At 40.8% G+C, this 71,716-nt stretch overlaps 2 protein-coding genes and 2 non-coding genes across 5 annotated transcripts; all 4 read right to left on the reverse strand.

Moving 5' to 3' along the window:
- Positions 1–12,357: 12,357 nt before the first annotated feature.
- Rasl11a (RAS like family 11 member A) lies at positions 12,358–14,967 on the reverse strand. Of its 2 annotated transcripts, none has more exons than XM_020176827.2 (4): positions 14,734–14,967; positions 14,279–14,335; positions 14,100–14,179; positions 12,358–13,078 (listed from the first exon to the last, which is right to left on the reverse strand). In XM_020176827.2, exons 1-4 carry the CDS (start codon positions 14,855–14,857, stop codon positions 12,611–12,613), a joined length of 729 nt encoding a protein of 242 aa, XP_020032416.1. In that variant the 5' UTR covers positions 14,858–14,967; the 3' UTR covers positions 12,358–12,610. The 2 variants fall into 2 exon arrangements, with proteins under 2 accessions (XP_020032416.1, XP_073899748.1); XM_074043647.1 differs by having other exon boundaries at positions 14,100–14,201; positions 14,734–14,813.
- Positions 14,968–27,677: 12,710 nt separating this feature from the next.
- Rpl21 (ribosomal protein L21) lies at positions 27,678–32,318 on the reverse strand. Its single transcript, XM_020176820.2, has 6 exons — positions 32,243–32,318; positions 29,391–29,469; positions 28,996–29,057; positions 28,599–28,711; positions 27,980–28,130; positions 27,678–27,804 (listed from the first exon to the last, which is right to left on the reverse strand). The coding sequence occupies exons 2-6, from the start codon at positions 29,455–29,457 to the stop codon at positions 27,715–27,717; spliced, it is 483 nt and encodes a 160-aa protein (XP_020032409.1). The 5' UTR covers positions 29,458–29,469; positions 32,243–32,318; the 3' UTR covers positions 27,678–27,714.
- On the reverse strand, positions 28,426–28,553 carry LOC141413230 (small nucleolar RNA SNORA27). The gene has a single exon (XR_012438030.1). It is a non-coding gene; the product is annotated as a small nucleolar RNA SNORA27 (small nucleolar RNA).
- On the reverse strand, positions 28,824–28,894 carry LOC141413191 (small nucleolar RNA SNORD102). Its single transcript, XR_012438000.1, has one exon. It is a non-coding gene; the product is annotated as a small nucleolar RNA SNORD102 (small nucleolar RNA).
- Positions 32,319–71,716: the final 39,398 nt, after the last annotated feature.

The raw sequence follows: 71,716 nt of genomic DNA on the forward strand, positions 1-71,716 counted from the left end.
TAACAGCTGAATGGTGGCAGGAAGCAGGGAACTTCCTGTCCAATCCTGTCAACCAGAGCCTCCTTCTTGCTTATTTGAGGGATTCGAGTTTTAGAGCACACAGGAAATAGCAAAGGGGGACTTGTCAAAAGAAAGGAGAAGGGAGGGAAAGGGGGGAGGGGAGGGGAAGGGAAGGGAGAGGAGGGGATTTATGATGCTACACTGGTGGATATATGGCATTACATATTTGTCAAAACACAAAGAGTGAACCCCAATATCAACCATGCAGTTTGACTGGTAATGGTGTGTCCTTGTAGGTTCATCAATTGTAACAAATGTGCCATCACGAGTAATGTCGGAAGTTGATAATGGGGGAGTCTATGTACATGTGGGGCTGAAGATATATGGGAATTCCAATTTACTGTGAATCTAAAACTTCTAAAAAAAATAAAAGTCTAATAGGCAAAAAAGAAAGGAAGGAGGCTCCAAGCCAAGAAACACAGGAAGCCTCTAGAAGCTGGAGAAGGTGAGGAAACAGATTCTTCCCTAGAGCTCCCAGAAGAATCCCAGCCTGGCTGTAGTCTTTGTTTGTTTGTTTGTTGGGGATGGGAGCCAGGGCTGTAGGCAGGCGCCCTACCACTGAGCCACACCCTCAGCCCCTCTGTTCACATCTTGATTTGAGCCTAGTGAGACCCATCTTGGACTTCTGACTTCCAGACTGATGAGTGAATACATTTGTGTTGTTTGAATCCACCAAGTGTGTGGTAATTTGTCCCAGCAACCTTAGAAAACAAATACAGTGGTGTCATCTTCTCAAATGCACTGTGGTTACGTACGCCGATGACCAAAGGAGTTGGGTGAAGACCACACAGGAAGCCTGTGTACTATCTTCGTATTGCCTCTGTAAATCTAAATTATTTTTAAGTGAAAGTCTCTTTTAGGGTTGGAGGAGTGGCTCAAGTGCCTGCCTAATAAGTGTGAGGCCCTGAGTTCAAAAAGAGAGTAAGATTGCCAACAAAAATCTGGTGAGGCCACTGGTCCCAAGCAGCAAGCCCTGGAGTCTTTCCTCCCAATCTCACCCCTCCTTCTCACAGCAAGAGCTGGGAGACAGAAAGCCAAGAACAAGGAACCCAGCAATTTCCTGAAGGGGCTGCCCAGAGGGGTGCACCAGTTTTGAAGAGGCAGTCTCTTTGTAGCTGTGACCGACAACCCCTCACAAGAGGAAAATTGAGTAATTATCCGAAGATTCAGAGGTGGAGCAGTGCCCAGTCAAAAATGTGCTGAGCGTGGGAACAAGCACACCGGACACTTACTCTGGAAAACACACTGTGCCTCCTCTACATGGTGACACTCAGAAAAGCAGAGATTGCTTACAGATTGAAAAACAAAACATGACTTCTTGTCATGTGTGTGTTCCTTGGGCTGAGACAAGCAGTCTTAACAGTCTAGAGTCTCCTTCTTAAAAGTTGTACTCTGATTCTTACAAAATCAAGCAAGTTTACAGGAAAAGGGAATTATTACTAAATTCCATACCATTTGCATCACCCTGCCTGCCGCTGCAGTGCAAGGAGTAATTGCCTCCACTCAGCAGGCTTCAGAGTATGCTCTCTATATCTACTACTCCCGTTGGACTTCCCTCTGAGTTGAGGCATCTTCATATGTCTGCTGGGTGCAGTGGTTCACGCCTGCAATCCCAGCTACTTGGGAAGTGGAGACCGATTCAAGGCCACCCTGGACAAAAACTCAGCAAGACCCCATCTCAGCCAATAAGCCAGGAGTGGTGGCACACACCTGTCATTCCAGTTGCAAGGAGGCATAAATAGGAGGATGGTGGTACAGGGTTGCCTGGGCAAAACATGAACCATGTCGGAAAAATAACAAAAGCCAAAATGGGCTGGGGCACAGCTCAAGTAGCAAAGCACCTGCCTAGCAAGCACAAGACCCTGAGTTTAAGTTTGCTTCTTTTCATCCAGTTCTCCCACTAGCAGGGAGTCGAGCCCCTACAAACCCTCAAAATAGAACCCTAAGGCCCAGCCTGAACTGCACCTATGGGAGGAATATACTTGTCTGATGTATAAGCAATGTGGATTTTATAGCTGCTAGAGCCATCCTCCTAATCCAGGATTCAAGAATCCAGGAATTTATTTTTGGGGGCAGTACTGGAGTTTAAACTCAGGGCCTTGAGTTTGCTCCAGTGTTCTACTGTTGAGCCATGCCTTCAGCCCTTTTTTCTTCTTTTCCTGAGATGGGGTTTCAGGCCCAGACTGGCCTGAAACTTGCTTTGTAACTCGAACTCGTGGTCCTCCTGCCTCAGCCTCCTGTGTGCTGGAATTACAGGTGCATACCAAGAGTCCAATACACTATCCTATCTTTTTACACTCCAGGCCACTGTGCCAGTCAGCCGGGTGGGCAGTGGGTAGAAGCACAAACTGTGGATTCCATCAGATTCAGGCTTGAATGTGTGCTCTGCCATCACTAACCTAGGGCTGAAAAGACAAAGTGCCACAGACCGTGGGGACTAGCCAACAGAAATTCATCGTCTGCTGTTCTGGAGACTGGACATTGCAGATTGAGGTTCCACAGGGCCATCCACAGTTCCTCTGAAGGTGCAAGGGAAGTGCTTGACCACCTTCCTGGTAGCGCCTGGGCATATAGGCGCACCACCTCTTTTCATCTGCATCCTCGTAGAGCATTCTCCTGTGTCTCTTTACCTAACCCTACCTCTGTCTCTGTGTCTAAATTTCCCCTTTTTATAAGGACATTGGTATTGATTAGGGACTACCCTACTGACCCTATTTGAACTTGGTTGACCCCTATAGAAACTCATCTCCAGGAGAGGTGACACTCTGAGTTCTTAGAGATTAAGATTCTGACATACCTAATTTGAGGGAATGCGATTCAACCTGCCATACTAATTCTCCTTATGAATAGGTTTGGAGTATTGGCTTAATGTCTTAGACTCTCAGTGTCCCCACGGGAAGTCCATAGGACGCTCCTTACATCTGGCCATTGCCATTGTCGTGTGTACATTTGAAGGAAGGAGCTCCCTCCTATCAGCCCATCATCACTAAATGTGTGTGGTAGTCTTTGCCGTTTTGCAGCTACTCCCAGTCTCCATGCCTCTCCACCATCTGGAGAGAGCCTTGGGTCTGATGAGACCAGGGCCCATCTTCCATAGACACTGGTCTTTGTCAGGTACCCAGCCCAGCCATGTTCTCGCTCAGCAATTCTGAGAGCTGCTTATACCCTTGTGACAACACTTCCTCACTAAATCAGCCAGTCTGTTTACCATGCAAGACACAGCCTTGACAGACACTCCATGCAGTATTCAAGGCCAATGTGTGGTTAGAAAAGTGGAGTGGCTTCCAGAAGACACATGAAGGTGCGCAGGGTAGGACAACTGGCACAGAAGCAAAACAGTATACTGGATTCAAAGCAGAACGACTCAGATTGAAATCTCAGCTGTGCCACTTAGTAGAGACCACGGGAAAATTAACTTCTCTGAGCTTCAATTTCCTCCTGTCAAATGGTGACGATATAGTAATGTACATAATAGGATTACTGGGGGCTTAAATGAGATAAACTCTTGTATGTGATGATTCTTGTACATCAACATGCCAGGACCACGGGGTACCCAGATATTTGGCCAAACATTTTTCTGGGTTTGTCTGGAGCAGGGGGGCATGAGTTGACATTGACATTCTGTCAGTATCCCAAGGAAAGCAGATGTGGGAGGGCTTCTTTCCAATCAGGTGAGGGCAGGCATAGAATAAAAAGGATGACCTCCCCATTACCAGTGGGAAATCTACCAGCAGGTGGCCTTCGGAATGAAACCATCCCATCAGCTCTCCTGGGCCTCCAGCTTTCCAACCCAGATCTTAAGATCATCAGCCTCCATAATCACATCCTTAGAGTAAACCCCAGTGCCTCCCCATACCTAGATAGATCCACACTGTGGTCGGTCCAGGTGTAGGTCTAGGGACTGAGCAGCCTCCTCCTCTTGTCCCCAAGTCTGGGGAAATCCACTGGCCTCACACACACACACACACATACACACACACACGGGTGTGCAATTCCTGGGGACAGCTTTGGACCAGATGGGTAGGAGGTAAGGGTTCCTTTAATTCCAGATGTGTGCTGTGAATTTCCATCTCTGGCCTCTTCCATCCTCTGTGGTAAACCATCCACTCCCATAGCCCCTGGGACACTGGGGTTACATTCAGTCATGTTCCTCCTCCCTTCCCCCTCCCTGTCTCCCTCCAACCCTGTTCTATTCTGCTGTGTCCTGAGGAGAAGAAAGGCTGAGTCACTGGGGGCTGCTCCATAGGGCACTAGTCAGAGCAGAGTCCAAGGGGAGAAGGCAGTCAGCAGGACATGTCCCTGGGACATGAATGTGGACTTCACGTCCACCACCCCCATCTCCCGCACACTGCCCTCTTCCCAGAATGGCTCTCAAAGTCGCCTGGTCACAGAGAATGCTGTTTTGCCTGGTGGTACTGAGAAGGATACAGATCAGAGAGGGTAACACCTCCAGACCCAGCTTCACAGCAGTGTGACAGGCAATTCCCTGCCTTCTTCCCACCAAGGCTTTTGAGTCCTCTCAAGTCTGGCCACCCGCTGGATAAACAGGAAGCTGGGAATGAGCCTAGGCTGGGTTTCTGCTGGCAAGTTCCAAACCTAAGAAATCAGACTTCAGCACAAACCAGGGAGCTTATTAAAACACAGATTCCGTCCCCTTAGCTAGAATGCCTCACAACAGAACCCTGGGATTGGACCCCAGAATTTCTCTTTAATAAACTCCCCAAAAGATGTTGGCCAGCAGAAGTAGCCCTGAGATGAAGGGAATTCTTGTCCCTTCCTTGAGCCAGATCTCTTGGTTGCTTGACTTCTGTGATTTTAGGTGACTGCTTCACGTCTTTGAGGCTCATTTCCTCATCTGAATACAGGAGTGATGTCAGCTCTTCCTCCATAGATTATTGAGACAATTAAAGTGCTCAATTGCTATGGTTTGAAACTCAGGTTGAAATTTGATCCCCATTGTGAGGTATTAAGAGAGAGGAAACTTGGTTGACTGTGGTATTTGAAGGTGGGAACCTTGGTAGATATTTATAGTTACGGGAGGCCATAAGGGCAGTGCTCTAATCCAGTCGACCTGTGCAAAGGCCTCACCAGGATTGGCGGCCTGATCTTCAACTTCCCAGCCCTCAGCTCCATGAGTCAAATAAAACTCTTATCTTAATACAACTCTTAGACCGTGGCATTCAGTTATAGCAACAGAACACAGGCTAAGAGGCCAGCACATAGTGAAGGGTCAGTAATTGTTAGGAATTATTATTGAACGAATAACTGCTCCTCTCCAAGTTTTGTTTTCCCAGATGGAAAAAGAAAATCACATTTTTCTAAGCAAGTACTGTATATTTTAGAATATATGAGCAAGCGCTCTTTCCCTAAACCAACTTCATAATGAGCTGTATCTTACTGAGCACCTGATGTGTCAGGTCCTACCAACAATTCTTCTTGATGGACAGTATCTTCTCCATTTTAAGATAAACAAACTTACACTATACCCTCTCCAAAGTCATGGGTTTTTGGACCTCCTCAATCTGGAACCCATGCTATCCTGCTTTCACAATGCTGGCTTGACACTGTATTCGTGGGCAGGCACTTTTTTGAAATTCTCCTGTTGTTCCAGAGTTACAAATCCATGTCAGTATTTCTAGACAAAATCTGGCTATAGATATAAATAAGTCTTTTTTTCTTCTTTGGTGGACCTGGGGTTTGAATTCAAGGTCTTGCACTTGCTAGGCAAGCACTTCACCACTTGAGCGACACTCCCAGTCCTAGCTGTGAGTCTTACAGTTAAAAACATTCTTGGGCTAGTGACCTGGCTCAAGTAGTAGAGCTCTTGGCTAGCAAGCGTGAACCGCCCCCCACACCGAATTCGAACCCCAGTACTGCCAAAAAAACATTGCCTAAGAACGCTGAGCGCATTGGCAGTGTACACTTTAACTCATGGATCTTCGCTGAGCACAGGCCTCTAAGAAAATAGTGGTTTACAGTTTGTAAAGTAAGAAAGGCTGTGGGTGTGGCTCCAGTGGTAGAGCACCCACCTAACAAGGCCTTGAGTTCAAATCCCAGTATTGCCAAAAAGAAAAAAGAAAGATCTTTTCAGACTGGGGACATGGCTCAAGAGGCCCTGGAAACAGTCCCCAGTGTCACAAAAAACTAACTAACTAAATAAATAAAACATTCTTTGCTTGATACTTTCATACTCTTTGGGCATGGGGTGTTCCTGTCACTCCCTACTCAGCTGTATGACCTGTACCCTCACCTGATTTTGTCAACACCCCCAGATGAGGTCTGAGTGCTAGTTCCCATCTCACCCTGCCTGGGCCTCACAGCTCCACTGGGCTAGGAGGGCCATCCTAGTCACAGCCATATTCAACATAAGGCTTTCCATAAAGCCAGGGTTCTATAAGCGTGATCTGAAGTCGTGCTAATCTTCGCTGCAGTGGCCTTTCTGTAGGTGAAGGAAAACCAAAAGCCTCCACATGTTCAAAGAGCCCTTCTCTAGAAAATGTTCACTTTCCAGTTACAGAAGGGGAAAGCCAGAGCCAGCTCTGACTATGTGACGGAAAGAACCCAGAACATACATTTGTATGTCTGTACTCATCATTGGCCCCAAAATAACTTTAGGGAGTCTTTAATGTTTCTAATGATTCAATTTAACAAATATTTCTAAGGATCCTGCTGGGTATTTGACACCCCAACAGGTGACGTGGAGCCAAAGATGAATGACAATCCATCCCAACTGTAATGGAGCTGATTTTCTAGTAGGACAGAAGTACATAAGGATATCCAGATACAAGAGTTGCCCACCGTCTGTCTACAGCAAGCAAACTTCTGTTTTGAGATGCTGAAAACTGTCTGCTATTGCAAGCAAGTCATCAGTTACACAGATTAATTCTTTCTAGAACTCTAGCTCTAGCTAACTCACTGTGTTCAGTCAATTTTGTCCCCGTTATCACATCTTTCAAAGTAGCTTGAGACTAATTTTAACAAAATATTCCTCTTTTAGAGAGAGAATGGTAAGAGTAGCTTATTCATCACACAAAATATCCTTGCATTGTAAAGCTGAATTGGTAACTTTGTATCATCAGAAGTTCAGATTACAATATATACAAGGAACAAAAAAAAAAAAAAAAAAAACAATTGGAGCCTCAAATTAATGACTAACAAGTCACCTCGTCTTTCCTGCTTGCTTTACTGTTTACTGCTCCTTCCACAGATTGTTATTTAATTTGTTTCTCTAAAGAGATATTAATAAACTCCAGAACTTCCGTTGTGCCCTTCACCTCAACACAGCAAAACAAATTTTCTTCTGTTAGAATTGATTTATTTTTCTGTTATTTCAGTTTGATTTTCATGTGTTGCATGTGAAGTACAGAATGTTTGCAGGATGTACAATTCAGCTGTTTGGATTTCATCCATTTCTCCAGGACTACGCTGATTACAACATTAATTAAATCATTTTGCAGAGTTTTCCAGCACAATTAGCATCTGAGCCTTAACCAGAGGAAGATGAGTGGTAGATGGTGATTTCAAAGATGGATCTTGGGGCTAACGATGCAGCTCAGTGGTAGAGCTTAGCATGTGCGTGGCCCTGGGTTACATCTCCAGTAGCACACACACTCAGACACGCATACACACACACATATACACACACATGTGCATACACACATACACACAAACGCCCCAGACTTTATGACTAGGGATAACGACAAGACTATGTTAATCACCTTTCCATTATTATAACAAATACATGGATGACCCTCTTATAAAGTGCAAAGGTTTATTTGGGCTCTCAGTTTTAGAATTCTCAATTCATGACCTGCTGGCCCCATTGCTTTTGGCCTGTGGTGTTTTAGCACATCAGGTTGGGAGCTTCAGGGAAAGCTGCTCAGCTCATGGCTGGGACACAAAAGAAGATAGAAAGAGACTAGGATCCCACATTCCCGTGAGGGCACGCCCGCAATGACCTAATCTCCCACTAGGCCCTACCTCTTAAAGGTTCTACTATCCCCAATAATGGGGGCCAAGCCTTTAAAAAATGAGTCTAGGAGGGACACTCCAGCTCCAGACTATAACAGGAATTGAGGGAAGTTGTGGCCCACGTCCCTCATGAAGATGGAGGTGGTTGTTACCCCAGACATGACACTTCAGAGGAAAGGCAAAACTATGTGTAAGAAGGTCTGAATGTTCTCCTCACCACCACTCCCACCCAAGTTGTCAACATTCTGCCCAATGTTTCTGTCTAATGTTTCAGGAAATAATGGCACCTGGATCTTTAGCAATCCTTTTCTCCCCACTTTTGAGGTTGACTTAGCACTCTGCTTCCTCTTAAAGGACTCCTCAGTGTCTGCTTTAGCTCAGATCCTCAGATCTGCTTGCCGACACACAAATGGAGCAACTAACCCCCTCCTGATAACTCCATGCTTACATCCTTCATCTCCAAGGCAACCCTCCCAGCAGCACTCCAGATGTTCACTAAGCACTGCGAGTCCCAAGAGACCTTACTGCCAATCAGCAGGAGTCTGGGAAAGAGAGACAATAGGCAGTGAGCTCCCTACAAGACCAGCAAGTCAGCTTCCGTGCTGGGCCAGTCCAGAAAGCAAAGGAGGCCATCAGGTCTTAGAGTCATTGCTTGTGGACAGGAGAGACACAGTGTAGGTGCTGTCTACTTGGCCCATGCCTGCACCGATGGGGGCTGTGACTCCCTTTGAAGCTTCCCTGGGACTCAACCTTTGACCCCTCTGGCCCACTGCATGTCGTTTAGATTTTACATCACGATTTAAATTTTTCACATGGGATGTTTTATCTCAGACCCTGGAGAGTGGAGGAAACACTGGCACCAGCTGACAGTCTGGACACGCTGTAAGAGTGGCAATGACAGGGAGAATTGCTTACTTGTTTGTCTGCACCAACAATGCTAAGATGTATGGTAAGAAATTGGCACAGATAATGATAGAAGCATTCCTTTTATTCAAGAGCATGAAGACCACCAAGATGAATTAAGCTTCTTTCTAAAAGATGACATTTTTCTGTATTTATGTGGATACCCCTTTAGACATGAGTTATTTAATTTTCTTAATCCTCCATGCCATTTTGCACAAGTGGACTCTCCTCTACATTGTAGGTCTGGATGGAGTTGTCATTTGGTGGAAGGGTGATGGTTTGGATCCTGAGTGTCCCCCAAAGTTTCATGTGTTCAAGGCTTGGTCACCAACTTGTGGTACTATTGGGAGAAGGGTGGAAACTTTAAGAGGTGGGGCCTAGTTGGAAGGACTAGGTCATCAAAAGAGTGCCATTGAAGAGGATTTTGGGACTCTGGACACTTTGTTTCTTCCCTCTCTGTTTCTTGGCCACCATGAGGTGAGCATCTCTGCTCTATTCTATGCTCCATTCTGTTCTGCCTCACCATAGACCCAAAATCATGGGGCCAAGCAACCATAGATTGAAAGCTCTAAAACCACGAGCTGAAATGAATCTTATAAACCTCCTTTTATGTAGATCTCAGGGGGTTTTATTGTTGTTGTTATTTGTTTGTTTGTTTTTGAGGTACTGGGGTTTGAACTCAGAAGTCACTCCACCAGCCCTTTTTGTGTGTTTGGTTTTTTCAAGATAGGGTCTCAAGAACTATTTGCTTGGGTTGGCTTTGAACCATGATCTCCTGATCTCTGCCTCCTGAGTAGCTAAGATTATAGGCATGAGTCACCAGCACCTGGCTGATCTCAGGTATTTTGTCACAGTAGTAGAAAACTGACTAACACAGTCTGCAATCTTCAAAAGCTATAATATCAGTTCCTTCTATGACTGCTAGGGAAGAATAGTTACTCAAAACAACTTCTGGACCAGGAGTGATCACTCATGTCTGTAATCCCAGCTACTAGGGAGGTGGAGGTAGAAGGATCTCAGTCCAAGACCCTATCTGAAAAACAAACTAAAATGAAAATGGACTGGGGATATAGCTCAAGTGGTACAGTGCTTTCTTAGCAAGTATGAGGCTCTGAGTTCAACCCCAATACCAGAAAGGAAAAAAAAAAAAACAAGGAAAAAGCATTTCTGTTCTCATTCTGCAAAAGCAATAATTTATTTCACCATAATTTCCTATTATTGACTTTTGTCACCAAAAAATTGTGCATTCATTCGTTCATCTTATGTTCACTGACAGACTACTCTCTATGGGCAAGCATGGTACTAGAAGCTGGGAACACACACTCATAAGAAGAAGCTTTTGCCCTTCTTGAGGGGAGTTCCTTCCAAAGAGAGTGAAAAACAGCTCCATGACATGGTTTTACAGGAGTATAACACAAATGCTACAAGGATAGAGGGAGTCACAGAGAAGGTATCCCAGAGCTGGTCAAGCATGTGACTTGAGTCTTGGAAGATGAGTTAGTGACCTCTGTTTCCTTGGAATAGGAAAAAGAGAGCAAAGGGATAGTTCATGCCAAAGCAGGGAGGCATGGAATTTCCTGGAGTGCACTGAGAAAGGTGGACAGTTCTGTTGGGATGCACTGTCAGCCAGACTCTGGGGCAGGGACTTGGATTTTATCCAAGAGATAGGGGAAAGCCAGCCAAGTTTTTTCAATCATGGAAATAAAATGATGAGGGCTGGCATTAGTAAGATTGTTCTGGTGAAGAAAGAGCTCAAGTATGTCATTCAAAGTCCCAGAGACCAAAGGGCTCGCTCAGATACTTGCCTTTCAGTCTAGGTAAGAGCTATAAAGCCCTGGATATAAGGCAGAGGGAGACTTTAGAGAAAAGCAGGAGCCCTAGAGGACGTGAAGACAGTGTTTAGCTTTGAAACAATTTCAAACACGTACAGAGCTCACTATGCAGAGCTTTTGTCTTGGAGTGTATCCCTGCTCCCTTCAAGGGTGCGACATCCACCCAGACCCCAAGTGTGAGAACACGGAAAGACCTCCCTCTTGCTGGGGAATGCAACATCAAATCTTATCAGACTCTATACGTGAGTTACTGTCCTGTTTACTGACATCAACTATTGGATTTCAAAAAACATATATACTGAAGAGTTTGACCAGCACTATGACATCTCAGGGCTACACTTGGCTGGCTACTGTCTTTGAGGATCTAGAGCTCAAGCTGTGACAGGGTGATGAGGTGACAATCCATTAGCCTGGTAGCAATCTTCAAAGCCTTGCTCACCAGTACCTGTGCCTCCCTCTGGCATCCAGGAACCTCATGGGTCTCATTTTCCATTGTCATGGTCAAACCAGATGTATAGATACACCTCAGGGGCTTGGGTAACTAAGTGGTAGAACATGAGGCCCTAGGTTCAATTCCCAGTGCCCAGCACCCCTCCCCCAAGACATGACACACTTCAAACTTTTTTAGATACAACCTCCCATATTTGCCTGGATCAGCCTCAAATCATGATCCTCCTACACACAGTTGAGATTACAGATGAGCACCACCATGCCTAGCTCACTAACTTTTTGCCCAGGGTGGCCTCAAACGCTAACCCTCTTATCTCTGCTTCCAGCATAGCTGGGATTACAGGCATGAACCACCATGCCCTTAGACTTCACTTTCCACAGAAGGCCTCCTTCCATGCTACAAGAGCAACAGAACTTAAACAACTGTGGAGTTAACTCACTGTGTGCTTAAAGTACTCATTTATGGAGTATATTCCCTGTTGTGTTTGTTCACATTACTCTCCCACTCTTTAAGCATTGTGAAACTAAGAAAAATTCTCTTTGGATGACAAGTGACCGTAATTCATGAAATCATACTGTCATCAACTCCTATTTCCACCATATGCAACAGGAAGACAGGAAGGAAAAGAGAATTTTGAGGCAACTCCTGGAGGGCAAAATCCACTCGCCGACATAGGAACACTGGGAAAGGAGTGCTTCTTTTTTTTTTTCTTTTTTTTTTGGTGGTACTGGGGTTTGAACTCAGGGCCTCATGCTTGCTAGGCAGGAGCACTACCACTTGAGTCACTCCACCACAGGGCTTTTCTTTTTAAAAATATGAGCAGAGACATTCATACCAGAAAAGAATACTACTACTCATTCTTTGTAACTTTTTAGCATCAGGTCACAATGCACCCCTTCCCCTGAAAATCAGTGTCAGCTTCACGACTGTGGCAAGGTGCCCCATTGAAAGATATCCCGCAGTTATTCAAACCCCTCTCCTCTTCTGCATACTTCCCTATCCTGGCAGCAGCCTCCCTCTCCATGAGCCCTCCCCTCCTTCAAGACACCAATCAGAGTTCAGACTCAAGGAAAGCACTGAGCAGTTCTGGGCTCTGGTGCAAGAATGGTTTCTATAAAAAGACATTTAGAAAACAAGGAGCAATGTTGCCATTTTGCCTTTAATGGAAAATTGGCTAACAGTTACAGTTAAAAAAAAAAAGTTCTTTTATTTAAAGAAAAAAAAACTATACAACTTCTAGACAATCACTGTTTGAATTTTCAGAAATACACATACACTTGAAAACCAATGAAGTCTTTAGAAAAATAAACTCTGTGTGATTAAAACAGGAGAAGCCCAGTCTCTGTAGCTGTACAACGCATAATCAAAAGGACACCAGTCTGTCTGAGATGGGTCACCCCAGGGTAGAGGGGGCTTTCACTTTGGAAGACAGAGCCTGCTTGAAGCGCCTCTTCAGGTCCTGCATATTGGGGGATCTCGGCCGAGGGATGATGGAGGCCCTTCTCCGCTCCCCATTGAGGCTGTGCAGCTTGCTCACTTCCTTGCAGAGATGCTGAAAGACGTCACACACATCTTCATAGTTCTCACTAGTGGAAATTTCAAGGAACAGGCTGCCCAGCTCGTTGGCTAATTGAATACCGTCGTGGGTTTGCACCTGCCGGGCATGCAGGAGGTCCCCCTTGTTGCCCACAATAACCACAGGGACTTTAGAGTCAGGGTGGACCTTCCGGATGTGCTGGTAAAGGGGCCGGATAGACTGATAGCTGTCATAGTCTGTGATGGAGTAAACCAGCAGAAAGCCCTCGGCCCACTGCATGCACTTGGACAGGGAATCTGTCATGTGGCTGAGATGGTCTTGGGCCTAAGAAAGTTAAAGATGAGATCTCGTCAAGGCAGACCCAGTGAGACAGGAGCTCAAGTAAGACACAGAAGTGTCTTGAAGAAACACTGGAAAAAGGAATCACTAAGTAGAATTTTCAAATTCTACCGCTTCTGAAAAAGAATGTGTAAATTCTCAAACTCTCTGCCTGGGTTTTATGAGCTGTTACATTTTACATTGAATTACTTTTAAACCCTCTGCTTGACAGATGGTCTCTGGTGAACTGTGGCTGACTGAAGAATGACTGAAGACCAGAAAGGCTCAATTTTTAGGGAACTAATTCATAATAAACAAAACTTTGAAAATAAGCCAAGATAAGTATCTATTCCCAAGCCCATAAAAATATTTTTAGCAGGCAACTTCTTGAGAATGTTACAGAACCAAATTCCTTTCTTTGGGTTCTTCACTAGACCTTTCCTCCCCACCATTAGCAATTAGTAACTTGTTAGTTAAGTGACATTCCAGAGCGCTGGCCAAGGGGTTATCTGATTGCAGTTACTGACCTGAGGAACCAGCCAGTAACAAGGCAATCCTTGCTAGGGGAGAAGATCCTCTCCCACCAGGATCCCACCCATTTGTTCTGTTTTCAATGTAGTGCTGGTGATTAAACTCAGGGCTAGCCACATACTAAGCACACACTTTATCACTGAGCTAAACCCCTATCTCCAGATTTGTTTTTTAATTGGCGGTTGAGTTCTTAAAGTGGTGAGACCTGCCCAAGAAGTTCAGGAACTGATGGCCCGCCAAAGCTGCCAAGAGAAGTTAAAAGTGGCTGATAAGAAGAAGCTGCCTCTAACTCACCATTCTTTCCCCCTCCCCCTGGTTTTCCAACACTCCAATCTCCAGCCCCACCAGCGGATCGCCTACTCTTACATTTAAATGCACACCAGACAGACATGTTTAGACACCCTGCTCAGGACCGGGAGCCCGGTGCCCCGCCCTACACGCTGGCCTCTAGACGGTGTCTGGGAGGGGTGAGCTGTTGGCTCCTGGAAGTCCTTACCTGGATGCCCCCAGGAGTGTCCTGAATCTGCAGGGACAGCTGGTCCCCCTCCACAAAGACAAGCCGGGAATACAGCTTGCCTGGAAAATGAAGGAAAGTTTGCTTTTGAAATTTCCACACTCGAATCAACAAAAAGAAACATGCAGGCACAAAAACCGGGAGCGAGAAACTCTTCTAACCTGTATTCGGCTCATAGTCGCCAATGAACCTCTTGGTCAGGAAGCGCACGATCATTGCTGAAAAAAAAAAAAAATAGGAAAATGAGCTGAAGAAGCCGACCAGGCGGCGGGACCCGAGCAGTCCCGGGGACCTGGAGGGGACGGGAGAGTGATCGGCAGCTGAGCCGCGCGCTTGCTTCCCAAGGCTCTGCAAAGGTGTCGCGCGGGGTTTGTGGTGGGCACGGTACCACTGGAGGGGCGCTCCTCCCGCAACCCCACTCTCCGACAGGCCAGCGCTCAGGAGTAGATACCGGGAGAAGCAGGCGGAGGGGAAGGGGCCGGGACTAACGGGGGACACTCCTAGCGCCGGCTCCTGCCTTCTTGCCTCTTCCCAGGCGCCCGCTTTCCGAGGGTACCCGGTTGTTGCTGCGCCGCGCGGCATGGAAAGCCGACGCGCGGGTCCCCGCCGCACTCACCGCTCTTGCCCACGCGGCCGGCGCCCAGTACGGCCAGCTTGATGTCCTTGGGCAGGAGGTAGTCTGAGGAGGACTCGGGAATGGGGGCCAGTAGAAAGTGCCCGGACATGTTGGGCGGCCGCATGGAGCGCGTCCAGCCGAGCGGTGGGGACCGCGCCGCACGCGAAGCCGGCTCGCAAGCAGGGGACGCAGGCACACGCAGCGCCGGGACTGCGGCGGCGGCCCGGAGCTGTCCAGGCTTGCGGCTTTTAAAGAGCTTCGCGCGCCGGGGGCGCAGTGGCCGCCTCCGGCTCCTCCTAGTCCCCGCCCCTTCCCGGAGCAGCGCGGAGGGGAGCCGAGGGGACCGTCACCGCGGGCGTGCGCCCCGCCTCGCTGCTTGACGCGCTCTGCCAGGGGATCCGTGTGGCTCCGGACCCACGGACCCTGGAAATACGGACCCTGTCCTAGAGCCACGGGAGGCTTTTGCTCAGGCTGTTCCTGCCCAGCCTTGACGGTCGCCCCCACCCAGCAGCGGCCAGCCTAGGTCACTAGCTTTGTGGGCAAACCTGAGATTGGAGCCGGTGGAAGAAAGAGAAAGGGAAAATGGAATGGGTTGGATGTTTCTGCGACAATGGGAAGGATAGATTCCTGTTAAATTTTGCCTTGTTTGTTTTCAAAAGGCGCAAAGGGGTGACATTAATGTGGAAAAAGGGAGGAAAGGGCCAAGGGCTCTAAATTAGTATCAATCGAGGTAACTGAGGTCACTTACATGTGAAGTCCCCTTGGGGGCAGTCATTGTTTGCAGCTCAGCATCCAAATCCAGGCAGCCCCTTCCCTGCTGGCACAGAGAAAACTGACTCATTGGCGAACCCTCAGTGACTTTCCTCCTACATAGGACTCTATTTTCTGCACTAATTCTCCATCCTTAATACTGTCCTTTGCAGTATTAAGTCATGCTCTTAGTTCATTATTCAAACATTCACTGTTAGGTAAGTGGTGGAGGTTAGGGTGGGAGTGGGGGAGTGGGAGGAAGAGGACACAGAAGAGAAATTTGGCCTGGCTCTTGGATTTGGGGAGCCCACCATGGCAAGGCAGAAGCCTTCCGGCTTTATCCTTGCAGTTAAAAAACCTTCATCTGCTTGGCCTCCTATGTTCCAGCCTCATCTGTCCTGTTGCCTATTACACAGCTCTACTCTTACCACTCCTTTTCTCTATCCTGGTTTTATCAGTTAGCTTTCACTGCATGACAAACCACAAAAAACTTAATGGCTTAGCGCACCAATCACTTGAAGCTGTTCACAACTCTACAGGTCAGAAGGTCGGTTATCTTAATCTAGGCCAGGCTCTGCTAATCTTGACTGAGCTCTTTGCTGTACTGGTGAGAGCTGCCAAGCTCTGGGGGAAGGATAGGACTGGCATCTCCACCATGGCCTCATTCGATTCTGGCAGCTGTTGGACCATACAGCAGGCTGGCAGGGTTTGTTTCATGGTGGCTGAGCAGAGTTCCAGGAGAGCAGGCCTCTTGAGACCTAGGCTCCAAGGTGGAGCACATCTCTTTTGCTGCATTCTGTTGGCCAAAGCAAATGATGAGGTCCCAAATTCAAGGGGTGGGGCAAGACATTCCATTTTTTGGGGGGAAGACGTAGCAAAGTCACATTTGAGAGGCCTAGGATGCAGAAAGTAGCAGAGAGGAGGTTCTGTTTTTGTAGTTGAACATACAGATGAATGTGCCTCCATCCATAAGTAGCCTGTTAGGCCCTGTGAGTTGTCCTGGACCCCAACCACTCCCTTACATCAATGGTTAATGACCAAGTTCCATCATGTCTAATGTGTACCTTTCTAGGTGTTTCCTGTCCATCCCTACTGCTCTTCTCCTGTCTCAACTGCAGAATTCTGAGTAATTCTGAAGTCAACAAGAATGATTGTGACTCTGTTTACTTGTTCATCCCTTGCAGCTTTCTGTGATCACTGCTGGCATCCCTGTCCCCATCTTGCAGTTACTTATTTGTTCTCAGGGTACCTTTTACAGCATTGCTCTCCACTATTCCTGTTTTCTGGTGGAATTTTGTTTCATGTCTGTCTCCAGGGAGCGGGAACCCTAGTTTGTGTCTCCAGAAACACCATGTAGTGATACTTGGGCCTGGTAAGGCCCTTAATAAATATTTGTGATAAACTGGCTTTCTGAATATAAGTAAATGAATGGTGACATCACTGTATGAACAAGAAAAGACAAGACCTGTTTCTAACCGTTATCCCAATGCTCTGGTTTTAAAAGCAGCCTAGCTCTTTGGAAGAAGGGTTGTAGAAAATGCCCTTAGATGAACTTCTCTTTAAATTGTATGACTTTTGGCTGTTCACAAGACAATCTTCTTCCATTAAACTTTAACTGGAGACTTGAAGTAGGGCACCTTCTTACCTGACAGGAGAAAAGGCACCATAAAAACAAGAGCTGCTTAGGGAGCTACTGTGAACTGCTAGATTCCAGGGGTTGCTGAGCAGTGACAGGATGGAAGAATGAGCTGTTGACTCTCAGACTCCCTTGGCCTCTCCTTGTTGGATACAAGATGGCTCCCAATGCATCAAGTCCTCCCAGAAACAGGGAAGGAAGGACTACCTTGCTTTCTCTCTTTCATTATAAAATAAAACAATTCTCACAAGAATCCAACAGACTTTCCCTTGCATCTCACTGCCCAGGGCTGAGAAGCTAAGAAAGAGAGAGATGATCTAAGTGGCTAGAACGGCCATGGAATGGCCGTGACTAGGTTAAGTGATCATGGTTCTCCCTGGGGTACTGGACACATTGCTTCCCTCAGGCAAAATAAAGAAATAGAAGAAAGAATGGCTGGCTGTTGTATATCAGTCAGTGGAATCTGTCATGACTTCCCTTCATTTTCCTGGGTGGAAATGAAGAAGTTTTGGGGGGAAAGCTCTTTCTTAAGGTTGAATCTTGAGCCATCTCTTCACCTCCCTCCATTTTAGATTCCCTGTCTAAAATAAGACCATTTAGTTTAAGGTCATCCAGTAAGGAAGATTCCTAAGACTGTTCTCTGCCCAGTGACAATAATGTTCCATTTTGCATTTATATTATACCTTGCTTAGAAGAGCTGAACCTGTGATTTCATTCTCCTTGGAAAGGCACTTCGCATTTGCACATACACAAGATAATCTGTGACCTTTTAGTGAAGACAATAAGCCACTGAACTGCAGAATTATAAATAGCCATGCTTAAACTGTTGCTGCTTGTGTTCTGCTATTTCATTTTAGATTTCTTTGTGTCCAGGGTTATGTAAAATATTGGTGCAACCAATATAATACCCGCATGTTGAAATAGTTTTAAAAAAGACAATAGAAATGCGTAGGCATAGACACAGATACACAAGTCTGTGGGTGTTTAGAATAAGTATGAAGGGCAGAATTTGGTAACAGCAAATATCAGACTCGGGAAGTTATTAACTCTTTACCAGCCAAATAAAAGTTTGAATTCCAGCCCTCGGCAAAATTTGCTAAGGTCTTTCTCTAGTTCATTAACAAGCCCCCTCCCCATCCATAACCTAATATCAGCCACCTTTAATGTGTAGCCTAAGTTCTTAAATATTGAGTTCACTGGCACCTCAGAAACTCCGCCTTTAAGGATAAAAGACTGTTACTCCAGACTGTTACTCTGCTCTCCACCAGCCCACTACATTATTTCAATTCAATAATCAAAATTATTGAAAATCCACTCTCTGCAAGGCTGATAACAGCTAACTTAGTATTATCACTTACTGGAGGGCTGGGGCATGGCTCAGTGGTAGAGTGCCACCTAGCAAGTGCAAAGCTCTAAGTTCAAACTCCAGCAATGCCAAAAAAAACTTTACTAAGAGGACAACAAAGCATTAGACACTCCTGCCTGCCTTCAAAGACATCCATAGTGGCAGCATTAAATGAATTATAATTAATAAATTACTCTTTTTTTGTGTGTGGTACAGGGGCTCCAACTCAGAGCCTTCACCTTGAGTCACTCCATCAGCTCTAACTTTGTTTTTTTTTTTTTTTTTTAACTGGTCTTTAATACTTTATTAAAAGTTGACAAGTGGTAATTTTTTTTCAATACTGGGGTTTGAACTCAGGGCCTTGTACTTGCTAGGCAAGCACTCTATCACCTGAGCCATACCCCAGTGACAAATGGTAATTTCTTTTTTTTTTTTCATTTTTCTTTTATTATTCATATGTGCATACAAGGCTTGGTTCATTTCTCCCCCCTGCCCCCACCCCCTCCCTTACCACCCACTGCGCCCCCTCCCTCTCCCCTCCAATACCCAGCAGAAACTATTTTGCCCTTATTTCTAATTTTGTTGTAGAGAGAGTATAAGCAATAATAGGAAGGAACAAGGGGTTTTGCTGGTTGAGATAAGGATAGCTATACAGGGCATTGACTCACATTGATTTCCTGTGCGTGGGTGTTACCTTCTAGGTTAATTCTTTTTGATCTAACCTTTTCTCTAGTACCTGTTCCCCTTTTCCTATTGGCCTCAGTTGCTTTTAAGGTATCTGCTTTAGTTTCTCTGCGTTAAGGGCAACAAACGCTAGCTAATTTTTTAGGTGTCTTCCCTATCCTCACCCCTCCCTTGTGTGCTCTCGCTTTTATCATGTGCTCAAAGTCCAATCCCCTTGTTGTGTTTGCCCTTGATCTAATGTCCACATATGAGGGAGAACATATGATTTTTGGTCTTTTGGGCCAGGCTAACCTCACTCAGAATGATGTTCTCCAATTCCATCCATTTACCAGCGAATGATAACATTTCGTTCTTCTTCATGGCTGCATAAAACTCCATTGTGTATAGATACCACATTTTCTTAATCCATTCGTCAGTGCTGGGGCATCTTGGCTGTTTCCATAACTTGGCTATTGTGAATAGTGCCGCAATAAACATGGATGTGCAGGTGCCTCTGGAGTAACAGTCTTTTGGGTATATGGCCAAGAGTGGTATTGCTGGATCAAATGGTAGATCGATGTCCAGCTTTTTAAGTAGCCTCCAAATTTTTTTCCAGAGTGGTTGTACTAGTTTACATTCCCACCAACAGTGTAAGAGGGTTCCTTTTTCCCCCGCATCCTCGCCAACACCTGTTATTGGTGGTGTTGCTGATGATGGCTATTCTAACAGGGGTGAGGTGGAATCTTAGCGTGGTTTTAATTTGCATTTCCTTTATTGCTAGAGATGGTGAGCATTTTTTCATGTGTTTTCTGGCCATTTGAATTTCTTCTTTTGTCAGCTCTAACTTTGTGAAGGGTTTTTTGAGATAGGGTCTCTCGAACTATTTGCCCAGGCTGGCTTGGAACCTCGATCCTCCTTACCCCTGCCTCCTGAGTAGCTAGGATTACAGGCATGAAACCCTGACCCCCTGACAATAAATTACTCTTGACTTGACCAAAAAATATTCTCTCATATTATCTTAAGTAATTTTTCCTTTTTTCTTTTTTTTGCCATGCTGGAGATGGAACCTTACACATGCTATGCTAGGCAAGTGCTCTCACTGAGCTACAACCCTACCCCTTCTTTTTGCGGTATTGGGGTCTGAACTCAGGACCTCACACTTGCTATGTATCTTCTCTTTTTTTTTAGTTACTTTTTTTATATTATTATTATTATTATTATTGTTATACTTGGGGTACATTGTAACATTTACAAAAGTTCTTACATAGTTGAATTCTATCATAGTTGAAGTCACCCCCTCCATCATTCTCCTTTATCTTCCCCCTTCCTCCATTCCTGAAATAGTTTCAACATGTCTCTTTCCATTTTCATACATGAGTACATATTTCCACTACATTCATCCTCCTATACCCTTACCTTATATCCTCCCCCCTCCCAGTGGTACCAACCCCCAGGCAGGACCTGTTTTACCTTCCTATTCTTTGCTTTTGAAAAACAAAACAAAACAAAAAGGGCATTTTTGTTTGTTTGTTTAAGAGAGCTCTACAGGGAGTTTCCTTGTGATATGTCCATGTATATATGTATTGTAACTCAAATTGGTTCATGCCCTCTATTTTTCTCCTTTCTACATCAGCTCCCTTCTTATGGTGATTAATGTGTAAGTATTTATTAATCCTATAAAGCAGGTATAAAAAGACATTCTAAATTGAGGTTCAGACAAACCTAGTAATTTATCCAAAACAACAGAGCCATTTAGTAGTGGAAACCCCAGGCCCTCTGATTGCAAATCTTAATCCTTTCCACTAGGGTGGGGAGCGAGATGAAGAACACTCTGCTTAGGTAAATGGAAGGACACAGCAGTTTGGTTGAGTTACAAAGGGCTGCAACAGGGAGAATGAAGTCTGATGGGGGAAGAATTCTCTGAGAAAGCTATAGGGAGGAATGAGCTAGTCCCCAAGCCTAAGCTGTATTTGATAGATGGAAGGACGAGGATTTGGGAGAAGGTGTGAGAAGTTAAGAAACAGCGTGTGTGAAATCATGAAGACAGAAAGTACACTGCAAGTTTGAGTAGTCTCACAGGGGAGAAGGAGGTGGTGGGGACTCAACCTATCCTGGTGTGCCATGCTAAGGAATTTACCAGGAGACTGTGAAAGGCACTGAAGTGTCCTTGTGGAGAGTGGCACTATCAGTGCCAGGAGCTTACAAAGAGCGGGATATGGTCTCAGCTCTTGAGGATTTTATAACTTTTTACTCATTTCCCATGAGCAACTAATTCTCTCTTCCTTCTCAGAATGGAGCAAAATTTAAAATTCAATTGCATCTTCTCTTGAGCCATCACCTCATTTTACAGAAACTCTAGGGTACCCGTGTGATTTTTTTTTTCAACCCACATAATTTCCACAAATTCCAAGCTTGCTGGGAAAGTATGCATGAGAACAATTTCTCTGTGCCTCCTCCTCTGGTAGCTTTGTGAGACTGGCCTGTCAGGTGCTCCCTCAGTACACCCTTCGCTGTTAGAAAAGAATCACAATGCAGGCCCTGGCTGCTATTCACTCTGTACACTTTCCAGCTCAGCAGAACAGCTGCAGATGCCGCTCACCGTCATTATTCATAACACAGCAACTTGTCTTGCAGACTCTGGGTGGATTTTCTGCATGCATAATGCCAAAGATCTTTTTAAATACAGTGCTGGGCCCCAGCCCTAGGATTTCAAGTTCAGTTGATCTGGGGTAGGTCTGCATTTTCCTAGGAAGAATTTATAGAGAAGGAAGAGTGCAACAAACGCGGACATCAAGGAGCCAGATAGGTAGAAGAACCTCAGTAAAGATGACAGAAGCCTCTGGAAGAGAAGAAAATTAGTTGCTCTGCCAAATATTAGGGAGATAAAAATTAAATTGAAAAGAGGCCTCTAAATTTAACTAGCAAGTTTTTTTGGCGATCTTTGAGAATATAGTTGCATCAGCGTAGTGGAGGCGGAAGCCAGATTTGCAGTGGGCGACCAGGAAATTTATCTATGAAGGGGACAAGGAAAACACAGGAAAGATCACTCAGTTAATTTGTTTGCATTCCAAATCTGTCGGTTGAAGTCAAGGAAGCGGCAAGTGAAATGGGGCAGGATACCAGAAAGACCCAAGAACAATCAGGGTGTCAAGAAGGCGAAACAAGAGCCGTGGCAACCCAGCTCTTCCTTCTGTCCTCCCTCATGCTCCTTGAAATCTTTTGCCTTGTTTTATGTAGAAATTTGTGTCTTTCTGCTCTTCCTAAGTTGTGACCTCCTTGAAGAATAGGGCTTCCTGGTGTTGTCTCTTTTGCCCTCTTTCCTTAATAGAGTAGATACCAATAAATATTCCCTAACTTAATAAAGGTATGTTGACAAAAATGCAGAGTCCCCAACAAAAGATATATTGGGTCATGAAAAGTACTATAAAGAATAATAATGGAATAGAAAATAAGGGAGTTTGCTATTTTTGTAGGGCGTTGAGACAGTCTTGACAAAATTTGAGCAGAGGCTGAATAAAGAAAGGGGACACCCCATGGAGCGCTATGAAGGAAAAGCATTCCAGACAGAGGAAACATCAAGCACAAAAGCTCTGAAGCAAGTGTGTGCTTGGCATATCAAAGGCACAGCAAGGAGGCAAAGTGCTATCAAATCTACCTTTGGGACTGGAAGCAGTATAAGAAGAGGAAGTCAGAAACACAGCCCAGATGATGGAGGGTTTTGTAGGCCAGGGTCATTGTCAGGATATAAATGACATTCAAAGCCATGAGACCAAATAACACCTGGAGTATAAAGGCACATCAATATAGGGAGATCAGAAAGAAAGTTCCCACAAAACTACAAAGGAGATAAAAGGAAGCTAAGCAAGTGTTCAGAAGCTAACTGGAGACAAACTCAATAATAAAGAAATATAATATTTCCTCTAGCATATTAGCAAAGCCTATATCATAATAATCAATGCTGATGAAGTGCTTGAGGCAAACATTTTCATGTATAGCAGGCTGGAGTACAGACTGGTACAACTCCTCAGGAAATAAATTTACCAAAATGAATCAAGAATCTGGAAGACACACATTCTTTAACCCAGAATTGAAGGACAAGCAGGAATTCATCAACTGAACCAAGGAGAGTATAGGCATTTCATGCAAAGACAAGCACATGAGCAAATATCCCAAATAGTTAATAATATAACGTAGGAAAAACAGGAAATTAAAGGGAAAACAATTTAGTAGAAACCAGATTACAAAGGATTAGATGTGTAATAATCAAGGTTTTTGCATCTGTACAAACCCATCAAATTGTATACATTCAATATGTACAGTTCTTTATATCAGTTATACCTCCAAAAAACTGGAGCTTTTTTAAGGTTTTGGCTATTGTTTTGGCAGCACTGGGATTTGAATTCAGGGCTTTGCACTTGCTAGACGGGGCTCTATCAGTCCTTTTTGCTCTAGTTGTTTTTGACATAGGGTCTCCTTTTTGCCCAGGCTGGATTACTTTAGGCTTTCTGCACCATTATGCCCAGCTTTTTCTGTTGAGATGGGTCTAGCAACTTTTTGTCCAGACTGACCTTGAACTGGGCTACCCACTCACACTATCTGATCTACTGGGAGTCACCAAATCTTCACTTGTAGTTAAGCAGTGGTTAGAGAAACTCTTTGGCATGAAGATAATAGGTTTAAGTCACAGCTCTCCCATTTCTGGCAGTGACTATTGCTCAGTTATTTTCCCTTTTCGAGCCATTTTTCTTACACAAAAAACATGGTAGTTCCCCCCACATCTCAAAACTGTCATGAGGTTGACAGTAGGTAAAATAATCAACAAATGTTAGTAGCATAATTCTCAATTCTGTAACAAGGAGAAGCCAAATGACTGAATTGCTCAATGACTGTGGCTAAAGATGGCCTCTGATGGGATGTGGTAGGACAAAAGACATCCCAGTCCTGCCTTGCTTAGAGCTGCCAACCTACACACTACTTGTGCATAGGTAGATAGCAGCTACTCTTGCCTGGTGTCCAGCCTGCACTGAAGGTACATCTCACTCTCACCTTGCTACCTTAACAGGAAAGACACTAGCACCCAAGAGCAATTCTGTGTGGAGTGCCTGCATCATTCCAAGAGCCTCTTAGGTTCCCATTACATTTGATAACATCAAAGTTATGGGTGAACTAGGAAATATTCGTCATGTTTTTAAGACATGCTTATCTTAACATTGAAGATTTTATGCAAAAAGAAAATCTAGGGCAAAAGCTTACAGTACAGTTAGTAAGTTTTTCCTAGCCATGTTGTTTACTACAGGGATGTTTTAATGCCTCTATCAGTAAATCTGAGCAGATGTCAGCCGAGAACTAGAATTTGAAGTGTTTAGATGCTGCTAGGATATTCTGAATTCTGGGAAAATCCAAGTGCTCTGAAAATTCTGAAGACGTTAACAGGAACCAGTACTGAAGCAGCTGTTGAAAAACCTCTAAAGACAAACTTAAGATTCAGAAATGTATGATGTGGATGACAGAGTCAGCAGATTTTGCAGATGTGGCACCAAAGGAAGACACAGACCTACAGATTACTAATTATTGGATGGCCTCTGGGAGGAAGAGTCAGGAGAAAAAAACTTGGAAGATCAGGACCCAGATCTCATTTTCTAAGGCAATGACCCCAGTGGCTGCCAAAGTAACCATGCAAAGAAAAAGTGAAGAATTCCTAAATTTTCTTTTAAGAATGTTCACCTATAAAGAAAAGGAAAAATAATCTTCTTTAGTGCAAAGTGATTCAGTTTTTAAGACTGATTTATAAATATTTTCAATGATATGAAATACCCATGTGCACTAGTAGTTTACAAAACAAGGAGCAGTTGATAGTTGGAGGGTTTAGGTTCTAAAATTACAGAACTATAATTCAGGGGAATATCAGTATTCTTATTATATTAGAACAGTTTACGAGCTACAGGAGATTTCACATTCACATAGTATTTAAATCAGTAAAGAGAATATACAAAAGGAGGGGCTAAATCTGTACCCTAAATTTTAAGTTCTAGTTTAGTTGGAGTAATGACATAATTTTACATTTCCAAAATACTTCTTTAAGCAGTTGTATAGGAAAACTAAAGTTAATTAGCAGAAAAGATTATGAAACTAAAGCTGGCAGTTACTGAGTGACACCATGTCAGGTACTTTCTAAGTACTCCCATCTAATCCTCACCTATTACTCCCTTCTCAAATAAGGAAATTGAGTCATGTAGGCTAAGTAGCTTACAGTATCGTAACAAAACTATAGAGTCTGCCAGGCATGAGTGGCTCACACATATAATCCTGGCTACTTAGGAGGCAGAGAACAGGAGGATCGTGGTTCAAGGCTAACCCCAGGCAAATAGTTCTCACAAACATGAAAACAAGAAAAAAACCTGACACAAAAAAGGTAGAGTTGTTCAAGTCATAGAAGAGCACTTGCCTACCAATCATGAGACCCTGAGTTCAAACCCCAGTATTGCCAAAACAAAACAAAACAAAAAAACTAAAGAACCTAGAGGCTGCTATAATGAAAGTATGAACAGACAAGGGACAGGGATAAAGAGAAGAAATGGGCACAAATGATATTCAGGAAATAAAGGAGACAATTTTAAAACATGAAAAGTGAGGGTTATGTAGGAGTTTAAAGCACAGTGGTGCCATGAACTGTAATCACAATATATCACATGAACAAGTGATGTGTTGTTTTTGGAGGCGATGTGAGCAATGGAGGATAAATTTCAAACAATCTTCACTGTTCTTTTTTTTGGTAGTACCAGGGCTTAAACTCAGGGTTTATACCTTGAGCCACTCCAGCAGCCCTTTTTGTGTCAGTTATTTTTGAGATAGGGTCTCATGAACTATTTGCCTGGGCTGGCTTTGAACCAGAGATCCTCCTGATCTCTGCCTCCTGAGTGGCTAGGACTACAGGTATGAGCCACTGGCACCCAGCATTGCTTAGTTTTTTTTTTGATACCCCTGCCTCAAACCTTCTTAGTGTCAGCCAGCTTCTATTTGCAGTACTAGAGATCGAATCCAGGGCCTCTTACATGCTAGGCATGTTCTACCACTTAAACCATACCCCAGCCCACAAAATAATGAATTCTTAGGGCCAGTTAATACTATTTTAGGCATTCATTGAGATTCAAATCCAGACCTTCCACCCACTCAAATTTATCAGAGAAAACTCAAGAACACCAATCGGCTCTTTTCTCTATCCACTTTGGAGGGAGAACAGGAAACCCATGGTGAACCTGGGTTCAATCAGATAGGGTCATGAAACACTTGAGGCATGTGAGACGAGTAAAACTCCAAGGATGGAAGCTAGGACTGATTATGTTTTTAAATGGGGCAACTCCTGTTTCAGGTAAAATTAATAATGCTATGGCTTAAGTGTGTCACTCTCAAAACTTCACATTCAAACTCAAGGACAGAGCTTTTGGGATGTGTAGGCAAAGGGCCTAGCCTCTGCTTTCACTAGTGCTCTCATAAAATGGCTAGAGAAAATAGCCTAGCCCACCTTACACCCCTTTCCTCATCTGGCATGTGATAGCTTGTCCTGATGCACCATCTTCAAAGCGGAGGCCAGGCCCTCAGGAGGGACCAGACCTGACACTCACACCTTCGTCTTAGATTTTCTAGACACCAGACATGTGAAAATAAAAAAATTCTATAACTTGCAAACCACCAAAATTTACAGGATTTTTTTGAGGACAAAAAGACACTATTATTTTGTCCTATTCCATGAATAAAGGCAATTCATAACTAGTACATAATTCACCTGTGACCACCAAACAGAAAAAAAGCTTTAGTGGCTGGCAGGCAGGATAGCTCCAGTCCTAGAGCACTGGCCTGGAAGGGGGTTGAATGGACCAAAGTATACTCACAGCAGGGATACAGCGAGAAACTCCTTTGAATATCAATTTTAATATTAATAATGAAACACAAGACTGTAAAATAGGTACAGTGTAAGCATGGGGGTACTAGTGGGAAGGGGAGAGTGAATGAAGGTAAGGTATGTGGTTGATGGACTTCATGTACCTATATGAAACAAAGAAACCTCTTGCAATTGCTTTAAGTGGGGTGGTGAGGGGGCAAAGGGAGAGAGACTATGGGGGCAACATAACTAATGTACAATATAAGCCTAATCAGAATTGTCACTATGAATCCCCTCCTTGTATAACAAATAAATCCTAATTAAAAAATTATTTTTAGGCAGTAGACTTCAAAGGAAAATTCCTGATCCTTAAAATCCATCTATTTATAAATACAACAGATTATCTTCCACTTTTGAGGCAGGGTCTTGTTGGGTAGCCTAGGCTGGCCTTCAATTTACCATTCTCCTGCCTCAGTCTCCAGAGTGCTATGATTAGATGTGTACTACACCACACCATCTCTATAAACAATGACTTGGCCATTGTGTACAGGCAAGTGTACTTGTACGCTAAGCTACTTTACATCTTTAAGCAAGAAAAATACTTAATTAAAATTTGCTTTAAATATTTTTTTGGGAGGAAGAATACACCACATTTTTACTTGATTAAGAAATTTACACAGTCCAAAGCCTTTTATTTTTTGACATCCTTCATGCCATGAATTCATAGGGAATAGGTTCCAGCAGCTCAGGCTCCTTTCCATTGGTTCTCACAAAGTGTGCTTCTCTGGGTGGAGCAGGCTATTAAAGAAAAAAAAAATTATATGAAGCACTAAGATTCAACTTTAAAGTGTTCCTAGAACTAATGAAATAATACACACAATTCTTAAACTTCCCATAAAAAAAAATCAGCAAGCAAAGCTTTAGAAATTCTTCAAGATCAATACCCATAAACTCTGCCAAGCCAAGCTCTTACCTGGCGCTTCAGCTGAACCCAGGTTCCTTTCTCTTTGGCTTCCTTCTTTTTCTGATCATTTTCCTTCACGCGTTTCAGAAAGCTATCTCGGCTCTTTGAGTGCTTAATATGCTCAATACGCACATTAATTCTCTTGGCAAGAATCTTGCCCCTGGGGAAAGCAGAAATTCTTGTAAGTGATTTAACAAAAAACAATGGAAATGAAGAAGACTGTTCTGACAGTATCATATTAACTATTAATCTTTTATTAAGGACAAAACAAGGTGATGATGTGGTCATTAATTTTATCGGAAGAGGCCTTGAAGTGAACATCCCTGGCAGCTTGACACACTAGTAATTTAGGCAGAACAAGGATGCTAATAAATTAAACACAGAAAACATTTGTGCTACAAAAACTAGAACTACTTAATACCAAGTCTGTAAGACTATCTGATAAATCAATTTCAATTTGTTTCCTTTGACAGGTTACAGGACAAACACTCAGTTTGCCTGAGTTTTAAAAGGTTATTTCCTTTGCCCCACTTGAATGACCAATAAAGACATTAAGTCCAATTGGCAAAGTGAAAGGGGGTAAGTTTCAGAAAACTAATTAGCCATAAAGCACTATGCCATTACTTACTTAACTTGCTTGTTCACAACAATGCCAACAGCATGCTGGGTAACATTGTAGACTCTTCCAGTTTTGCCATGGTAACATTTGTGGGGCATTCCTTTTTGAACAGTGCCCATGCCCTGAGTAAGAAAGGAGACAAATGTTATTCTAGCAATCTCTCCTCCTTTCCAACCCTAACTTCTACTAGGAAACCAAGACATTTGAAGATTTTTTTTTAGATGGCAATTTAAGAGCTTTCAGAGCCGGTGAAATGTGTTTTTCACATTGCTTCAAGCAATCAAAAAGACAATCATCATGAAGCTCAGAGTGCCAGGGCACATTTAAATACAGGTCACAAAAGAGCACAGCTTTCACTGGAGGTTTACCATTAACTTCTACTACTATTTCCTGTTTTATAGTTTACCTTGATATCTACTATATCACCCTTCTTGTAGATTCGCATGTATGTGGCCAAAGGAACAACTCCTGAAAAAAAAAGTAATTTTATTAGCTTTCAACACACACAACAGTGACAGTTAATATGGATTTTAATATCTTGCTAACGGGCAATTTCTTTTGAAGCAAAATCAGTCTACAACATTGTAACTTCTGTCCAATGTTTAAACCTGCACCATCGTTAACTATCATATATCTACAGCCTAACCTTCACAACTAAATTAGAGTTATGAAATTTAATTCGTTTTATTCATTACAAAATATACAAGGCATAAGGTATTTGTATTATACAAACCAAAACCCTTATTAATAAAAATATAAAAGGAAGCTATACTTACTCTCAAGGAGGATCAATCTACTTACCATGTTTCCTAAAAGGCCTAGAAAACATGTATCGGGTTCCTCTCCTCTTTCCCTTTGTGTTCGTCATTTTGGTGGATTACTGAAATCAGAAAGTACAGTAAGTCAAATAACTCAAAGTTGGCATTTGTCCCTTTATCAAAAAATACCATTCATTTCAAATGTTTGTATTCTAGTAGTGAGGATTAGGAAACAATCTAAAACAGCTAAATCACCAAATCACTATTTTAATGGACTTCTAAAAAAACCCCAAACCACTGTAGCAAATAAGGTCTTTGCCAAAACGGTACAAGTTCTATAATACTAATCCTAAACAGAACTGGATATTAGAAGTGGCTGGGTTGGTTTTCTTTGTGGCCACCCAAGATGAACTGATTCTTCGGGAAAGTGACACCCAAAGGCTCCACCACCCAGCCTGATTGACTGCACTGGAAATGTGGATAGCAGGGCAGAATCCACTGACATGAAGGCTTCTGGACTGGATGCTGTTGAGCAAATGAAGTGTAAGAATTAAAGCAAGATGAGAGAGGATCCTGTCAAGAATATGGTCAAGCAAAAAGCCTTGAGGGTTTTAAAGCAGAAACGGATGCATGAGCAGCATCAGCACAACCTTGCCAAACAGTCCTTTAACCATCTGATCACTGAAGGACACCAAGACCACGGATGATGCAATAAAACCGGGAATAAAGGATCTGAAGGGATCCACACAAGTGAAAAATTTATCCAATTGAAAAGACAGCTAAAGAATATGATGGAAGGTGCAAACAAAACCCAAGAAGCACTGAGTTGCAGTTTTGGCACTCCAAAATTAAAAGATAGGATCTGCACCTATAACTACAGGTTTTCCCACTGACAGAATAGCAAGAGTCCTGGTGGACAAATTTGGATCGCCAGATTCCTGCGATGACTTGCATCATTCTGGTACGCCATACAAAATGAATAGGACTAGGAACTATTCCCAAATTTTCCCTAACAGATTTTGGGCTTGTTTCTTTGAAGGAAAGGTAAATTATAGTGCTCCCTTTTTCTCCCCATTTATTGCTTGGAGAAAGGTCTACAGGACTTATTTTCATTCACTGATATGAAGTAAAACCAAGTAGGTGAGAATCTTTATATTCTGTGACAATGTAACACTACATGTCAATGTGATCTGATAAAAAAGAGCAATTATTACTGTGTCCAATATTGGAGCATGATTATCACTGTTTCTTGAGCGGCTATTTTGGTTTTAGTTCCTCAGTATTACAGCTTGACTTGTATAGAATAGTGATTATTTCTTGGTATTTAACATATAGGACACTTACTTACACTCAAATTATTTTCAGAAACAAAAGCCAACTAGCATACTTTAGAATGTTAAAGTCACTGAATTACTAACCAGAGGATAATTTATCATTGGACAACATGACAAAACTGGGCCTTGCACTTTCATGCTGATTAAAATTGCTTTTCTCATTAACCTATGTTTCTGTGATAGTGTCATCTACTTCCCTGATAACCTCTCAACTCACTTCATACTGCTTTTGCTCATTTATTTACCAGAAAGTGTGTATAGAGTAGAAAGGGTAAAAGGAGGAGGAACCAATGGGGTATTTGATATTCTGCCACTTACTTGCTGGGAGACCTACATACATTTAAACTCACACCCCCACCTATAAAATGGGGTAACACTTTTATAACCAAATGAGGTAATGTCCACACAACGCACTCATCAATTTTTGCTCAACAGTAACTGGGAGCTAACTGTATCATCACCCAAGAATTCACCTGTATTTATAACCTTTCCTTTTTTTCCCCCCAAAGACATGGTTTTGACCAGTCTGGTTATTCAAGGGAGAAAGTATCCTTAATTAATTACTCTTCCAAGGCAAAATAGCGCAGTCAGGCTTAACTTGTTGATAGTGTTCTAATATAACATCAGTTTCTTCGTTTACTAACATTCCTCACAGAATGAGTCTACCCAAAGTATTTTTCACAAAAAATGTGTGCCAAGAAGACATGCTTTGCCTAACCCAGCTCTGCTGAATCAAGTCATTTTGTGGAGCCATAAAGCAGCAAAATCAGTGATGAATCTCTCTTAATACATGCCTACTACCTAAATAAAACACTGATGTGGGCTAGAGGCATGGCTCAAGCCATAGAGCGCCTGCTTTGCAAGTGTAAAGCCCTGAGTTCAAACCCTAATACCGCCAAACATAAAAAAAAACAAAACATTTTAGTGACTACCTTAGGATAACTTTTCCTTCCTCCGTTTGCCATCCGGAGCCAATTATTTTTTAAATCTGAAGTTGGCTCATGGATTAATGATGACTCAGCGACACCCACCATGCTCTCCGACCACGAGCCCAGGATTCCAGATAGGCTTCGCTGAAGTCAAAACCCATACCTGTTTTTTTTAAACTCGTTCCTACGACCCCAACCTCTTTACTCCACAGCATTCCACGCTTTAGTTTTAGGTCTGGGATAAAAACGCCACTCTGAAAGGAGGTGAAAAAGCAGTCGGCCACGCGGCCCTGCAGAGCTCATGCGAGGGCCCGGGATACCCAGGCTGAAGCCACAGGAACAAAAAACCGACTCTTTCAGATCCACTCGAATAGCTTCAGCCCCAGAAACCTGCTTCGTTTTCATCTGAAACTGAAGCGGGGCGCGGCACTTGCAGTCCGGTCCCCGGTCCCCGGCCCAGGCCCCATACTGCACCCATCTGGAAAGACAAAGCCTAACCGCCTAAACTACTTAGCAGGATCCGGACGGGACAAACAGTCTCGCTACAGGATTAATGGACGGCTTCAGCAGCCGCAGGGATACAATTCGACCGTGCCCAACGCCGGGCGCCGGGAGCCACGCGTAGGCCCTACCTGGAAGATGGCGGTTCCGGCCGAAAAGAAGGAGGAGGGGCCACGACGCGCGCCTTACAAGGGCCTTTGGGCTGCCCGCGGCACTGCCTTCAGGGAGCGCCAGCCGAAAGCAGCTTTCCAAGGGAAGGGAGTCGTCTCTGAGAACCAGAAGACTCTATGAGAATATTTTCCTTTGTTGGAAACAAGAGACAATCGGCCAACAGATGCTGATAATTGTATCAAGTCAGACAGCCCGGAAAGGGGCCTTCAAAGTCGTCAAGCAAGACGCCGGCGTCCCAAGCGCGCTGACGTCAGCCGCTGCGTCACGCCCACGACGGAAGCGAGCCTGGGTCTGTATCTACCCGGGGAAGGTTGTGCCGGGTATTGTGGCGTCAGGCGTTTTAAGGTGCTCATAGCTGATGTTTATTTGTTTGCAGATTCGAGTACGTGGGCACAAAAGTCAGCTTACAACGAAGCAAGAATCTAATCCAATCTGAATGCCTAGAGAAAATTCACTCCTAAGTATATGTTCTGTAGGCTTTGGTACATGGACCAGGTTATTCACAATAGCATTGTGGGTAGAGGCAGAAAAAAGGAACGTCCATCGATAAGAAGTTAAAATCATTAAAATAAATCTAAAACATGGGTTATTAACAGGATATTGTATACTGGTAAAACAAGACAACTCAGAAATAGGCAAAAGAGGAAGACGTCGAATAGTGCGACAACTCTCAATTTAAAGACAGAACAAAGCTGTATATTGCTTACATACAAAAATAGAAAATGCAAAGGAACGAAAAGTGGTCATTTCCATAGGAGGGGAACTAACGGGACTGGAGTCATGGCTCAAGTGCTGGAGTGCTTGCCTAGTGAGTGCAAAAGCCTAGAGTTCAAATCCCAGTACCACCAAAAAAAGGAGAGGGCTGTACCCGTACTGATCATTAAGCTAGGTATTGAGTGTATGGGTGGCCATTGCCATATTCATTATATCTTTAAAAAATGTATAGTATTTTCTTAATAGAGTTTATTTCTTAAAGTTTTAGTTTTATAACAAAAAATTGAGCTGGTGCCACTGGCTTATGCCTGTAATCCTACTCAGGAGGCAGAGATCAGGAGGATCGCGGTTCAAAGCCAGCCCGGACAATTAGTTCCCCAAACCCTATCTCAAATAAACCCATCACAAAAAAGGGCTGGTGGAATGGCTGAAGGTGTAGATGCTGAGTTCGTACCGCAGTACTGCAAAAAAAAAAAAAAATTTTTTTGAAAAACTGTTTCAGAGAATTCCCATGTACTCAGCCAACATCGTTTCTCCATTATTTACATCTCACATTAATTTGGTACATTTTTTACAACTAATGAACTAATATTGTACATTGTCATTAACTAAAATCTATGATTTATTTGTATTTTCTTTGTCTCTATCTAATTTACCTTTTCTGTTCCAGGATCTCAACCAGAATATCACATGTGTAGTCATCATGCTTCCTTATGTTTCTTTAGCTTTGGAGGTTTCTCACACTTCTCTTTTGATGATCTTGACAGTTTTCAGACTACTGGTCTGGTATTCACTAATATTAGAATTTGCCTGATGTTTTTCTTATGCTTTATGTGTTATTTTTAGGATGCATTTTTATTGAATCAACTAATCTAAAAACATCTGATTGAACATAAATAGTGTTACCCCATTGTTTTTGAATTTTTTTCTTTGACTAACTCCCCTATTGTATTTGAAATTTGTAATTTCAAAAAACTGCATCAGTTTAAATCATATTCACCACCCCCTTGCCCCCTTGCTCTGCTTTTCACCCTCCTCCCTCCTACTATCTTCTTTGGTCTGTACTCCTCATATGAGAGAACACATGATATTTGTTTTTCTCAATCTGGCTTATTTCACTAACATGATTATTGCCATTTCCATTCATTTACCTGCAAATGACAAAATTTCATTCTTGTGGCTAATTGAAGAAAATCTTGTAATCAGGCCTAAATGGTATTGATTATAAGTCACAAAGTAGTCATCCCTGGGCTATATTTTTGCAATAAGGCTTGTTTTCTTCAGCCCTTGTAATACTTTAGATTAAAATATATTTAAAAATGAAGATTTCTGTCTTTGCTTGAAAACTCAGGAGATCTGGCTATATATGGCTGACAGTCTTTGTGGCAATAATTCAGTGGCTGTCCCCTTTAGATGGGGCATGTATTCTTCAATTCCTTGGTTACCCAGCCTGCTTCAGTTGCAGGCCCCTCTAGGCATTTGCTATGAATTTGTGATCAACCATTCTTAAACGGGTTTAGCATCCCTGCTGCAGTGCCAGAATTTGTTTGCTTATCCACTTTCTATGAAGACCATTTCATGTCATTTCTTTCATTATCCAGTCTCTCATCCTGTCTCCCTATTTCTCACCTGATGACTGCCTCATTTTCATCAGTGTACTGCCTTTTCCTTCCTGGCCCTGCTTTACCTCATATTCCCTATTAACAACTGCCCTACATTTTCATCCAGCTTGTGTTTTAAAAAATTAATCTTGAAATTTTTCATCTTGTACATCAAAAACTGTCAAGGCACTGGAGCTTAGTCATAGGGTGGTAGGGTGCACAAGGTCCTGGGTCAGTCCCTGTTTCTCTTCCTCCCCCTGTAAAAATGCTGAATCTTTTTCTGCTAGACAGTTAAGAATCTAAGAATCCATGACAAGTTTGTTTTTTTTTTGTTTTCTGGTACTGGGGTTTGAACTCAGGGCCCCATGTTTGTTCATTTTCACCACCATTACCCTTACTTACCTCTTCTTGATTCCCTGCCTTTTTCCAAATAGCCCCTTCTACTTTCGTGATTTCCCTGCCCCTAGATTGCACACATGAGAGAAAGCATTCAATATTTATCCTTCCTTGCCTGGCTTATTTAATAAGGTTTTGAGAGGGAACAAAATTAGATGAGGCTTTGTGTGTGTGTGTGTGTTTCTGAGGATGGAGCCCAAGGCCACATGCAACCTCTGAGCTACACTTCCAGCCACACCCCAGTGATGGTATTTAACCAATGATATTAATCTGGAAATCCATAGGGATGAATTAGGACTCTGAAGAATTAGGTTAACCTATTTATTATTTTAGCTGAATAAGATGTTAAAAAAGAGTTCCAATACTGAGTGGGGAGTTGTTTTTTAGCTATTCAAGTTATTACTCATTCCCCATAGGCCCCTGTTTACTTTGGGGGCATTAACTCCTATCCTGTATGTATATTCTTAGGAAGGCAATCTCTACCTATGTCATAATCAAACCCACTGGGTGCCAGTGGCTCATGCCTGTAATCCTAGCTACTCAGGAGGCAAAGATGAGGAGGATCTTGGTTTGAGTCCTGCCCAAGCAAATAGTTTGTGAGACCCTATCTTGAAAATACCCAACACAAAAAGCTGGTAGAATGACTCAAGTGGTAGAGTGCCTGCCTAGCAAGCCTGAGGCCCTGAATTCAAAACGCAGTAGCACATACACACACTTTTAAAAAGACAAAAGAACAAAACTCTCCCTTCTTCCTCTTCCTGTTGCAATACAACCTGACCTAAAGTCAACCAGCTGAATGCTGGTAAATTTCATATTTAAATTCTGGAGTGAATAGTGCAAGGACAGGACCAGGCATTACACTCATGTCTGTAATCCTCTGCTCGGGGAAACTAAGAGCCAGAGGATTGTGGTTTAAGGCCAAACTGGGCAAAAGAGTTAGCAAGATCTCATGTCAATAAACCACGAGCATGGTGGCATGTGCCTATGGTTCCAGTTACATGGGAGATGCTATTTCTGATGCCAGCCCCCCAAAACAAGACTCCATCTGAAAAATAAAGCAAAAAAAGGGCTGGGGAGATGGTATAGCTCAAGTGGTAAAGCACCTATGTAGCAAGCACAAGGTGGACCTAAACCCTAGCTGGAGTTCAAACCCCAGTATTGCCAAAATAATAGTAATGATTGTAGTTTGGTGATTGCTTAACAGACTGTCCCTGTTACCAAAAGTATCACTTCACTTCAATTGACTTACTGCTTCTGCCCATTTCCAAGCCCAGTTCCTAATTATTTATGAATTCTGAAAGCCACTGTATCCTTGCATAAATCTCAATAATAAACCCAGTAAAATCCAATAAATGACTTCTGTGTAAGTCAGCCAAGGTAAGTTTCCGGTATTTAAAACAATTTCCATTAACTCATGTTAGAAGGTGACTTTACAACTCAGACTCTGTAATGACTGCAGGTTTATCTTAGGATAAAAAACTTAACCTGATTTAAATACCAACAGTTTTTAATAAGAGGTTTCAATTGTTGAACAGATCTTTTTTTTTTTTTTCTGTAAGCAATATCCAGACATTCTGACATATCCCAGAATAGGGACTGGCAAACTATAGTTGTGGGTCAAGTCTGGCCTCATGCATGGTTTTGTGTAGCCCACAGCTGTGAATGATTTTTATGGGATTTTGCTTAGTTTTGTTTTTGCAGTACTGGGGATTGAACCCACGCTAGGCAAGCACTCTGCCACTTGAGCTGCACCCTCAGCCCCCAATATTCTGATTTCTTTTAACCATGTTACTTTGAGTTTCATATAAATAATACCATACAGTATGACCTCTTTCTTCTCCTGGCTCCTTTTGTTCAGTGTAATATTTTGTGAGATTCAATCATGTTTTGTATGCTAGTGGCTCAGTTTGGGGGTGGGGAGTGTACTAAGGGATTGAACCCAGGACTTCACTCTACCACTTGAGCTATGCTATTTTATTTGTATTTTATTTTTGAGATAGGGTCTTACAAAATTTTCCCAGTCTGGCATTGAACTCATGACCCTTCTGTCTCCATCTCCTGAGTAGCCAGGACATGAGGCGTGTCCACCATGCCCAGTTAGTTCAGTTCTTTTTATTGCTAAGTAGTATTTCACTGTTTGAATATACCACAATTAATTTTTTTCTTGACAAAAATTTGAGTTGTTTACAATGTTTTGCTCTTTTGAATAAAACCATATACATTTTTGTGAACTTGTTTTCTTTCTTTTAGTAAATATCTAGGAGTCACTTTCATTGGTCATAAAGTAGGTATATACCTAATTTAATACAATATTGCAAAGCAGTTTTCAAAGTGAACCCCAATTGTATTTATTTAGCATTTTCCTCTGAAGAAGGTAGGCATTTTTAAATTAATTTTTTTTTTTTTGTGAGGTAGACTTTCACACATAAATTCAAGGCTGGGTAAGTAACTCCTGGGCTCAAGAGATCCTCCTACTTCAGCCTTCAAAGTACTGGGACTACAAGCACATTTCATTTTATCTGGTTAGGCATTTGTTTTTACTACTGGCTTCTATTTTTGATTTTGTTTTATTTTGTTGGCAATCAAACCCAGGTCTTCATGCAAGCTAGGCAGGTGCTCTACCACTGAGCCACACTCCCAGCTCTAATGGCTTTTATTAAAGCTGTGTTACTAGGTCCACTGTACAGATTTTAAAACCAAAGTTATTTCCTGAGTTTCTAATGCTCAATTTTTCTCTAGTTTGAAATGATTAATGTATAGAAATAAGAAAAGTATTAAAACTTTAAAAGAAATGTGAAGTAAATTAAATGTAGAAATAGGAAAACTCAAAATCCATCCACTATTTATGAGCATGTAGATTGAATCAGGTACTATACTAAGTGGTGAGATTATAAACATGAATAAAACATGATTCTTGCCCTCAAGGAACTCCTAAGAGTTGGTGGAAAGATACGTGAGTTCATGACAGAATCCTAAGTGGTGTAATAGAAGACACTGAGCATGAGGATGATGGCAGTTCTGTGGAAGAAGCTTTGTCCCTGGATTGGAGGAAGGGGCTGGGAAGAGAGAACCCTGGATAAAAGAGGAAGCTTCACAGAGGAGTTCTAACATGGTTAAAAAGCAGCACTTTGACCAAAAGTAATAATAATAATGAGGATGCTTTAGGCAGAAGGAACAGTGTATGTTAAGGCAGAAAGATGAATAATAACTAAGAACTCCAAGAAATGAAAGTGGTCCAATAGTTATAGAAAATAAGGTCAAAATTGAGCAGAAGGGCTGGAGGTGTGGCTGCAGCTGTAGAGTGTCTGAAAAAAGAACAGGAATGTGGCTTATTAAAATGAGGGGAAATTATCATTAGACTTGGGTAAAATATTAAACAACACAACTTGTGGTCATGATCACATCTCTGTACAGTATTTCTAGTTTTGCGTTTTCTCCGGTGAAGGGGTTTTGTTACATTTTGGTTTTTAGAAAACATTGGCAGGTTGTTTTGTGGTGCTGGGGTTTGAACTCAGGGCCTCCCACTTGCTAGGCAGGCGCTGTACCATTTGAGCCTCTCACCCAGCTTCATTGGCAGTTTTAAGAGGACATGTTCTCCAAGCTAGGAGGACAAATGGTCCTGTGGTCTGTATGAGAGACTAGTTGGGCATCCTGTTTGAGTATCTTACCTTACTTGTTGATTGCCCTTTGTGCTGGTAGACTGGCAGGAGAACAATTTCAAATAAGAACTGATGAGTTTCTAGTACAGAAAGTCTATGAGAGGTAGAAGCACTATTGAGTAATTGAAAAGCATATCATGAAGAATAGTTAAATAAGATAATCTTTTTCCCATTAAACTTTTCATTTGAGATCCTGAGAGGAAGTAAAATGAGCTAGATAAAATATAGTTTAGCAAAGATTATACTCTTCCAAAATCTGATTCTGTACCTGAAAGCATGGATAAACAGACTTGTGACCACAAATTGGGTAATCAAGTTGAACCCCTCCCAACCTAGGACCTCATTGTCTACATGTAGATTTTTCTGTTCCTGAATTCTGCCTTTTGTTTCAGTTTCAAAAATACTTTCAACTGTCCTAGATTAAGGTGACCACTACCTGAGATAAATACCTCATCAAATTATCAGGTGTGTTGAGTCAGGAACCATGTAGAGGTGATAAGAACACTCAGGGAAACCATTGTTTTGGTTTATGGTTCCTGGTAATGTTCAGAGTCAAACACAATTTTAAAATGTGGAGACTGATAGGGTGTAGAGTTTTGTATTAAGTGGGAAGCACCTGTAGTCTTATAATAACTTCAACACCAGTTGGTCATTGATGCTCACTTCTCGTGATTATGTTTATTTTCCTAGGTAACACCACCACCTGGAACTATTCACATGTCGTCTTGGCAGAATTACCATTTGTGTCAGTGAAGAAGAGGCTCACCCTCTGAACCCACATATTTGCTTCATAATGATTTAGATGGGGACTGACAAATTTTACTTCTGATCTGAGCTCTGGTTGATTGATGGATTGATTATGGATATCTGGACCTGAGTTGAGAAGTTACTGAAGCTACTTCCAGGCTTAATGAAAATTATAGATTATGAACACCTGCTGTGAGCTCACTGGGAAGTAAAGCATGTCTGCAGGCCATATTTTTGTTGCCTCTGACTTAAACAACTTGGAGTAGAAATAATTTCACTCAAAGAGGAAAGGGCCTGGAGGCACTGTAGAAGAGAAGGGTCCCTATTTCCAAGCTAGTTAGAAAGAAGATACCTTTTTCCAGTGTGGGAAAGTATGAGTTTTGGAGTCTGACAGATAAGGTCCCAACTCTGTTCCGTTACGTGCTACAAGCCTCTTAGTCTTTACAATGGAGGCACAAATGTTCATTAATACCTCAAGAAATAATGAATGTAGAGTATCGTCTCCATTTTGTACAGTTCCTTGAACCTGGTGTGTACAAAGCATGTCATTTCCCTTGCTTTCCTTTTCAGTTTTTCTTAGTCCAGGTGTTCTCAGAGTCTGGTCTGTGGAGCCCTGAATGTCTCTGAGACCCCTATAAGGGATCTCTGAGGTCCAAACTATTTCTTTGAGGCTTGAGAATGTAGCTTATGCTTACATGAGTGAGGCCCTGGGTTCAATCCCCAATACCACAAAACCAAACCAAACCAAAACTTTTCATTATTTGCTTTCATTCTCCATCCTCAAGTACATTTCTCTTTTATATAGAGTGTTGAAAAAATGAGAAGCGCACCTAAGACATTTGTGCCACCTCATCAGAACAATGGTTGTCTGGAGAAAAAAAGCATTTGCTGTTGTTTGCGTTGCAGGTATTTCTGAAAAAATGAACTAAGCCAGACTGGCACTTCAATGGAAACAGCTGATAGTGTCTGCTGCCAATTAAAATCTGAGCTTTTAGTTGAAAAATAGAACTTTGGAAAACTTATATTCACCAGTTGACAGCTCCCCAAGATTTAGATACTTTTCTCATGAGATCAGTGATGATATTAACAGTTGTGATTTGTTTTCTATTGAATTATGAAATATATCATTTGGATGATTTGTATAATGAAACAAACCATGTTTCTAAGTGACCAGTGCATAGTGTTAAAAAATAATGAATAGGAAAACATCCATTTGAAGCATAAGACTAACATATTTTCATGTAGCCATATGAAAACATTGCTAGAGTATCACATTTCACATTGCAACCAATCTTTTAAAATCTATCCCTTGTTGGGAGATACCACATTTGAATAACCACAATTATCTGTAAATGTTATTAAAATTTTACATCTGAATGAAGTTGGATTTTCTTCATAGACTTCAACTAAACAGCATATGGCCATAGATTTAGCGCTAAAGCAAATGAGTATCCAGGTGTCTTCAGTTGAGCTAAATATTAGGATTTTGTGAAATGAATGTAAAATAATCCCTCACTTCTTAAAATTTTGTTTGGAAAACAATTATTTGTCAAAATATGTTAGCATGTAGTGGGGTTTTTATCTTATATAAATTAATGAGTATTTCTAAAAATTCTTCATTTTAATTTCTAATATGGTAAATATTACTAGATAAACTGACTCACTTTTATTTTTTGGTGGTACTGGACTTGAACTCGGGACCTTGTACTTGATAAGCAGGTACTCTACCACTTGAGCCAGGCCTTCAGCCTAGTAAAGTGACTATTTCCTGTTTGGGTGAGTCCCTGACCAAAATGTGCATGCTCTCATAGTGATCTTGCTTCTGCAGTTTTCCAGGAACATGGGCAGGATTATTTTCCTTTTGCTTTGTGAATTTTTGACATGTCAAAGTAAAATTTTGCTGGATTGCTTCAAACTGAAGGTATGGGATTTTTATTTTGATTTGTCTTTCAGTTATGCTGATGTTGCTTTACTGTTTTGTCACGTCCTTAGAGTTCTAGTAATACTGCTTATAAATAACCAGGTCAAATTTATGGGGAAGTAGGGAGCTAGCACTTGGTTATGCTTGTTAAACTCTCTCAGGAACATTTAATAAAGAGGTCCACAAAATTTTTCTTATAATAGTCTTTGCAGTTGTCAAATGAAATAGATGAGCAATTAGGCTTCTGTCTGATGAGCACATTAAAAACTTTGTGCTGACTGGTCCAGTACTTCATCTCTACCTCTGAGCTGTCAATCATTACTTGGCTGTACTCTGACAGAAGAAGAAGAATCTGTGGTTGAAATATTTCTACTACAGTATTTGCTGACAAAAGACTAAAGCCTTTTTAGCCATTAGAAAAATTACTCTGGCTAAAGTTTCATGTATGCCAGGAATTTTTGAAATAGACTTTTTTGGGAAAATGGACAATAACCATTATAATGAATCACAATGACATCAAAATATTTCTGCAAAATAATTGATACAATGCTTTTAAAAGTTTTAGTATGGGAACTTGTAGCTGAAGTATAAAATGTAATGTGAAAAACATTCGTCAGACATTAGTGCTCCTAATTTGTACTTTGCTTTTAAATTCTCTAGATGTAATTCCATTGCCAACTATTTTCTTCAAACTAGTCTTTAAATATTATCCTTAAAATTTGATTTCTGTAGTATCCTGGAAGTTGATTTTATGTACATGAGAGTGTCAAGATTCAATTAAGTTATTTGCTAAAATACTATTAATATTTTAGTCAATCTAGAAGATTCTTAAAACTAGGGATTAAACTTGATCAAGAGGTGTCAAATTACTTTGGCAAAGTGGATTTCAAAACATTACAAGCTTCAGACATCATGTAGGGATTCTGTCTTTTTAGGCTTACAAAATATTTGGAAAGAGGGAGGGAAATAAGGAAGTGGAAGGGCGTAACAAGCTGGCCCAACTGGGTGAGTGTTCATATGGATAATTTTAATAGCAATAATGGAACTTTAAGAAAATGATCATTCACTAGTTGCAGAGTCTTACAGAGACAGAAGGAATTAGCATGTAGGGTCCACATGAATCAGGTTGCAGCTGACTGGCTCTACCTGCAGTGCTCCAGGCATTTATTCATAAACCTTACATTGATTGGTCATTTAGTATGTGACAGGCAGTGATCCAGTGCTTCTGGAGATGTATGGGAATTTAAAAATCCCTATGCTTTTGAAGTTTACATTCACATTTGATTTCTGTAGTGTCCTGATGTTGTTTATGTTACTACAGAGACAAGTGCTATGGAGAAAAACACATCAAGAAAGCAGAAACAAAGAGACACTGTAATTTAAAATAGGACATCACTGAGAAGGATGTTTGTACAAAGATCTGAAGAAAGTGAGGAAGGGAGATATGCATGGTATCTAAGAGAAGAACACTGCTAGCAAAGAGAAGAAGTGAACAATTCCTGTGGAGACACAGTGTCTGACATGTTTAAGCAAGGAGGAACCAATGGACTGGATCAGAGAAGAGAAAATGGAAGCAAGTATAGAATTCAGCAAGAGGCAGTGTGGGGAGGGCTTATTTTGTTGGACCATTAGGCATTGCCAGTACTTTGATTTTTACTTTGAGTGAGCTAGGAAACAGAGGGTTTTGAAAAGGAGTGACTATCTTGTTTTTGTGAAAGCACACTCAAGTTAATGGGGATTAATCTTAAGAATAAACAGAAGGTGAGCTGGAGGTATGAATCAAGTGGTAGAGTGATTGACTACAAGTACAAGACCCTGAGTTCAAACTCCAGTACCACTACCCCAAAAAAAGTAAACAAGGTACTTGAAGAGGGAAGTAGAAAGTTTAACAATAATAGTTGGAAACTTAGATTCCCTATTCTCAATAATGACTAAAATCCAGACAGGGAATTAGCAAGAATATAGAAGATTTTTAAACAGTATTACCAACTAATATGATCTAACCAACACTTACAGAACACTCTAGTAACAATAGCAGGAAACATCCTCTCAACTGCATATGGAAAATTCTCCTGGATAGACCATATATTGGGCTATAAGGCAATTCTCAAAAAATTCAAAAGGCCCAGAGGCTGAGGCAGAGGGATCACAAATTTGAGGCCAGCTTGGGCTATACAGTAAGACTTAAGGGAAAAAAAAAACAAACTAAATTACAAAAGATCTCAAGTCAGGAACTTCACATTTTTAGGAAGCAGGAAAAAAAAAAAAAAAGGCAAGCAAAACCCAAAACAGCCAGAAGACGGGAAGGAAAAATAGAGAAGAAATAAATAAAATGGCAAATTATAAAAGCAATAGAAGAAATCAATAATACCAAAAGCTGGGTCTTTGAAAAGGTCAACAAAATTAACTACCCTAAAAAAAGAATAAAGATTCAAGTTATTGAAGTCAGAATTGAGAGTGGACATCACTACCAAATTTACAGAAATTATAAAGATTATGAAGGAATACCATGAATAATTGCAGGTCAACAAATTAATTAACTTACATGAAATGAACAAATTCCTAGAATGACATAGGCACTGAAACTGACTGAAGAAGTAGAAATCTGAATAAAGCCACAGCAAGTGAAGAGATTGAATCAATAATTTAAAATATTCCTCCAAAGAGGGCTCAGGAGAGGGAAGGGGAGAAATCTTTCACAAACTTTTCCAGGATGTAGAGGAGAAAGGAAGGCTTTTCAGTTGATTCTATGGTTTTCATATTACCTGGTAGCAACACCAAAGACATTACAAAACTCAGGCATTTAAATAAAAACAACAACAAAGTACTAGAAAAATAAATCCAGGAACATATGGAAAGGATCATCCATCTTGACTAAATGAGATTTATATCCAGAATACAAGGTTGACCAGGAGCTGGTGGCTCACATCTGTAATCCTAGCTACTCAGGAGGCAGAGATCAGGATTGCAGTTCTGTGCCAATAGTTCGAGAGACCCTATCTCAAAAAACCAAACCAATGGTAGAGTGGCTCAAGTGGTAGTGTGCCTGATTAGAAAAAACCAAACCAAACCAAAACAAAGATCACAACAAAGGGCTGGTGGAGTAGCTCAATCAGTAAGAGCCCCTGCCTACCAAGCATGAGGCCTCAGTGCCACCAAAAAAAAAAAAAGGAATGCAATGTTCGTTAAACATCTGAAAATCAGTCAATTACTGTAATACATTAATAAAATAAGGTTCAAAGCCACATGGTCCTTAGACTAGATGCAGAAACACATTTGAAAAAAATCCAATATACCTATTCAAGATTAGGGGAAAAAAGAATACTCAACAAACTGGGAATAGAAAGGTATTTCTTCACTGTGAAAAAGAATGTCTGAAAATCTGACAGCTAATGTCATAATGGTGAAAGACTAAATTCAACATTGTACTGGAGGTTCTATACAGGGTGTTTAGGCAAGAAGTGTAAAGGCATCCAGTGTGGAAACCAGGAAGTAAAACAATTTCTGGATAACATGATCTTGTGTAGTAATTACCAGAGGCTAGGAAAGGGGAAGATGAGGAAGATTACATAATGGGTATCAAAACAGAAGGAGTAAGTTCAAGTGCTCTACAGAACAGTGGAGTGACTATAGTTTATAATCAGCTAATATAATTTTATAAATACTAGAAGAGTAGAACTTGAAGGCTCCAAAAACAAAGTATTCTTAGGAGAATATTATTTTAGCTAAGTATTCTTAGCTAAAATAATAGCTAATTTAAAAACAATACAAAGCTACAGTAATCAAGACTGTAATTTTGGCAGAAATATAGACTATAAATCAATGGAATAAAATTGAGAGCTCACAAACTTATATTACAGTCAATTGATTTTTGACAAAGATGCCAAATAATTCAATGGGAAAAAAGTCTGCAAAAATTGTACCTCATAAATATATATGTATAAACGTGTCAATCAAAAAATAATGTATATTTTAAAAACATATTGCAACTGAACATATTGCAAAAATGAATTTGGATAACTTCATACTGTACATAAAAATCAACTCAAAGTGGATCACAAAGCTAAATGTAAACTAAAACATGGTAATCTGTGATCTTGAGTTAGGCAATGATTTCTTAAAAATTATATTACAAGGACAATAGTAAAGGAAAAAATAGTAAGTTGTACCTCATCAAATAAAACTTTTGCTGAGTTCAATTACATGCACCTGTAGTCCCAGCTAATTGGGAGGCTGAGACAAGGAGGGTCACTTGAGCCCAAAAGTTTGAGACCAACCTGGGCAACAAAGCAAAACCTTGTCTCAAAAAATACGTAAGCATTTTGCATTTCAAAGTGCATGACCAAGAAAATGAAAAGACCCACAGAAATAGTTGGAACTCATATGTCCAATAAGAGAGTACATCCAGAATATATAAAGAACTTTTAACAACTCAGTAATTAAAAAGGCCCCATGTTTTTTTAAATGGGCAAAAGTTTTGAATAGATATTTGTGAAAGGAAGATTTACAAGTGGCCAGTGAATGCATGAAAAGATGCCTAATGTTATGAGTAACTTTACACCCAGCAGTGGCTGTAATCAAAAAGACATAAGTACTGGGAAGGATGTGGAGCAAGTGGAACCCTCACATGTGTCGGCACTTTGGAAAATAGGTCAGCAGGTCCTGAAAGGGTTAAACAAAGAGTTCGCACCTGATTTCACCACTAGGTACCTATCAAGGAGATTTTTATTGTGAATGTTCAAAGCAGTCAAATATTCACAACAAGCCAAATGTCTATTAATTGGTGTATAAATAAACAAAATATACCTGTATTATAGAATATTATTTGACTGTAAAAATGATTGAAATATTGAGACATACAATAACATGAATGAACTCAAAATATTGTGCTCAGTGAAAGAAGGCAGACAAAAGAACCCATTACTATATGATCTTATTTACGTGAAATGTCTAGAACAGGTAAACCTACAGAGACAGGAAGTAGATTAGTGGTTGTCTAAACTGGGATTGGGGGAAGAGATTAGTATTCTCCATAGAAACAAGATCTTTTTTTTAAGTTACAGAATTGTTTCTTGATTAAAAAAACTCTATATATCGAACACATTTATTCATTAACCTTTTATTAAGCAATTCATTGTGTGCCTCCTTGATACTGGGGCCTGTTCCTGAGATGGGAACAAAGTCTGTGTCTTTAGGGAGATTACATAATGTCTGGGGAGACAGATGTTACACCAATAATATTGTTGTGAGGGACCGCAGAGGCTGTAAGAGCATCAACAATCTCATGTAATCTGGGAGATCAGGAAAGACTTCTCAGAGTAGCCACATAAAGGAGTGAGAGAGAACAGCACAGGGCATATGGGTTCACCACTCTTGAATCATTCCTTACCTGATTTTTATGATCTATACCCATGAGCAGTATTCATTTAGCAGAGGGTACAAAATTGTGAAGAAGTTATTTTTATTGACCAATGATATATGGTCTAGGAACAAGATATACAGATTTCTATAGGACAGGCAGATTTCTAAAAAGAATTTTCTTTATAAATAATAAAAGATTATTTTTTTCAGTTTTAGTAATGGAAGATATTCTAGTCTGTCAATCATTTATCCTTGTTTGTTGGTATATTTAACACATTTTAATGTATGCATATTCCTATTTTATGTATATGTGTGTGTTTGATTTTGTTTTGGATGAAATACAGAACATCAAGCTAAAGAAACTGTATCTTCCTGTGTAACATCAAGCACACTGTGCTTCCTTAGGCACTTGTGGCATTAAGTAGGTACTACATAGAGTTTTGTTTGATGATTGAATAAATGTGTAGCCTATATAAGTACTGCTATTCTTTGACTGTAAGTCCCTTGGGATTCATGTGTTTGAAACGTAATAGTCAAAAATCATATGCTAATGGCATTTGAAGTGGGGCCTCTGTGAGTGCTCTGTCCTTGTGAATGGATTAAGCCATTCATGGACTAATGGATTAATGAGTTATCAAGCAGTGGTTCTGTTTATGAAAGCATTTTCTCTCTGGCAAGCTTGCTCTCTCTCCATCTTATACCCAGCACTACTTGGAGATTGCAGAATGTTTTAAGAAGCAAGAAAGCCCTCCTTAGGGGAGGCCCTGCATCCTTGGGTTTCCCAGCCTGTAGAATTATAAGAAATTTCCTTCCTTTGAGACAGGGTCTCACTGTGGAGCCCAGGCTCAGCCTCCTGAGTGCTGAGATTAAGGTCATATGCCCCTGTGCCTGACTTATTCTGTATTTTTTCTATCAATGGGATCTTACAATATGGCCTTTTGGGTCAGCCTTCTTTCACTTGATAGAAAGTTCTTCAAGTTTGTACATGTTGTAGCTCTGATCAGTATTTTGGGCTTTTTTTGTAGGAGGATGTTTACCTTTTTGTTAACCTTACTTCTAGAGACATTATTTGGATTGCTTTTTAAATAAGCCTACAAAAGTCAAATATTTAAATAGGCATTTTACTCTAAAAAGTGGTCTTCTAAAGTTGTGTACTTCTTCTAACAGTATTGCCATTTCTTGAAATAGTTTTGAAGTTTTAAAAAGATTATAAGGTACTATCTCTTTTATTGTGGTGAAATATACATAACATAAAATTTACCATTGTAACCATTTTTAGGTGTACAGTTCAATAGCATTGAGTACATACACATTGCTGTGCAGCCATCACCACCATCCAGCTCCAGAACTGCCACCCTGTATCTTTTACCAAACTGTCACCCTGTATCTTTTCTTTTTTTTCAGTATTCGGGCTTCATACTTGCTAGGCACATGCTCTACCACTTTAGCTTGTACCCTCTGCCCAGAAGAAGTCCACATCCTTTAAACAATAACTCCTCCTTTCTCCTTTCATCTGGCAGCCATTCTTCTACTTTCTGTCTCTATAAATTTGACTACTCTAAGTGGAATTATATAACATTTGTCCTGTATTTGTCTTATTTTGCTTAGCCAAATGTTTTCAATGTTCATCTATGGTGTATCATAGATGCACCATAAGAGTTGAAAAGAATTTCAATTTTTTTTATGGCTGAACAATATTACAGTGACTGGATGTACTACCTTTTTAAATCCAGGCATCAGTTGGTAGATGTGTTGGATTGTTTCCACCCTTTCCCTATCATGAATACTGCTGCTGTGAACATGGGCCCACAGGTGTCTGTCCAAGTTCCTATTTTCAGTTCTTTTGGGTACGCGCCTAGAAGTGGAATTGCTGGGTCATACTTTTTGAGGAACAACTATTTTATGTTCTCATGAGCAATATATGAGTTCCAATTTTCTATCCTTGCCAAAACTGGTTTTCTGGTTCTTTTTTAAATCTCATTGTGGTTTTGATTTACAACTCCCCAATGACTAATGACATTGAGCATATTTTACCATGTTCATTAGCTGTTAGAATGTCTTACTTGCAGAAATAGCCAATTAAAGCCTTTGCTCGTTTTTTAATTTGGTTTTTTGTTTGTTTGTTTCGTAAGTTGTAAGTGCTCTTTGTGTGTTCTGGATACTAAATTCCCATCCTGTGTATGATTTGCAAATAATTTCTCTCATTCCGGAGGCTGTCTTTTCTCTTTCTTGAGAGCATCCTTATATCCACAAAGGTTTTAATTTTGATGAAATTCATCTTTCTTTCATTACTTACGCTTTTTCTGTCATAAGTAAGAAACCATTTTAAGCACAAGGTCATCATAATTTATCTCTTAAGAGTTTTATAGTTTTAGTTCTTGCATTTAGGTCTTTGATGTGGTTTTATATGTGGTATGAGGTCAGGTCTGTTTCATTCTTTTGTATATGGATGTCCAGTGTCCCCGCATTGTCTGTTGAAAAGATAGTTCTTTTCTCATTAAGTGATGTAGGCATCCCTGTCAAACATCAACTAACCATAGTCTTCTTTCTGCACAGTCATACTCCGTTCACCTGTGGATGTATCCTTATGCCAGTATCATTCTGTTATGCCTAGTGTGGTTTTGTAGTAAGTTTTGAAATAGGGAAATGTGAATTTTCCAACCTTTCTTATTTTTCAAAATTGTTTTGGGGTCCCTTGTAATTACATATGAATTTTTCCCTTTATGATACTGAGTAAAATGTTTATTCCTAGTTTGTTGAGTGATTTTGTCATGAAAAGGTGTTGAATTATGTTTTTTTCTTTTTTCTTCATCATTGAGATGATCATGTGATTTCCCTTTTTGTTATTATATACTGTATCAGATTGATGTGATGTTGAACCATTCTTGCAGCCCTTGGATGAAATTTAAGATTCTGTTTGTTAGTATTTTGTTGGGGAGTTTTCTATCTATATTAATAAGAGGTATTAGTCTGCGGTTTTCTTTCTTGTGATATCATTATCTGCCTTTGATACTAGGTGTTGTAGTTCGGATCTTAAATGCCCCCACAAAGGCTCATGTATTGTAGATTTGGTCCCCAGTTGGAGGTAGTGGTGGATCCCTTAGGAGGTAGAGCCCAGTGGAAGAAAGTTTGATCATTGGGGGTGTGCCCTTGAAGGGGATATGGAGACTCTGGCCAGTTCCTCTTTTTCTACTTCCCAGCTGCCGTGAAAGGAGCAGCTTCACTCCATTCTGTATTCTCAGCCCAAAATGATGGGGTCAAGTGACTGGGCTGAAACCTCTGAAACTGCGAGCCAAAAGAAACCTTTTTTATTTTTGTCAGATATTTGGTCACAACAACAGAAAGCTGAGTAACACTTTACGGTAAGACAGGCATCATAGAATAAATTAAGAAGTGTTCCATTGTGTTCTATAAAGTTTTTAGAAGAGTTTCAGAAGGATTGGTGTTAATTTTTCTTTAAAGCTCTGATAGAATTCACAACTGAAGCCATCTGATCCTGGCCTTTTCTTTGTTGGGAGTTTCTGGAATAGTGACTGAGTCTCTTTACTTGTTGGATTAAGGTTGTCTATTTCTTCTTGAGTCAGTTTTGACTCTTAGTGTGTTTCAAGGAATCTGTACATTTCATTTAAGTTCTTGTTAACATTTAATTGTTCAAAGTATTCTCTTTTTATTTATTTTTTTTTTATTTTATTTTATTTTTCTTCTCATTTTTCTTTTATTATTCATATGTGCATACAAGGCTTGGTTCATTTCTCCCCCCTGCCCCCACCCCCTCCCTTACCACACACTCCACTCCCTCCCGCTCCCCCCCCAATACCCAGCAGAAACTATTTTGCCCTTATCTCTAATTTTGTTGTAGAGAGAGTATAAGCAATAATAGGAAGGAACAAGGGGTTTTGCTGGTTGAGATAAGGATAGCTATACAGGGCATTGACTCACATTGATTTCCTGTGAGTGTGTGTTACCTTCTAGGTTAATTCTTTTTGATCTAACCTTTTCTCTAGTACCTGGTCCCCTTTTCCTATTGGCCTCAGTTGCTTTTAAGGTATCTGCTTTAGTTTCTCTGCGTTAAGGGCAACAAATGCTAGCTAGTTTTTTAGGTATCTTACCTATCCTCACCCCTCCCTTGTGTGCTCTCGCTTTTATCATGTGCTCATAGTCCAATCCCCTTGTTGTGTTTGCCCTTGATCTAATGTCCACATATGAGGGAGAACATATGATTTTTGGTCTTTTGGGCCAGGCTAACCTCACTCAGAATGATGTTCTCCAATTCCATCCATTTACCAGCGAATGATAACATTTCGTTCTTCTTCATGGCTGCATAAAATTCCATTGTGTATAGATACCACATTTTCTTAATCCATTCGTCAGTGCTGGGGCATCTTGGCTGTTTCCATAACTTGGCTATTGTGAATAGTGCCGCAATAAACATGGATGTGCAGGTGCCTCTGGAGTAACAGTCTTTTGGGTATATGGCCAAGAGTGGTATTGCTGGATCAAATGGTAGATCGATGTCCAGCTTTTTAAGTAGCCTCCAAATTTTTTTCCAGAGTGGTTGTACTAGTCTACATTCCCACCAACAGTGTAAGAGGGTTCCTTTTTCCCCGCATCCTCACCAACACCTGTTGTTGGTGGTGTTGCTGATGATGGCTATTCTAACAGGGGTGAGGTGGAATCTTAGTGTGGTTTTAATTTGCATTTCCTTTATTGCTAGAGATGGTGAGCATTTTTTCATGTGTTTTCTGACCATTTGAATTTCTTCTTTTGAGAAAGTTCTGTTTAGTTCACATGCCCATTTCTTTATTGGTTCATTAGTTTTGGGAGAATTTAGTTTTTTAAGTTCCCTGTATATTCTGGTTATCAGTCCTTTGTCTGATGTATAATTGGCAAATATTTTCTCCCACTCTGTGGGTGTTCTCTTCAGTTTAGAGACCATTTCTTTTGATGAACAGAAGCTTTTTAGTTTTATGAGGTCCCATTTATCTATGCTATCTCTTAGTTGCTGTGCTGCTGGGTTTCATTGAGAAAGTTCTTACCTATACCTACGAACTCCAGAGTATTTCCTACTCTTTCTTGTATCAACTTAAGAGTTTGGGGTCTGATATTAAGATCCTTGATCCATTTTGAGTTAATCTTGGTATAGGGTGATATACATGGATCTAGTTTCAGTTTTTTGCAGACTGCTAACCAGTTTTCCCAGCAGTTTTTGTTGAAGAGGCTGCTATTTCTCCATCGTATATTTTTAGCTCCTTTGTCAAAGATAAGTTGCTCATAGTTGTGTGGCTTCATATCTGGATCCTCTATTCTGTTCCACTGGTCTTCATGTCTGTTTTTGTGCCAGCACCATGCTGTTTTTATTGTTATTGCTTTGTAATATAGTTTGAAGTCAGGTATTGTGATACCTCCTGCATTGTTCTTTTGACTGAGTATTGCCTTGGCTATTCGTGGCCTCTTGTGTTTCCATATAAATTTAACAGTAGATTTTTCAATCTCTTTAATGAATGTCATTGGAATTTTGATGGGAATTGCATTAAACATGTAGATTACTTTGGGGAGTATCGACATTTTTACTATGTTGATTCTACCAATCCATGAGCATGGGAGATCTCTCCACTTTCTATAGTCTTCCTCAATCTCTTTCTTCAGAAGTGTATAGTTTTCCTTGTAGAGGTCTTTCACATCTTTTGTTAGGTTTACACCTAGGTATTTGATTTTGTTTGAGGCTATTATAAATGGAATTGTTTTCATACATTCTTTTTCTGTTTGCTCATTGTTAGTGTATAGAAATGCTAATGATTTTTCTATGTTGATTTTATATCCTGCTACCTTGCTATAGCTATTGATGATGTCTAGAAGCTTCTGAGTAGAGTTTTTTGGGTCTTTAAGGTATAGGATCATGTCGTCTGCAAATAGGGATATTTTGACAGTTTCTTTACCTATTTGTATTCCTTTTATTCCTTCTTCTTGCCTAATTGCTCTGGCTAGGAATTCCAGTACTATGTTGAATAGGAGTGGAGATAGTGGGCATCCTTGTCTGGTTCCTGATTTTAGAGGGAATGGTTTTAATTTTTCTCCATTAAGTATAATGCTGGCTGTAGGTTTGTCATGTATAGCTTTTATAATGTTGAGGAACTTTCCTTCTATTCCTAGTTTTCTTAGAGCTTTTATCATGAAATGATGTTGGATCTTATCAAAGGCTTTTTCTGCATCTATTGAGATGATCAAGTGGTTTTTGTCTTTGCTTCTGTTAATGTGGTTTATTACGTTTATTGATTTTCGTATGTTGAACCACCCCTGCATCCCTGGGATGAAGCCTACCTGGTCATGGTGAATAATCTTTTTGATGTGTTGCTGAATTCGATTTGCCATTATTTTGTTGAGGATTTTTGCATCAATGTTCATTAAGGAGATTGGCCTATAGTTCTCCTTTTTGGAGGTGTCTTTGCCTGGTTTTGGGATAAGTGTAATACTGGCTTCATAAAATGTGTTTGGCAGTTTTCCTTCCCTTTCTATTTCATGGAACAGTTTAAGGAGGGTTGGTATCAGTTCTTCTTTAAAGGTCTGATAGAATTCAGCAGAGAATCCATCAGGTCCTGGACTTTTCTTTTTGGGGAGACTCTTGATTGCTGCTTCAATTTCATTTTGTGTTATAGGTCTATTCAGGTGATTAATTTCCTCTTGGTTCAGTTTTGGATGATCATATGTATCTAGAAATCTGTCCATTTCTTTAAGATTTTCAAATTTATTTGAATATAGGTTCTCAAAGTAGTCTCTGATGATTTCCTGGACTTCCATGGTGTTTGTTGTTATCTCCCCTTTTGCATTCCTGATTCTACTAATTTGGGTTTTTTCTCTCCTCATTTTAGTCAGGTTTGCCAGGGGTCTATCGATCTTGTTTATTTTTTCAAAGAACCAACTTTTTGTTAATTCTTTGTATGGTTTTTTTGGTTTCTATTTTGTTGATTTCAGCTCTTATTTTTATTATTTCTCTCCTTCTATTTGTTTTGGGATTTGCTTGTTCTTGTTTTTCTAGGAGTTTGAGAGGTATCATTAGGTCATTGATTTGGGATCTTTCAGTCTTTTTAATATATGCACTCATGGCTATAAACTTTCCTCTCAAGACTGCCTTAGCTGTGTCCCATAGGTTCCGGTAGGTTGTGTTTTCATTTTCATTGACTTCCAGGAACTTTTTAATTTCCTCTTTTATTGCATCGATGATCCATTCTTCATTAAGTAATGAGTTATTTAGTTTCCAGCTGTTTGCATGTTTTTTGTCTTTACTTTTGTTGTTGAGTTCTACTTTTACTGCATTGTGGTCAGATAGTATGCATGGTATTATTTCTATTTTCTTATATTTGCTGAAGCTTGCTTTGTGCCCTAGGATATGATCTATTTTGGAGAAGGTTCCATGGGCTGCTGAGAAGAATGTATATTGTGTAGAGGTTGGATGAAATGTTCTGTAGACATCTACTAGGTCCACTTGATCTATTGCATATTTTAGATCTTGGATTTCTTTATTGAGTTTTTGTTTGGATGACCTATCTATTGATGATAATGGAGTGTTAAAGTCTCCCACAACCACTGTGTTGGCGTTTATATATGCTTTTAGGTCTTTCAGGGTATGTTTGATGAAATTGGGTGCGTTGACATTGGGTGCGTACAGATTGATGATTATTATTTCCTTTTGGTCTATTTCCCCTTTTATTAGTATGGAATGTCCTTCTTTATCTCGTTTGATCAATGTAGGTTTGAAGTCTACTTTGTCAGAGATAAGTATTGCTACTCCTGCTTGTTTTCGGGGGCCATTGGCTTGGTAAATCTTCCAGCCTTTCATCCTAAGCATATGCTTATTTCTGTCAGTGAGATGAGTCTCCTGTAAGCAACAAATTGTTGGATCTTCTTTTTTAATCCATTTTGTCAAACGGTGTCTTTTGATGGGTGAACTAAGTCCATTAACATTAAGTGTTAGTACTGATAGGTATGTGGTGATTCCTGCCATTTAGTTATCTTAGTTGTTTGAAGGTTTGATTGTGTGTACCTAACTTGATGTTACTCTCTACTGTCTTGCTTTTTCTTATCCTGTGGTTTGGTGCTGTCTGCCTTTTCATGGTTAAGTTGGGTGTCACTTTCTGTGTGCAGGATCCCTTGCAGAATCTTTTGTAATGGTGGCTTTGTGGTCACATATTGTTTTAGTTTCTGCTTATCATGGAAGACTTTTATTGCTCCATCTATTTTGAATGATAGCTTTGCTGGGTAGCGTATCCTGGGGTTGAAGTTATTTTCATTCAATGCCCGGAAGATCTCACCCCACGCTCTTCTTGCTTTTAATGTTTCAGTTGAGAAGTCTGCTATTATTTTGATGGGTTTACCTTTGTATGTTACTTGTTTTTTCTCTCTTACAGCCTTCAATATTCTTTCCTTAGTTTCTGAACTTGTTGTTTTAATGATGATATGTCGTGGAGTAGTTCTATTTTGATCTGGTCTGTTTGGTGTCCTGGAGGCCTCTTGCATTTGTATGGGAATATCTTTCTCTAGATTTGGGAAATTTTCCGTTATTATTTTTTTGAATATATTACGCATTCCCTTCGCTTGCACCTCTTCTCCTTCTTCGATGCCCATGATTCTCAAGTTTGGTCTTTTGATGGAGTCAGTGAGTTCTTGCATTTTCTTTTCACAGGTCTTGAGTTGTTTAATTAATAGTTCTTCAGTTTTTCCTTTAATTACCATTTCATCTTCAAGTTCTGAGATTCTGTCTTCTGTTTGTTCTATTCTGCTGGATTGGCCTTCCGTTTTGTTTTGCAGTTCTGTTTCGTTCTTTTTTCTGAGGTTTTCCATATCCTGGCTGTTTTCTTCTTTATTGTTGTCTATTTTTGTCCTGAGTTCATTTATCCATTTATTCATTGTGTTCTCTCTTTCACTTTGGTGTTTATACAGTGCTTCTATGGTTTCCTTTATTTCTTCTTTTGCTTTTTCAAATTCTCTATTTTTATTGTCTTGGAATTTCTTGAGTGTCTCCTGTACATTTTGGTTGACCCTATCCAGTATCATCTCTATAAAATTCTCATTGAGTACTTGTAGTATGTCTTCTTTTAAATTATTCTTGTGGGCTTCATTGGGTCCTTTGGCATAGTTTATCTTCATTTTGTTGGAGTCTGGCTCTGAGTTTCTGTTCTCTTCATTCCCCTCTGGTTCCTGTACTAATTTTTTGCTGTGGGGAAACTGGTTTCCTTGTTTTTTCTGTCTTCCTGTCATTGTCCTTGGTGTTGTTACTGTCCCTGTACTGTGTGCAATTAAGTATTTTCTAGCTTGTAATAATAACAATGGTAATATTGAGAATGGAAGAGTGAGCTGAGATGGAAAGCAAGAAGTTAAAGAAAAGGGGAAAACAAATATACAGACAAGAGGGAGAAAGCAGAACAAGGTATCAGACAAGAGAGTTTCAAAGGTATAAACAGGGAGTGTTAGTGTACTAATCGACAGTAAGCTGAACAGACAATAGAGAGACAGAGAGAGGATTGAAAATCAAAGATAAAAAAATAAAAAATAAGTATATGAAAGTAATATCTATTTATAAAAATGAATTAAAATAAAATGGAAAATAGAAAATTAAAAAAAAAAAACCAAAAAACTTCCAAGTTTATATGCAATGCATTTTCAGTCTTAATAATTTGGATGTCCGTCTCAATCTCCAGTCCTGGAGTTGGTGCCTCAGATGTTGTTCTGTAGTTGTCTCATCAAAGGGGATGCATAAAGTAGAACAAAACTACACTCACACACACACAGAAGAAGAAGAAAAAAAAAAAAGCCCCACCAAGTGTCCCCAGTTCAAATGCAATACAGTTTCAGTAAGTTTTTCGGCTTGCAGGTGTAATTCGGTTGTTCTCTCATCAAAGGTAGGGAGAAAAAGGAAAAAAAGCGTCTGGAGGCAGTTCTGAGAGTGGTATCTGCAACTGTGGCTTGCCTGCCTGCTGCTCTCAGCCTGTAGCTGGGGCGTTATTTATGCAGATCTCTGGGGTGAGCTTAGCACTCACCTGGTCCCACAGGCTTTGTTTGCTGAGTTCTCCTGTGCGGGAGCCTCTGCCACAGGCTTTCCCCTTTCCAAGCACTGGGAAAGGTGACACTGCCCCGCGTTGTCAGGCCTGCGTGTTTATTTACAGTTCACGTGGGAAGTGGGTCTTCCCTCCTCTCACAAGCGTCCCCGCTCCTGGTTGCTGGGCGCGCCCCACTCCCGCCAGAGGCTCTCCGGCCCGCCCGGCTCGTTTATTTACAGTCCCGGGAAGAAGTCCCTTCCCCCAATCTTCAGCGCTCAGGGCGCCCCACCCTCTTTCCAGCGTGTCTTAACTGTTCTTATTGCTTAGTACTCAGTTTCTCTTTTTTTCCCGGGTGGAGGTCAGTCTGTCCAGGGGGCTATGCTGCTCTGGCCCAGGCTTGTCTGTGGGGGAACCGCGGTACCGCGAAGCTCACCTGGTCTGCGTCTTCCTAAGCCGTATGGGCGCCGGCCACTGGCGGCCCGGGGGGCCTCCTCGGTTCTCTGTTTAACGTGAAGTGGAGATTCTCTGCGCCGGCTGGAGATGTGGAGGGGTCAAAGTTATGCCTTTTCTCGGTGATTATGCCTGCAAAGTGTGTCTCCAGCGTCTCTCCAAGATTTCACTATAGGAGGCTCACTTTCTGCTTCCTACCTCTAGCCGCCATCTTGGAATTCTCCAAAGTATTCTCTTATTACCCTTTTTATTTCTGTGATGTGTGTAGTAACATCTCTACTTTCATTTCTGGTTTTACTAAACTTAGACTTCTTTCTTTTTTTCATGTTTATGTACCTTAAAAATCTGTCCATTTCGTTGATCTTTTCCAAGAACCAGTTTGGTTCCTTGATTCTTTCTGTTGTTTTTCTATTCTGTATTTTCTTCATCTTCACTCTAATTTTTCTTATTCCTGTCCTTCTGCTTATGTTGGATTTAGTTTGCTCTCATTTACCTAGTTTCTAAGGTAAATGGTGAGGTTATGAGGCATGTTTTTTAATTCAGACACAGTTGTAAATTTTCCTCTATCACCATTAACTGCATCCCATGGGTTTTGCTATGTCATGCTTTCATTTTCATTTATTTTCTAAGTATTTTCTAATTTCTCTTGTGATTTCTTCTTTGACCCATTAATTGCTTTAGAGTGTATTGTTTAATTTTCACATATTTCAGATTTTTTTCTGTTGTTGGTTTTTAGTTTTATTCCATTGTTGTCAGTGAGATGCTGATTTTGAGATTTTAAAGTTTCAGAATTGTTTTGTGGTCTAACACACAGTTTACCCTGGAGAATTCCAACTACACCTGAGAAGGATGGAGCTTCATAACGTCAGGAAGGCCTAGTCAGTATACAATGTTGTTTAAGTCTTTTGTGTGCTTGATAATCTTTGCTCTAGTCATTCCATCTATACCTTAAAATGGGGTACTGTAATCTCCAACTATTTTTGAGCTATTTATTTTTTCCATTCAATGTTGTCAGTTCTTCCTTTCCATATGTTTTATCTAATTTTTGTTCCTCAATGCTCATTCCTGCCTGATTTTATGGTTTCTTGTTTGTTTGTTGATTGGTACTAGAGTTTGAACTCAGGGCCTCACACTTGCTAGGCAAATGCTCTACCACTTGAGCCACACACCCCCAGCCCTTTTTTGCTTTAGTTATTTTTTAGATAGGATCTGGCACTTTTAGCCTAGGGTCAGCCTCAGGTCAAGATGCCTCCTATGTAACTGGAATTACAGACACGAACCACTGTACCCATCTTGTATGTTGAGATGGGAGTCTCACTAACTTTTTGCTTGGGCTACCCTTGAAACACGAACTTACTGATCTCCTCCTTCCAAGTAGCTGGGGATTTTGCTTTTGGGGTTTTTGTTTTGGTTTGGTCTTATCTTTTGGTGGTACCTGGTTTTTGGTTTTGTGTCTGGGGAAGGGGGACTGGGGTTTGAGTTTGGGTGGTACTGGGAGGGATTATGCTATTGTGTTTAATCTTTTTTAATGTTCTATTTGGATCCCTTCTCATTTCTTTTACTTTGTACTTTTTAGCTATTTTCCTAGTGACTACTTTGGAAATTACAATTAACCATCTAGTGTGAATTAATGCAGGACTAGTTTAAGTAGTATGTAAAAGTTTACCCTATATAACTCTATTCCTCTTTTTATGTTAGTATGGCTACAAATTACGCCTTTATACATTGCAAGGTTATTAACAGATTTATAGTTATTTTTATGCATTTATCTTAAATCATATAGGAAAAAAGGAGCTATACACAAAAGTACAATAATACTGACTTTACCTAGATATTTATACTTAACGTAGTTACCTTTTTAGGTGATCTTTCTTTGTGTGTCTTCAGAATGCTAAATTTTGTTTTTTCCTTTCAGCCTGAAGGACATCTTTTAACATTTGTTTTAGGGTTTGTCTACTCATGACAAATTCTCACTCTTATTGCTTATTTGGGAGGTCTTAATTTCTACTTCATTTCTGATGATGGTATCACCAGATTAAGATCTTGGCTCACAGTTTTTATTTTGTTTTGTTTTTGAGACAGGGTCTCACTCTGTGGTCTCAAATGTATAATGTAGCTCAGGCTGCCTGCAAACTCACAATCCTCCTGCTTCATCCGCCTGAGTGCTGGAATTGCAGATGTGTACCACCATGCCTGGAAATTTTTGCATTTTAGTGTTTTGAGTATATCACACACTGCCTGTGGTCTCCTCAGCTTCTGAGGAGCAATCAGCTATTCATTTATTTAGAATTCCTGGTGCATTATGAATTGCTTTTCTCTTGCTTCTTATAAGATTTGCTTGTAGTCTTTGGTTTTTGATAGCTTGGTTGTTATGTGTCTCAGTGTGAATATCTGTGAATTTATACTACTTGGAGTTTGTTGTGCTTTTTTGGTGTATAGATTTTGGTTTTTCATTAAATTTGGGAAGTTTGGGCATTATTTCTTCCTGGCTTTTTCTTTTCTGCCTCCCCTTCTAGGATTGTAATACTTTACAATGGCCCTCAAGCCTCTTAGCACTATTCGTTTTTTTCACTCTTTTTTCCTTTTGCTCTTCAGACTGGGAAATTTTCAGTTTATCATTTTTTTTTTTCTGCCTGATCAAGTCTCTATTTGAAGCTCTTTAGTCAGCTTTTCATTTCAGTTAGTATGCTTTTTAACTCCAGGATTTCTATTAGAGTCCTTTTCATAGTTTCTTTTTTTTTTACTGGAGTTTGAACTCATGGCCTCATGCTTGCTATACGGGTGCTCTACCACTTGTGCCACTCCTCCAGTTCATAGTTTCTTTTTATGGATAGTCTGTATTTGACGACACATTGTTCTCCTGCTTCCTTTGGTTCTTTTAAAAATAGTTTCCTTTATCTATTTGAGCAAATTTAAGACATCTGATTAAAAGTCTTTGTCTATGAATCCAATGTCTAGTCTTCCTCAGGTCCTTTCTTGGGAATGGACCATGCTTTCTTCATTCTTTGCATTACTCATAATTTTTCATTGAAAACTGGATTTTTTTTTGAGACAGGTCTCATTATGTAGCTCAGGGTAGCCTTAAACTTGGAATCCTCCTGCCTCAGTCTTGCAAGTGTTGGAATCAGGCATATACCACCATACCCAGCCTCCAAGCTAAATATTTTGAACATTACAATGAGAAGCCTTGGGACATTTCTTTCTCCTTTCCCTTCAAGGTTGTGGCTGCTGCTTGTTGTGGTGGTTGTTTCTAAAGTGACTGTTCTGATCTTTTTCTTTTTTTAGACAGGGTCCTGCTATGTTTCCCAGGCTTTACCTAACCTCCTGGGCTCAAGTGGTCTTCCTACCTCAGTCTCTCAAGTAGCTAGACCTACAGGCGCTCAGCACCCAGCAACTGAACTAACTTAAAAACTATATTCTTTGTCATATATGGTATTGAAGTTTCTATTCCATTAGCTTCGTTGTGGACTAGAGGCTAGGCAGAGATTTCCTTAAACATTGGAGCAAAACAAAAAACAAACTCCTCCAGTCTTTTCAGATTGCTTCTGTAGTAGAGTACTCCTTTAGGTGGGTCATTAACTTCCCACTTTCAGGGCCTGATGGTCAGCCAGTGCTGGGAGCCTAGGCCTTCTAGGGTCTTTTCAGAGCATGTGTCCAGCTCTAGGAATGCATATGGCTTTCTAGAGTCCTTGGAACACATGGGAGCCCTTCTTCCCTGAAGTACGTCCTTCTCCAGGCTTAGTCTCTCTATTGTTTGTCCAGCTGCTATCCTTGCCACAGGTGGCAACAGTCAATATATTTGCTTTTAAGTGTTTTTGACAAATATCACCCCAAAAGTGGTCTTAACCCTGGGGGAAACAAAGGCAAGTCAGAGATCTTTTATAAAGCTTTCTGGGTCAAAGCACAGGACCACCATTCCTTTAGAATAAGGTAGGTCTTGGTCCCTCTGGTATTAGCACCTGAACCAGAAAAATGGGTTTCTGTCTTCAAGTCTGCAGCCAAGATGGGGAGTGGGGAAATAGTAAGCAGGTCAATTAAAATGTCACAGAGCTCTCTTATGGAAATTCAGCTTTTTCTTCATTACACTGTCCCTTGGTTGTTGTAAGCTTTTTTGCTTATCTTCTAGAGTTCTGGAAAAGCTCATTGTGACCATTTTTTGCAAGCTAATTCATATATACAGTTACACAAATAAACAGTTTTGGAGTGTTCTACTCTGCTGTTTCCACTGACATCTGTCCAAAGGAGACTGTAGAGAGGTACATATGATATCACCCACTGCAAGGGCAGCAGCATCTAGTCCAGGTCCCATCAGATTTGGCAGGCAGTCTTGGATGGCTGAGCATTCACATATCCTGTGGCCCAGCAATTCCATCAGCATGTACCCTACAAGACCTGCACATGGGGACAAGGAAACAGCCACAGGACATTCATAGCAGCATTGAAACTTCATATGTGTGCCATTTCTGAAATGGTACACTGGATGCAAAGTCTACATCTCTGGGCCTTTGTTGAAGTCACCTAGAATTTTAGTTACATTCATGACTCATTGGTGAAATGCTTGAGAACAAGCAAAAGACAAGTTTCATAAAACTACTTCTTTTTTTATTCTGGGTAATTTTAACATATCATCTGACTGGCAAGTCACCTCTAATAAAATATAAACTGAAAATAGATTTTTCTTCCTTGTCTAGACTATTTAATTTTGTTCTCATCTGCTATTGTCTAGTTCCAAAAGAAGCAGCTTAGTGTGAAACTTGTGGAAGGATGCTGTTCAGCATTTCATTTCATTATATAGTAAGCAGTAAAAATTCAGCAGAAAGTAGAAACTTTTAGAAGATGCTAAAACCTTTTTGAAAAATGGACAATTCATAGACATAATTTCTCTAAAACAGAACATTTAATCATTAAGATTAAATACTGAATAAATGAATGGATGATTGAATGAATCTACAGTTGATTCAAATGCATCATTAATGAGTTGGAAGTAATTGCCTGTATCATTTGGTCCTAGAAATATTACTCTAAGGAATAATTAGCATTATCTGGAGGACTTAATAAATGATACCCTAGCCAGCTATTCTGGAGGCAGAGATCAGGAGGATTGCAGTTGGAGGCCAGCCCAGACAAATAGTTTGAGAGATCCTATCACAAAATTACCCAACACAAAAAAGGGCTGGTTTAATTGGTCAAGTGGTAGAGTGTGCACCTATCAAATGTGAGGCCCTGAGTTCAAACTCAGTACAGCAAAAAAAAAAAAAAAAAAAGATACTCTGAGTTAGAATCTCTGGAAGAGAGCCCCAGGACTTTCTCTTTAAGACTCTTGTTTCCACTTAAAGCTGGGAATAGCTCAAACCATATTTGGGTAAATCCAATCACAACTGTATAATCAGCAGTGTGCCTCCCAATGGAAAAGTTAGTATCTCCAATACAACCTGGAGCAAAAGAGTGAGGTGGTGACCATCCTGTCCCTCTTTTCTGTGTCCTCCCCTCTTCACAGGGCTTTCCTTAAACCCACTGCAGGCCCTAGTGCTATAGACTTTCACACTACTTGGTTAAGATTGTCAAAACTTTTTTCATTATAGAAAACTTCAAATACATATAGACGAGTATCATGTACCATGTACTAATGACCTAGCACCAACAGTTACCACCTTGTGACTAATCTTACTTCATCCATGCCAGCACCCACTTCCTCCTCTTTTGAGTTATTCTGAAACAAATCCCAGTTACCAGCCCATTTCATCTATACACATTTCAACATGTATCTCTAAAACAACCAAAATACCATTATAACACTTTTAAACATTCATGGTATTCACCAGATACCCAATTACTGATCACATTTGAATTGTCATATATTTTTTAATAATCTATTTAAATCTTATGGTTATTTTATATGGTTTCTAGATCCCTTTTAATCTGTAGGATTTTTCAAAACCCTTTCCTCCTCTGGCAATTTATTTGGGTGAATAAACCAATTTATCTTACAAAGTATCCCACAGTTTGAATTTTGCTAACTACAACTCCATAGAGTTACTAACATGTTCCTCCATCCTGTTTATTTCCTGTAATTAGTAGTCAGATAAGGACATGAAAAACAAGCATACTAAACGTTAGTAACAGTCTATTGTGTGGGCTCCTCGTAGAGTTGTGAGAGTTGGGCTGCATTCAGGAAGAGGTCAAGTGTGTCGAGGCTGCCCAGTTCTGGCAGGTTCCACCATACCATGTAAATCCCTTCATAGTCCTGGCCCACTTTCTCCTCCTTGATTGAGTGGCTGCAGGGGTTCCTCCATAAGACCATCGGTGTGTGTGGAGGAGGAATGAAGCAGTAGGAAGAGATAAGATGGGAATTAAACCACCTGTTCCTGATGTTGGTTTGTGATTTCCAGATCTGCCAGAGTTTGGTCTCATCACAGATACTCCTCAATTTATGATGGGGATACAACCCAATAAACCTATCGTAAGTTGAAAATATCCTAAGTGGAAAATTTATTTACTCTACCAAACCCACCAACATCACAGCTCAGTAACCCGGCATGCTGCAGAGTTTTGGTTGTGTCCCTTTGTGATCACAGGGCTGACAGGGATCTGTAGTCACTGCTGCCGCCCAGCATGGCCAGGGAAGATTGGACTGCGTAGTGCTAGCCTGGGAAAAGATCCAAATTCACAACATGTGAATGCATGTTGCTTTTGCACCATTGTAAAGTTGAAAATCGTAAGTCAAGCCATCCTAAGTTGGGGACTCTCTTTATAGCGATAGGGTGCAATAAGTTCTATCCCTAATGTGGCACCTTGGCATCTGACAAACAGAAGCCACAGAACTTAGAAAAAGTTTCCCTTGCCCTTCTCTCCCAAAAGCAGCCATAAAACTTAGCTAACCTAAAAACAGTTCATAAAATCCCTGTTTCAGAGGGGTCCTTCCCAGGCTTCAGGAAAAGGAAGAAGACAGAGACACTGAGAGGGCTCTGGACAGATGGGCCCTGCCAAGTTCCCCATAGTTTTATAACTATTAGGCTGTAACCTTGGCAGTAATAGTTCTCTCCACAGCCGTCCATAAAAATACAGTTTCCAGGTCTCTTTGGGTCTTCATTTCTGAAGGTAACCATGTCATGTAAAATTTATATTACATACATTTGTATGCTTTTCTGTTGTTAATCTGCCTTTTGTTAGAGCAGCAACTAAAAGTTAAAGAGACCTCTAAAATCCAAAGAAGCCCACTAAGCACCATGCCTCTTACGTGATAGGACCACCAGACCGATGGAACTTCCTCACAGTAGGACTTTCAAGAGGATTGTCACCCGACTCTGGCTTGTGTGTTTTACCAGTGGATCCAAGGCACCTGCCCCTTCCTGTCTACGGGATTCAATGAGCATAACGCCACCTGAATAATTGTCTGTGAATTACCAGGACAAACAAGGTGCCTTCCGATTATATTGTGACCGAGGGAGTGGATTTAACCCTGAGACTGAACAGTTAAGACACACTGCTTTAGCTTATTTTTGCTTTAGCTTATTTTTGCTGATAGAGAAGAGGGATTGTAAAAGCATTTTCTGGGTTCTTAGCCGCAACCTGAATGCTAAAAAAGTTGCTTGTGAACATCCAACCCACAGCAACCCTGCTGAGAGAAAGCCAGGGTGGTAAATATGCAGTTACCAACCTCCAGTCTCCTGCTGGTGCCTGCAATTAGCCAAACCTAACTCAAAGCCAGTCCTTCAGGTCGGGTATAGGATGCACAGCAGGGTGCTGAACACGAGACTGGGTTGGGAGATGAAATGGAAACCACCCACCATGCTGGTACTTCGCACAGTACACATTTGATAAAAGAAAAAGTAAATGGACCCTGCCTGATGTGTAGGGAGGGATCCTTTCTCAGGCATAGAGTTCAGGAGTTATGTATGACCTGGGCAGGAAGTTCTCTGGGTCAAATTGATTGAAGTCCTACTGCCAGTACATGACACATTTTCCAACTATTTAGTATACAATGGAGACAGAGATCATATACTCTCTGTAGCGGGCTCAGGATTTGAGATTCTGAACTCTGTGTCCTCTTTGATCAATCTTCATGGTATAGCCTTTCACCACAAGCCACTCCTCTCCCCTTTCAGCTCAGGCCAGGACACATTCTTTCTGTTGGGGACTATCAGGAGGTAACAGGATATTAAAAAGATATTAAAGGAGCTGGAGGTGTGGTTCAATTGTTAGAGTGCCTGCTTTGCAAGCATGAAGCCCTGAGTTCAAACTCCAGGCCCACCAGAAGGAAAAAAGGATACTAAGGATGGGCATGGTAGTGCACACCTACAATCCCAGCACTCAGAGGTTGAGGCAGCAGGAGGAGGGGTGCACAATAACGGCTCTGTCCCTAGAGGAGATTCTTGTTCATGCTGGCAGTTCTGTGACATAACTCCCTCTCAGGTGAATCCTGTGGAGAGAAGCATGCCTGTGCAAAGGACATACCAATTTACACAGAGGTTTCTGAACTCCCATTCTGGTAAGGGTGCACCTGGGAGCAGGGTGAGGGAAAGGCCTTTTGGGTAAATAGGCCTACCCATTTGCAAAGGACACTCACATGAGTTGCCTGTAAAGATCCATATATTCCATCATTCATAAACCATGTCAAGTCAAGGTCTTGAGACATTAAAAAAATAAAAACTAAGGCTGGGGAAGTAGGTCAGTAAAAATAACAACAACAACAGCTACCACCACCAAAACCCTTATGTTGGGAAAGACCAATTTGAACAAATAGAGTACATTGTTTCAGAGAATGGGAGACAGATAATCCAAGAACTTTGAAAAGAAAGTTCTATTCTAAGCACCAGAAGACATGTTATTTATCTATTGAGGGGAAAAAAAAGAACAGAAACAGATGGCCATGAAAAAAAAAAAAAAAAAACTCAGAAAATAAGAAAAAAATTCTCAAAACTGAAAACTCAAAACAGAAGGACTGCATTAAGTAGAAAGGCACGTAGTGATATAAAAGTTATGGACAGAGCTATTCCAAAGTATGGAACTATGATGATGGAACTTATTTATAAAATAGAGGATTCAACATCTATCTAACAGCAATTCCAGCAGGAGAAAATGGTGAATGAAGAGAAAGCATTTAAAGAGATAAAAGAACATAATTTTAAGGAGGAGAAGTAAAAGGAGAAAGAAGGAGCAGAAGGGGAGAAAGGGGGAGGAGGAGAGAGGGGGAAGAGGAAGAAGGAGGAGAAGAAATAATCACATTTGAACATATTTTGGTGAAATTTCAGAATGCCATGTTTAAAAAAACCAAAATCCTAGAGCTTTGCAGAAGAAAAGTTTCTCATGTGGAAATGAAAGACAAACTAAAATTAAAAATGGCTGAGGGCATGGCTCAAGTGGTAGAGTGTCTTTCTAGCAAGTGGGAAGCCTTAAGTTCAAATCTCAGTACCACAAACAACAAAACTGGCATCAGATATACTAAAGCACACTGATTGCTGAAAGACAATGGAATAATTTATAAGGAAATAATATTTAAACATTTATAATGGAACAAATATAGGAGGAAAAATATTTCAACCTAGAAATCTATAATCAGTCAAGCAAGTGTGAGGATAGAATAATCTTAAGCACTCACTGAGTTTATCTGTACGTATATCCTTTCTGAAAAAAATTGAGGATTGTACTTCTTCCAAACTGAGCAGAAATCCAAAACCAAAAGAGACAAAATCCAAAAAACTAGGGAATTAATCTAGGAAAAAATCGAAAGGAAACCACAGGCATCATTTGTGTCACAGGCTTAGAAAACTGTAAGATCAAATTAAGACAGGAAGTGAAAGGCCTCCAAGAAGTATATCTATAAGAAGAGAATTAATTTCATTACACATACTGAATATTTAAAAACCTGAAGGTGCTTAACAATAAAGTAGACAATTTTCAATAACTGTACACAAGTTCACACACACACACACACAAAGTAAATTAGCAACTTTGGGGAAAACATACTGAGGAAATCATAATTTAATATGAAGCTAAATAAAACCACATGATGGGCTGGACAGAGGCTCAAGAGGTAGCACTGCTTAGCAAGTGCAAGGCCCTGAGTTCAAAACCTACTACTGCCTCTCCATGCCCCCCCCAATTTGATTTTGAGCTATACATAGAATTTAGAAAAATGTTCTATTTAGTCATGACACAGCTTTCATAACACTGTAGTTCAGTCACATTACTTGTTTTTGCAATGAATCCCCAGGTAAAGCACAAGAGACTTAATTATAGTTAAAGAACAGAATGAAGATATAAAGGCAGTGCAGAATTGAACAGAACAGGGTGAGGGGAAGAGAGGTGGAAGCTCTCTGTAGAGGCCATAATGTTCCCTTACAGCATGGCTATGGAGAACTAAACGGGAGTGGTTACTGCTAGGGTGTGGATTTGGAGAAGAGAATGGGGTAGGGGCAGGAGAATATTACACCCCAGCCTCTGGCTTCTCAAGTGAGCCTCGCTCTCTTCTATAGTCGCAGGTGGAGCACTTTGAGTCACAGTAACAGGTAACCAAGAGAAGCCAGAGTTCAGCTACCATTGTGTATTTTGAGACCCATGGCCACAAGTGCCACTTTTACCTTACTCAGCTCTTTCTGTTTCTGATTCTCATAAGTAATTACCTCATTTCTGAGTCATTCTGTATCTTTTTTGTTTTTTCTTTGTGTTGTAGCTGTTTTGTATTACGACAGAATAACTGAGGCTAGGTGCATTCAGTTTTGAAGGTAGAAGTCTAAGATTGGGTAGCCCCATCTAGGCGGTCTCTGGTGAGGAGCTCTGGCTGCAGCTTAACATGGCAGATGGCAGCACATGGTGGCAACATGAGCAAGAGATAATGTGGATAGAGAGAAAGCAAGAGAGAAAACCAAGAAAGCCAAAGTCGTTTTATCACAACCCCTATTGGAGGGAACCACTTTCATGCCAGATGACTTAACTCACTCCCAAGAGATGGGCATTAATCCTTTCCAAAGGCAGTGAGTGACCCCAAGACCTAATGATCTTTCTTAAAAGGCCTCACCACATCATTACTGCTATGTTGGGACGTGAGTTTTGACAGAGACAAACCATACGCATTTACCAGATGAACCGCACCTCACTGTACCAGCTTGACTAGAAAATTATTGTATCGCTTTTATAGTTCAAAAAACCTTAAAATATAGAAAATGCATGCCTCTCAACTCATTCGATCTCTTCTGTAAGATATGGATATTGTTATTTCTTTCTGTTCAAATGCAAAACTAGAGTTTATCTTTGAAACCAACATGGTATTTTTGTTTTTCTAAACTTCAAAACATAGTTATTCCATGTTATTGTAGATCCCTGAATACTGCAGCGTTTGGATGTGTGCCACCCTGAGAGAAGGCTTTGGGGGCTTGGGGGGCAGGCAGGTAGAGAGAGGGTGAGCAACTGGAACATTTGTGATTTCCTTTCCCATGCTCAGTTTCCCTCATGGAATAACTATGTTATACAGTATTCTAACAACCCCCTCCACCAGCACATTTGTCCTTCCATGTCACTTTAAGTCACTTCTGCTCCCTTTTCCTTCTCTTCAATTCCTAGTGGAGATGAACAGCTGATCATCCTCTTCCTCCTCATTTATCTCCTCTTCCTCTTCCTCTTCTCTCCTCCCCTTCTCCTCCTCCCTCTGTGACAGAGTCCTTTGTGTATATGTAGTAAAAGATCATTATTTAGTCATCCTCCAGCCAGCCATCTTTCCCTAGCTGACTCATCCTTGCTCCTGAGTGGTGACTGTTTTGATCTATTAGTCATTCTGGCCCCTGTTCTTTGAAATCCTCCCTCAGTGCCTTCCTTTAAGCCCAGCAATTAGAATAGGAAGCACATGCTATAGGCATTTCAGAAGAGCTGAGGCCATCATCCTTTTTATGATTCTGTAAAACATGATAAGAAAAGCCATTAACAATCACACCCTAACAAATAAATAAGCAAATCAATATAAATTCTGTGGTTGCCCTCAAGTCTTTGAATAGCATCCCTCATCTCTCATGCAGACAGAGCTGGTTCGTGTCCACTAAGCTGTGATGGGGAATGGTGGTTTTCTCTCTAATACCCATTCTCTCCTGTGTGGGGCCTAGAACCCCTAATTATTAGCCAGTCACTTGACCACGCAGGGTAAAGATTAGTTCCTAGCCAGATGTGACTATGGCATTCTGCTACTGGAATGTTAGTGGGAGCGTTGGTTGCAAGTGCTGACAAGTAATTTGAAAGAGCAAAAGGTAAGCTCTTTTTGCACATTCCTCTCTTTCACCATCTGGAAAAGGTCATCAGATGGCAGCACTCAAGCAGCCTTGCTGGACCAGGAGGAAGCTCCAAAAGGATGGACAAATAGTGCAAAGAAAGGAACCTAGATCCAGATGACTAGGTTCCCATGTTAGCAGCCCTGGGCTGTCTACTTTCTGACCTATTTTGGGCACAGAGAAATTCATTTCTGTTTTTCTGAACTGCTGGGTTGTGTGTGTATAGGCTGTGAGTGTGTAGGGGAGGGCTATTGTTGATTTCATGCAGCTAAGCCCAAATTAACTGATTCAACAGTCCTTAAGTGTACATTCATAGTTTTGTTTTACTTGCTAGGATGGGATAGGTAGGCAATATCACCTGGGGTGCTTTCTTTCCTCCGATGGTGACTAACTCCAGTGTACCAAATGCTTACTATGTGCTACTTACTTTTTCTATGTTGTCCCCCATTCAGCTTTTTTTTTTCTTTCAGTACTGGGGTTTGAACTCAGAGCCTTATGCTTACTAGGCAAGTGCTTTACCACTTGGGCCATTCAACCAGCCCTTTTTTATGATGATCTTGTGAACTATTTGCCTGGGACTGGCTTCAAACCCCCATCCTCCTAATCTCTGCCTCTTGAGTAGCTAGGATTACAGGTGTGAGCCACTGGTGCCTGGTGGCTTACTCTACTTCTGGGAAGTAGCTACACTGAGGTATGTTTTCTCTTATTGACTTACATCCAAACTCATTGTGAGAAAAGAAAAATGAGGCATAATAAAAAAAAACAGTAATTTATCAGCTTCAAGGTAATACCTAGAGATATTATGTATGAGTTAAGCTACAAATAAAGTCAATTATATAAAAGATTTTTGAACTTCATTTTTATAAACTAACAGCCTTACATTAAAAAATCATCCATTTAGGCTGGAGGAGCAGCTCAAGTAGTAGGTGTGAAATCCTGAGTTCAAACCCTAGTACCATAAAAAGAAAAAAAATCATCCCTTTTAAGGCTGGGCACAGTGACTCATACTGTAATCCCAGCTACTTGGGAGGCTGAGATCAGGAAGATCAAGGTTTGAAGCCAGTCCAGGTTAAAAAAAAAAGTCTTCAAGACCCCATCTTAACCAATAAACTGGGCATGATTGTATATGTCTGTGATCCCAGCTAAGCGGGAGGTAGGTGGATCTTGGTCAGAGGCTGGCCACAAAGAAAAAGACCCTATTTGAAAAATAACTAAAGCAGAAAGGGCTGAGACATGACTTAAGAGAGTGAATGCTTGCAAGCGGAGGCCCTTAGTTCAAACCATAGTACTGTCCAAAAAAAAAAAAATTGAAGCTGGGTGCTGGTGGCTCACACCTGTAATCCTAGCTACTAAGGAGGCAGAGATCAGAAGGATCATGGTTTGAAGCCAGCCTAGGCAAACAGTTCGCGAGACCCTATCCTAAAAAAAACCCAACACAAAAAAGGGCTGGTGGAGTAGCTCAAGGTGTAGGTCTTAAGTTCAAACCCCAATACTGCAAAATAAATAATTAATTAATTAAATCCTCTCTTTTAGACCAAAAATCTTTTAGCAAATTCACTGCTCAGTTAACATTGCTGATTGATGGTCCCTTGAGACCTTCTTATTTCTCCTTTTTACTCCTTTAAACAATTGGGGTGGTAAACATTCAGTCTAAGTTAACTACCCTTCTCTGTGAAATTCTATCAGAAAATTTTACACTCCTGTATGCTCCTCAAATATCAACTGCATCATCCTTTTGAGTCTTACAGATGAAAATATGACTCAGAACCTTGTGTGAATCCTACATATTTCATATTACAACCAGTATTTGCAAATTAGTTCTCTGAGTCATTTTTCCTTGTCGATATATAATGATAACACAAATAACACCACTTGCAAGATACACAAACTGTATTTTTATAGAAAAATTTATTATCAATAATAGGCTATGCACTACTTAACTAGATCCCTCCTGCCCGCCCCATTGGTACTTGGGTTTGAACTTGGGGCCTCACACTTGATTGGTAGGCACTCTACCACTTGAGCCACTCCACCAGCCCTTTTTTTGTGTTGGATATTTTCAAGATAGAGTCCCACAAATTGTTTACCCAGGCTGGCCTTGAACTAAGAATCTCCAGATCTCTGCCTCCCTACAGGCATGAGCTACCAGTGTCCAGCCTCAACTGGATCTTGAACACAGAATCTAGTTTCTATAGTACTATGCAGCAATACAAGAAGAAATGATTACGAGGCACTGGTGGTTATGCCTATAGTCCTACCTACTCAGGAGGAGAGATCAGGAGGACACGAGTTCAAAGCCA

The sequence above is a fragment of the Castor canadensis genome, chromosome 10 (genome assembly GCF_047511655.1).
Source record: "Castor canadensis chromosome 10, mCasCan1.hap1v2, whole genome shotgun sequence".
Classification (NCBI taxonomy): Eukaryota; Metazoa; Chordata; class Mammalia; order Rodentia; family Castoridae; genus Castor; species Castor canadensis.

Coding starts and splice junctions, on each gene's coding strand:
- Rasl11a (XM_020176827.2), bottom strand. CDS start 14,857: ATGCGGCCGCCCAACATGTCCGGGCACTTTCTACTGGCCCCCATTCCC. Junction 14,336..14,733: donor CGGCCGCGTGGGCAAGAGCG/GTGAGTGCGGCG, acceptor TTTTTTTTTCAG/CAATGATCGTGCGCTTCCTG. Junction 14,180..14,278: donor CGACTATGAGCCGAATACAG/GTTAGAAGAGTT, acceptor TTCATTTTCCAG/GCAAGCTGTATTCCCGGCTT.
- Rpl21 (XM_020176820.2), bottom strand. CDS start 29,457: ATGACGAACACAAAGGGAAAGAGGAGAGGAACCCGATACATGTTTTCT. Junction 28,712..28,995: donor GTGATATAGTAGATATCAAG/GTAAACTATAAA, acceptor TTTCTTACTCAG/GGCATGGGCACTGTTCAAAA. Junction 27,805..27,979: donor GGGTTCAGCTGAAGCGCCAG/GTAAGAGCTTGG, acceptor TTTCTTTAATAG/CCTGCTCCACCCAGAGAAGC.